The sequence below is a fragment of the Homo sapiens genome, chromosome 5 (genome assembly GCF_000001405.40).
Source record: "Homo sapiens chromosome 5, GRCh38.p14 Primary Assembly".
Classification (NCBI taxonomy): Eukaryota; Metazoa; Chordata; class Mammalia; order Primates; family Hominidae; genus Homo; species Homo sapiens.
Genome location: NC_000005.10, coordinates 163,677,753 through 163,749,841, shown reverse-complemented (window position 1 = coordinate 163,749,841; position 72,089 = coordinate 163,677,753). Strand labels below are relative to the sequence as shown.

The 72,089-nt window shown below is 36.8% G+C and overlaps 1 long non-coding RNA gene across 6 annotated transcripts, besides 2 other annotated features; it reads right to left on the bottom strand.

The window, feature by feature from the left end:
* Positions 1-18,200: 18,200 nt before the first annotated feature.
* Positions 18,201-40,676, bottom strand: LOC102724458 (uncharacterized). Of its 6 annotated transcripts, none has more exons than XR_941167.3 (6): positions 40,601-40,676; positions 38,812-38,930; positions 36,205-36,260; positions 28,656-28,730; positions 25,679-25,695; positions 18,201-18,605 (listed from the first exon to the last, which is right to left on the bottom strand). It is a non-coding gene; the product is annotated as an uncharacterized LOC102724458 (long non-coding RNA). The 6 variants fall into 6 exon arrangements; XR_941163.2 differs by having other exon boundaries at positions 36,193-36,260; positions 40,601-40,672; XR_941166.2 differs by having other exon boundaries at positions 36,193-36,260; positions 38,812-38,927; positions 40,601-40,650.
* Positions 31,332-31,832: an enhancer, noted in NCBI's record as "H3K27ac hESC enhancer chr5:163145016-163145516 (GRCh37/hg19 assembly coordinates)". NCBI's record gives its function as "activates a minimal SCP1, AML or CMV promoter by ChIP-STARR-seq in primed H9 embryonic stem cells {active_cell/tissue: H9 hESC(primed)}" and the evidence as "EXISTENCE:reporter gene assay evidence [ECO:0000049][PMID:30033119]".
* Positions 53,263-53,312: an enhancer, noted in NCBI's record as "active region_23582". NCBI's record gives its function as "activates an Ori minimal core promoter by ATAC-STARR-seq in GM12878 lymphoblastoid cells {active_cell/tissue: GM12878}" and the evidence as "EXISTENCE:reporter gene assay evidence [ECO:0000049][PMID:35858748]".

Sequence of the window (72,089 nt, the reverse complement as noted above, 5' to 3'; positions counted from 1 at the left end):
TGTTGAAGAGCAATGTTACCATCAAAAATTGACATTATACACACAGAAAAATCAGAAGGACTACCCACCAAAAAATAAAGATTAACTTTTTTGCAGGGGGAGGAGAAAGATTATTATTACGGTTATCTTTCACTCTCCATATTATATATTTCTATGTTTGAAGTTTTCACACTGAGCATATCCTCTATATTTGGGAAGAAACAAGGTGAGTTTTTTATCTTTGTAAGAAAAGAAAGATCAACAAAAATATTCAGAATATAAATTTATTTAAAAATAAATGATTTAAAAGATTAAAAACAGAAGTGAAGACATTAAAGCCAAGGAAAAAGAAGTGGTATTTTAATTACTGGTATTCTCTTGTCTTTTGCTTTCAAAAAAATACATAAGGTGCAATGTGAAGGACATAAGAGGAAAGTGGCCACTTTCTTATTACTCGGAGGAGGAGGATTCAGAAAGAACAAAGGAGCTCATTGACAAGTGTGACTGTAGTGATGTTATTAGAATGAAAAAAAAGGGATTCATAAACATTTGTTTTTATCTGTCGCACTTCCTTCTTCATGGAGACACAATGAATTTGCAAGCCAGCTACTAAAGAAGAGTGGCCAGGTAAAATAGAGACAGGGAACAGGAGCAGTTATTCCCCCTAGGAACTTAGTCAATTAAATGCAGCCTGGAAGGGATCTAATCTAATATCAAAGATGCTGTCAGGGGATCAGTTCCCCAGAGTTTAGGGTTAATGATATAGAGCATGGTAGTCTGGCCAAGAGCAAAGAAAAAGAAACCTTACCGAGATCAGGTGTAACTGGAAAAGACCAGAATAAAATAAAGTAAGCATTTCCCAGAGCAATGTAGGACCTTGGGCAGAACCTTCTGCAGACGTGTCACAATATTCTCTCCTTACAGCAGTCCTCAAGGGGTGGGGTCCTCCAACATTTAGCAAGTTTTACTATAAATTAAAATTATAATCAGCACTGAAGACTAGCTTCCTCCAATATAATTCATAAGTCCTGGGGTTTTAATCTAGTAAACCCCAGAATAAGTCCCTCCCTCAACCAGGATGGATCTAGATGAATCATATTAATCTTGAAGTTTTTGTACAAAAGAGCTCTGAGATGATTATCATTGGTAAAGTTTTACCTAGAAATCTAGGTGTGAGTTAATTGCCTATCAGGCAATTGTCCACTTTTGTGAAACACAGTGACCAACACAAATGAAGCCAAGGTGAAATGCTAAATGCTAAGCTTTTGATAGCTGCAATCTACAGAGCCCCCTTTCTAAGGGGCTGTGGATTTATAGAAATAATCTTTTACTATTTCACAGGTGAAGTAAGATGAAGTGAGAAAGAAATAGCGATCATTCATTCCAATAAACAGGCAAATGTACTACAGCTCATATTTGGTACTGAATCTTCAAAAGTTACTAATTCATAAGCAACTTCCCTTTTTGATTTCATAAATTTCATTTCCAGCAATATGGCAGAATGGTTACCCTAAAAATTTGTTTCAACTGAAGAAGAGTCCTCTTCTCTTTCTTTTCTTCTCCTTCCCAATTACAATCCAGGAGTTACTGTGATAATCAGTCCTTTTTTTAGCTGTATATACTGACAGAAAAATAAATAAATAAATAGGACCACAATGCCCTTTAAGCATTTGACAGATGCTATGCTTTTCATTTTATTTCATGCCTTTATTTAACTCTTTTATTAAACTTTTTGATTAGTTAACTTTTTCATAATCAGTAAATATTGAGTCAGATAATAGAAAGGCAATATGAGACAGAGAGAGGCCCTTTTTTAACCTTTACTGGAATTACTCTCTTTAATGGAAACCAAAGAACAAACAACTCAATGATATAGCCATAATAGGCCCTTTGGAGAAAGAATAAAAAATATAGTACATTGCTCAAGCTGTCATGGAAGCCTTACCATTACTTAGAGCTTAATGGGTCTGAAAATACTAGTGAGAAGGGATTAAACTACTTTTCCCTCTTGGAAAACTGTTAACTCTTCTAGGATATCATTCAGGGAGCTCAGTGAGCCAGTTTACTCAATGATGCATTAGTGGCCTCTAAAAATTAATGGACCTTTCAGAGCTTGCTACTTATTACTTGATGCTAAGGTCCCGGACTAGGCATTGTTCAGGGGGAAAAAAAAATTTAAGGTAGGGGAACACAAATGCTCACATTGGCAAATTAAAACGAGTGTGAGTTTTGCTATAGCATATTACCTAATTCTGAGAGTATTAATGGCTTTAGTGGATGGCATTTACTTAGCACTTACTAAATGCCACACGTCAGGCTCATTATCTTACATACATTAGGACATTTAATCTTCACAACAACTCTGTGAGGTAGGTACCAGTATTTCCTCCAATTTTTAGAAGGAAACTAAGCCTTAGGGATTAAAAAAAAAAAAGAATCCAACAAATCCCCACAGAGAAAAGTTTATGGCCACAGATTTTTAAATTACATTATAAGATCACTGAACATTTTTGTTTCTGGACTACTGCCCAGAGGCCAAATGGCCACTATGTCTCTCAAGATGGTAGACTGTAACTCAAGAATGTGTATTAATACACACTTCAGAAACACAGCGAATTCCAACCAGAGAATTTACAGCAAATGACAAATAGCAGTGGATAATATAACACCAAGGGAAGCCACAATTAATATTAATTACCTCACACAGACATTATAAAACCATATTTAAGAAACAGACCGGCTGGATCATGACCTGAGAAGGTTTTGTGATGGCAGTAAAGCAGGATTTGATTAATATGAAACTAAACTATCATATTCATGCCCTCTTATTTGACAACCCATCATGTAAATGCAACAGAACTAACAGGAAGATTTGTCCATTTTTTTGGTGTTTGCCTTAGAACTTCTCTACAGACCCAATACTCGCAAGATCTGTTTGAAGTTTCTAACCACTGCTAAACTCTCAAGTTCTTAGCCTAAGCAAAATTGTGAACAAAAAAGGGTAGTCATTAGTGATGAGCCATTAAATTTTAACATTCACTTGAAGAGCATTTAAGATAGTCATGAACTATCTTTACTTTGGCTACAGTACCTACACAAAAGAGATGAAGTTACTTTTCAGCAAATAACTTAAAAATAGCCACATGTGAAAACTGGAACAAGACAAGGATGCCCACTCTCACGACTCCTATTCAACATAGTACTGGAAGTCCTTGCCAGAGCAATCAGACAAGAGAAAGAAATAAAAGACATCCAAATAGGAAAAGAAGTCAAACTATCTGTCTTCACCGGTGATATGATCCTATACACAGAAAACCCTAAACACTCTGCCAAAAGGCTACTGTTACTGCTAAATGACTTCGGTAAAATTCCAGGATACAAAATCAATGTGCAAAAATCAGTAGCATTTCTATACATTAATAACATTCAAGGTAAGAGGCAAACCAAGAATGCAATCCCGTTTACAATAGCCATTTAAAAATGCCTAGGAATACATGTAACCAAGGAGGTGAAAGATCTCTACAAGGAGAACTACAAAACACTGAAGAAAAAATCATAGATGACACAAACAAATGAAAAAGCATTCCATGCTTATGAATTGGAAGAACAATATCATTAAAATAGCCATACTGCCCAAAGCAATCTACAGATTCAGCACTATTCCTATCAAACCACCAAAGTCATTTCTCACCGAATTAGAAAAAAACTATTCTAAAATTCATATGGAACCAAAAAAGATCCCAAATAGTTAAGCAATCTTAAGCAAAAAGAACAAAGTTAGAGGTGTCGCATTACTTGACTTCAAACTATACTATAAGGCTGAAGTAACTAAAACAGCAGGGGACTGGTACAGAAACAGACAAAGACCAGTGGAACAGAATCGAGAACCCAAAAATAATACTAGACACCTACAACCATCTGATCTTCAACAAAGTCAACAAAAGTAAGCAATGGGGATAGGACTCCCTTTTCAATAAATGATGCTGGAATAGCTGGCTACCTACATGCAAAAGAATAAAACTGGACCCTTACATTTCACTATATAGAAAAATTAACTCAAAATGGATTAAAGACTTAAATGTAAGACCTCAAATTATAAGAATCCTAGAAGACAACCTAGGAAACACCATTCTGGACATTGGTCCTCAGAAATATTTATGACTAAGCCTTCAAAAGCAATTGCTACAAAAACAAAAATTGACAAGTGGGACATAATTAAGATAAGCTTCTGCACAGCAAAAGAAACTGTCAATAGAGTAATCAGACAACCTACAGAATGGAAGAAAATATTTGCAAACTATGCATCTGACAAAAGTCTAATATCTAGAATGTGTAAGGAACTTAAACAACACAACAAACAAAAATAAATAACACTATCAAGAAGTGGGGAAAGGACATGAACAGACACTTTACAAAAGAAAATGTACAAGTGGCCAAGGATCATATGAAAAAATGCTCAATCAACATCACTAATCATCAGAGAAATGCAAATCAAAACCACCATGAGACACCCTCTTACACCAGTCAGAATGGCTATTACTAAAAAGTGAAAAAACAGGCCCAGGCATGGTGGCTCTTGCCTGTAATCCCAAGACTTTGGGAGCCAAAGGCAGAGGGATCACTCGAGGCCAGGAGTTCAAGACCAGCCTGGTCAACATGGCAAAACCCCATCTCTACTAAAAATACAAAAATTAGCAGGGTGTAGTAACACACACCTGTAATCCTAGCTACTTGGGAGGCTGAGACATGAGAATTGCTTGCACTCTGGAGACAGAGGTTACAGTGAGGTGAGATCCCACCACTGCACTCCAACCTGGGTGAGAGAGTGAGACTCTGTCAAAAAAGAAAAAAATCAAAAAACAGCAGAAGATGCTGACAAGGTTGCTGAGAAAAGGCAACACTTATATACTGTTGGTGTGAATGTAAATAGTTCAGCAATGGTGGAGGGCAGTTTGGTGATTTCGCTAAGAACTTAAAACTACTATTGAACCCAACAATTCCATTACTGTGTATATATCCAAAGGAAAATAGATCACTATACCAAGAAGACACATGTACTCATATGTTCATCACAGCACTATTCATAATAGCAAAAACATGGAATCAACCTAGGTGCCCATCAATGGTGGATTGGATAAAGAAAATGTACATATACACCATGAAATATGCAACTATATAAAAGAACAAAATCATATCCTTTGCTGCAACATGGATGCAGCTGGAAGCCATTATCCTAAGTGAATTAACACAGAAACAGAAAACCAAATGCCACATGTTCTCACTTATAAGTGGGAGCTAAGCATTGTGTACTCATGGACATAAAGATGGCATCAATACACCGGGCATGGTGGCGTACACCTGTAATCCCAGCACTTTGGGAAGCCAAGGTGGGAGAATTGCTTGATCCCAGAAGGTTGAGGCAGCAGTGAGCTGTGATCACACTACTGAACTCCCACCTGGGTAACAAAGCAAGAGCTTGCCTCAAGGACAAAAAAAAAAAGATGGCATCAATAGACTGGAGACTGATAGAAGCGGGTAGAAGGGAGCTGGGGAGGAGTTGAAAACCTTTTAGGGGCTATGTTCACTATCCGGGTGACAGGATCGTTTGGATCCCAAACCCTAGCATCACGCAATTATATACCCATATAGCAAACTTGTACATGTACCCTCTGAATCAAGAATAAAAGATAAAATTGAGTAACAGGAAGAAATATACCCACACACAACATACATGTATACACATATGTGCATATATATGTATACTTGCGTGTGCATAAATATCTAAGAGAAAATGACAGACTTTTACATGACAGTACTTCCATGTGTTTACACAAGCAACAACAGCCAAATCATATAGGCTACCCACTTGAAGTGCCATCAGCAGAAAACAATCTGATCCTCAGCTTACTTCTCCATATCATGATCATCTAGGCAGATGAAGAGATTGTCATGAGAGGACAGCCTGCAAAATTTGACTTGCTTTGTAAGGCAGTAAAGGCTCATTACCAAAATTTATAAAATCAATGACATGTGCAAGGTAACAAATTCATTTAAATTCCAAAATGCTAAAGCAAAAATGCTTTTGAAATACAAATGGGTTAAATATACATGAAAAATGAAAGCATTATTTCACATAAGATATAATAAAGTCATACCTACTTCCCAACCTCAGCCCTCAGCAAAAGAGACACAAATGTCTTAAACAAAAATAGGTTGATAAGTCTCTAAGGAAAATTGGAATACGCCTATTATTTAAGGTTGTTATCAGTCAAGATAGCTAAGTAGGTCCAGCAATATTCTCTGTGCTTTACAGGCAACAGCATTCTAGCCTGGGAGGATTATGATATCATAAACTCCAGCAATATCTATCTATACCTTTGTGCCATCCCATCTATCAGTGTGTGTTTTCCTGATAAATATTAACTCATTAAATCTAAGTCAAATAGATATAATAGTAAACATACAAGAAGAGATCATAATTTAGTCCACCACAAAATTGAAAAGAGTTTTGTTTCATCTATTTAATACTAGGAATTATGTTTTGTTAACCACACTAGGATGGGTTTTGGAGTCATTCAGAATTGGATCCAAATCCTGCCTCCTTTTGTTTCCTCCCATATCCATTCTTCCTGCAAACGTTCATAAGCACCTACCTCTGCTAAACATGCTGGATATTGGGCATAGAACCAGTAATTGGTCTGATAAAGAAACTGACAGTTTAGTTGTGTGACCAACCTAGGAGCTCTTAGCCTCAGTTTCATGATTGATGAAATGGGAATAACACCAAATATCATGGAGTAGCTGTAAGTCTGATGCGAGAATGCCTGGCATGTTCTCAACAAACCCTAGTTCCCTTTTACTTCCCTACCTGAATGTAGAACTAGAAGGGGGATAGTTGCTTATCCTCTTTCACATGTATGAGAATGCTTCTCTCCAATCATTTGGTAGGCTAGTGAATTCATATAGGAAGAAACTAAGATTCAAAAAACTTAAGAAATTTATCAGAGGTCACCCTATAAGTAATGATGTCATTTGGACAAAAAAACCTAGTTCTTTCAACCTCCACCCTCCAACCTAGTTATCTTTCATTAGATTATATTTCAGACAGACTATAGTGTATGTATTGTGAATGTGTTCAGAATAATTGGAAGAGTATTTCTCCATAAATGGCTGATCCACAGAATGTGAGTGTAGAGATGAAAAAGGGATAGTGCAGTAATCTGAATCTAAAAGCAGTGGAGCAGTTACCATTACTAGGTCAAAGAATGAACAGAGGAAGCAATTGCCAGAATCTAGAAGAAAAGAGGTTCATGTAAAGGAATCTGCCTTGAGAGGAAGAGTGATTTTGTTGGAGAGACATACTTAGCTATAGGTGACCTTGCAACAAGAAAATTGGAAGAACCATTCTTCATGCCTCACTTTTCATCAGCTCCCCAATCTCCTAGAAGGACACAACATTAGGCTAATCCAGCAAAAAGCCAGAAGGCAAGGGGTCACCACTGACATAACCTCTACAGGCCAGCTTCCTGGGCACCGAGAGGAGAGAAAGGTAGAAAGTGGATTGGAAGGAAGAAAAAAAAAATTAAAAAAAAAAAAAAGAAAATAGATTGGGAAGGGCATGTGTAAGATGTCCAGCACAAGCTCCAGAGGTGCTAACTTAAATGTTTACCACTATTGTTTAGAACTCTGAACACAAATTTTTAGTCATGACTAGTTTTCCAAACTAAGCTATAAAAGTCTATTAAAGTCATAATACACATCAAGAATAGAAATGCAGTAGATCCACTTCTCCATAGCAGATAGGATAAATGATTTATCACAGAAAAATCAATCAAAGTGAGAGAGCTTTTTTGTTGTTGTTTGCTTTTTGTTTTTTAGAAACAAGATCTCTCTATGTTGCCCAGACTGGAGTGCAGTGGCAATTCATAGACGCGATCCTGACACACTAGAGACTGGAACGCCTGGGCTCAAGTGATCCTCCTGCCTCAGCTTCAGGCACGTGCCACTGTGCCCAGTTCAAAGTGATAAGTTTTTTATGTTAATTTATTGTTTGTTTGTTTTTGAGACAGTCTTGCTGTGTCACCCAGGCTGGAGTGCAGTGGCGTGATCTCAGCTCACTGCAACCTCCACCTCCCGGGTTCAAGTCATTCTCCTGCTTCAGCCTCCCAAGTAGCTGGGAATACAGGCATCCACCACCACGTTCAGCTAATTTTTTGTATTTTTAATAGAAGCGGGATTTCACCATGTTGACCAGGCTGGTCTCAAACTCCTAACCTCAAATGATCCACCCACCTTGGCCTCCCAAAGTGCTGGGATTACAGGTGTGAGCCACCACACCTGGTTGTTAATTTTTTTTTTTTAAGACAGAGTCTTGCTCTGTAGCCCAGGCTGGAGAGCAGTGGCACAATCTCAGCTTACTGCAACCTCAGCCTCCTAGGTTGAAGCAATTCTCCTGCCTCGGCCTCCTGAGTAGCTGGGATTACAGGCTCTCACCACCACACCAGGCTATTTTTGTATTTGTAGTAGAGACAGGGTTTCGCCATGTTGGCCAAGCTGGTCTCAAACCCCTGACCTCAGGCGATCCGCCCGCCTCGGCCTCCCAAAGTGCTAGGATTACAGGCGTGAGCCACCGTGCCTGGCCTGGCTGTTAATTTTTAAATGTACATGAATTGTGAGTCTTTGGTAAAAGTCCAAGGCATTTTCTTTGATGTGAGTCTACACCAATAAAAGTTGCACATTTTCCCTCCTTCATTAATGGCTTCCTTAGCACATTACCATAATTGTCCTTCACTTGTTTTTTTAAAGTTGTATGAGAACTTAAATACACTTGAGAAGCATTATTGGCAAACAACCTTTCTGGGTTAAAAAAAAATTCCAATTTTTTACAACTATCTTTCCCACCCCAAATCAACAGCCATCTTTACTCTGTTTTGAGAGTTTCCAAAGTATTCAACAGAGTTCTGAATTCTTACTGGTTAATTTCATTAGTTTGTGTAATATTTAATTAAATCACATAACTAAAATAAAATGAAGAAAATGTGAAACAGGTTTAGAAATAAATACAACTATCTCTCATTTTGTGTAAATCTCATGTGGTGGGAACAGATAAACATGAGCGTGATAAAGAGTAGCTGGCTCACTGAAAGGCTTCAACCTGCCAAAAGCAACCAACAGTGCATTTCGCAAGGGGAATAGAAAACATGGGTTAACATGGCATATTGGTTAATAGAATTTAGTTAACAGAGTCTGCTATAATAAATAGTACTAGTTCATCCACCCAAATCTACCAGTGATAACCCTATTCTAAAAGTCAATGAGCTCACTTAGCTCTAAAAATGTGTATTCACTGGATAAATGGAAAAGGGAATGGATAGATATATGGACAGACAGACAGATGGAAAGAAGGAAAGAAAGAAGGGAGGCAGGCATTTGGAGCTTCAACTCAGACCATTGTCAAATGCATGCCTTCTAGATCAGAAAACAGGAGGGAAAGAACAGCGGGGATGATTCTGAAACCACTGTGTATGTATATTGGAATTGAACAATTAAGTAAATGGACAGCAGATGGTGGGAGCCAGGTTTCTCACTGTTGGAGTGAGAGGTTTCAAACATGGAAGCGAGACTAGAATGATCATGGGGTAATGGATTTGAGTTGGAGGCATCAGTATTAACCATGTTTAGCTTGATGTTGATGCAGACGGACACACGTAGGAACATTTACAGATGTGTGTATATACATAGCTACTACACACACATGCATTTCCTTAATCCATCAGCTGAGAAGGCCTAGAAGCAATGACAGCCCTATAGCAATGAGCAAATCTAAAGCCCTGATTTTTGTTTCTAACATCATTTTTCATTAAGAGAAACCAGAGCTCCTCTTAGAAATTACAGATTCTAGGGCTGGGGTAGGGAAGATACAAGATGAGCCTGAAGTATTCTACAATGCCAGGAGGTAAAGAAGTGATAAAAACAAACAAACAAAAAAAATTAAAATAAACGCACACACAATGGTAACATCAACGGGAAAAAGAAGCCAACTGAAAGAGCTCCCAATGGCCAAAGCAATCTGAGCAAGAAAATAAAGTTGAAAAAAAAAAGGACAGAGGAGGCAAATTTTCTATGCAAAGAATTACAAATAATTTCATTAGACACTTTGCCCTCAAAGTGGATCATAACTCCCACTTCTTAAATGTAGGTTGTTCATAAGGACTTCATTCCAAAGGGTACAGTTTGGAAAGGGACCAAAACAAGAGGAGCTTCACAGTAGAGAAATCTAACAAACACAATTTCAGCCAGATGTTCAGTTAATGTCAACATAGATGAGTCCTATTGATAGGATGTGCCCTTGATTTAGTGTGATGAGAATGGCAGTTTACCTCTGTACTACTCTTCCTCCCCAAAACTCATAACCCTAGTCCAATCATGAGACAAACATCACACAAATCCCAATTGAGGGACAATCTATAAAATACCTGATCAGTACTCCTCAAAACCCTCAAAGTCATCAAAAACAAGGAGACTGCCAGAACGGACGGGAGCATAAAGAGACATGACAACCCAACGTAATGTGCCATCCTGATGGGATCCTGGAACAGAAAAAAGAGACATTCAGGTAAAAACTAAGAAAATCTAAACAAAGTATGCAGTTAATTAACAATAATGTATTAATATTGGTTCATTAATTGTGAAAAATGAACCATTCTAACGTGGTATGTTAATAGTAGGGGAACCTGGGTGTGGGGCAGAACTCTCTACTATCTTGCAACTTTCCTGTAAATTTAAAAGTATTTTAAAATGTGCAAGTTGGCCGGGTGCAGTGGCTCATGCCTGTAATCCCGGCACTTTGGACGCTGAAGTTGGTGGATCACCTGAGGTCAGGAGTCAGAGACCAGCCTGACCAATATGGTGAAACCCCGTCTCTACTATAAATACAAAAATTAACTGGGCATGGTTGCATATGCCCGTACTCCCAGCTACTCAGGAGGTTGAGACAGGAGAATTGCTTGAACCCGGGCAGCAGAGGTTGCAGTGAGCCGAGATACCACTGCACTCCTGCCTGGGCAACAGAGCAAGACTCCATCTTAAAAAAAAAAAAAAAATGTGCAAGTTTACTTTTAAAAATCCAACAGGGATGATATTTTTTTGATACCCACAAATCCATAATCTCTACGCAGTCTAACGAAAAAATAAAGCTATCCTTCTTATTTCCCCAGGCTCATCTCAAACAACTCCTTCTCCCTGCTAACCATTTTGGACATCTCTCCAATCTTTAAGGATGACATTTCCCAAGAATTTTAAACATGCTGTTCTGCCAGAAAAACGCTCCCCTCTTTTCACCTGCCTGACACTTTCTTTTCTGTCTGAAGTAATCCACAAGACCTATTTCAAATGCTTAGCCATACATACACAAAAGCCATCCTGAAGGACCACAGCAGTATAGCCTATTTTTCTTTGACTTTGGTAGGAATCAGCAGAAAAACATCCGGTTCATAATACAGAGACATAGTAGGTAATTTTCTCAACAAAAGACAAGCGGTCTTTAGTGTTAGGAAATGTTAACTTTCTGTTCTCTCCTCTCTTTCTTACAAGGACACCCAGGCTTTCCCTGCCATCTGGAGCCTAAAAGCTGCCCTGATAAACTCCTTTGCTCCAGCTTGCAACCAGAGAAGGAAGGGAAATAACCAGTAAATGAGAAACCAGGGTCTATTTGAGGTGGGAGCTTCCTGGTCTGCAGGAACTATAAACCTGATCCCAATAACAAGTAAGGAGAATTGCAGACAGCAGGTGCTGCAAATCTGCATACCCTTTTCTTGTCTAAGTGCCAGGAGACAGCAATACTTTTGTTTTCCACAAGCCCATAGAGGAAATATAATCTAAGCTTCTCTAAAGGGATAAAAACAAACAAACAAAAAATTACTAAGATTGTATCCAATCACTTAGCAAACGGACTGATTAGAAAAAGCGAGGCAGGTGTTGGAGAGGTGGGCATCATTTTACATGACTCTTTCTCCTGTGAGGACCTAGAATGGATAGCAATGCCGTGTTAAAGATTTTGTCAGTTCCCTTTTCTTCTTCTTCTTTTTTTTTTTTTTTTTTTTTTTTTTTTTTGAGACGGAGTCTCGCTCTCGCCCAGGCTGGAGTGTAGTGGCGCGATCTCGGCTCACTGCAAGCTCCGCCTCCCGGGTTCACGCCATTCTCCTGCCTCAGCCTCCCGAGTAGCTGGGACTACAGGCACCCGCTACCACGCCCGGCTAATTTTTTTGTATTTTTAGTAGAGATGGGGTTTCACCATGTTAGCCAGGATGGTCTCGATCTCCTGACCTCGTGATCCGCCCGCCTCAGCCTCCGAAAGTGCTGGGATTACAGGCCTGAGCCACCGCGCCCGGCCCCCTTTTCTTCTTTGCAGCACTTATTGCACTTGTAATTATGTGTGTAATATCCACATCCCCTAATATAATACCATATTTTTCCATTTTGTTAACCATATCCTCACCATCTATTGTAGTATTATTACATAGTAGATGCTCAGTAAACAAACTTTCTGAATGATACACTATTTATGTCTCTTATTCAGTTTTTGGCATGTTTTAATGCAAGTGTGGTGTGCGTGTGTGTGTGTTTGTGTGTGCTTGCGTTATGTATATATTCTACTCTGCTTTTACTCTACTTTCTAGTCTTAATAAATTGCTTAAAATAAATAGATTATCCTTTAGGGGTGTATCTGTCTTATCAATGAAATAAAAGAAAATGGTTTTAATTATAATTTCCCACTCTACATTATGCCCAATGACAGAAGATTTTAAGTAGAAGTTTATTTATAATTAATTTGTCTTTTTTTAAAAGCATAGAACATGTCTGTTCATCACCTTTGAAAGACCTGGCTAAATAGCTCCTTAAATATTCCAGTTAATCCAGCCATAGGGAGTATTAAATATTTAGGAATGTAGTGCAAACTACTTTGTCAGAATAGTTCCATTTAAATTACACTCCCCTGTTACCAATTGTAGGTGATGATTTCATTAGGTGGATGGAGTTAGTTACAACGATCATTAATAAGCTCTGTTAATGTCATCAATATTCCTATTCTCCAGAGTGGTGGGAACTAACACACACACACACACACACACACACACACACACACACACACACCCCTGCCTAGTGAGGAAGATGGCCTATTTCTTACAAAATTCATTCTGTGTCTTCTCCTCCAGTGATTAGCCTTGTTTTGTTTCCTGTCTTCACAGTGACTACAGCCAACAGCTCTATTTTGCTTTGTATGAAAAATTGCTTCACTTGATTACATTTGCAGAGAGAGTAGACACTTTGTAGCTATAACAAAGTACCCAAAAGGACAATTTCATGTTCTTTCTTCAAGGTATTCATCATAAGAGCTGTTCTCACAGTTAAAACAGAGTCAAATAAATAGAGTATCAGAAAATTAATATGTAAATAAAACTAAGACTTTATAGACTATCTATCACAATGACCTTTTTAAAACACTATTTTGGAGACCAGATATGGACTCCAAAAAAACTGTTTCTTATCTTCTCCGTGAAACTAGAGATGGAAGAATGAGAAAAACGTCACGTAGAACTCTGAATTTGACTCAAAAGCTGACAGCTCCAAGAGAAGTTTCCTAAATCTTGCTCAGAAGGAAGACAGACAGGGATACAGAGTGGAAAGAGAGAATTCCATATATAGTTGTGGCAGGACCCATTGTGACCTGCTGATTGTAGCCACTTTACATGGTACTCACAAACGCAAGAGGTTTTTACTTTTCATCTGTTAAGTTGAAAGTAATCTCAGTAATGATGAATTCTATTCTCAACTCTCCAGTTATCCAAACAACAAACTCTATGCCATTTGCTCATGAGGACAAGAATAAAAATGAAAATAGTGTTAGTTATATGTATGAGGAAAATAACCCTCTTAAAGGGTCCTTTGAAAAAGCCAATACAATGTATCCAAATTAAATTCCTTTAAACCTGACAGAGAACTCCCACAAATGATTCATTATAGGAGTCTCTACATCGAAATGGATTAAGACTTACTTGCCCTCGGAGAAAGAATCATTAGACAACTAATTTAAGAGAAAGGATTAGTTTCTCTCTTGAACCAATTAGAGCCACTATCACCTAGAAAAAGTAAGGTAGCCTTAAAAATGTGCCACAAGGTTGGTAGTTTTTATTTGAGCGGAGGAGTAAACATCAGGAAAATCCCATGCAAAAACTGCAGTAGCAGAGCACACTCATGGAGTTTGTCAACGAGAGACTCAATGGAGATTCATTCACTCTTACAATTTGTTTACTCCATACCCAATATAAACAAGGGCCTGCGCTTGAACTAAGTGGGACTAGAACAAAAGGTAACACTGGGTACACACCACTTACCTGCCATCAGATTTACCTGCATTACCTTGTTGCTCTCTCATTACAGCCCTGTGAGGTAGCTCAGCCTCTTCATTTCATAGGTGAGGAAATGAGACAGCCAAATGGGAGGAGGTCCCTGGAGAAACTCCAACCAACCTGCCCACTGAGGTGGAGCCTCAGGAAGTTCATGCCCTTTGCAGGGCCTCTTGCTGTATGGAGCCGAGGGAAGTTCATGCCCTGGCCCCACCTCTTCCTGTGTGGAACCTGGGACTCAAACTGCCTAGTGGGAATGGCTCTCATGGAGGGCCAGAGTCCTTGTTTCCCCCTTTTCTCCCTTTTCTCCCAATAAAACCCTGCTTTACTCCCCCTTTAAGCCATCTGCAAGCCTAAATTTTCGTGGCCGTGGGACGGACAAGAACCCCATCTTTAGCTGAATTAAGGAAGAGTCCTGCAACAGAAAGAAACTTGGAGAGCGTTCAGAGCAGCTTTCTCAAAATGATCCACCTACAAAGTGGCAAAAGCAGCGTCCAAACTTCTTTCTGCTCATTCAGATCCCCAGTGATATGGTTTGGCTCTGTGTCCTGACCCAAATCTCTTCTCGAATTGTAATCCCCACATGTGGAGGGAGTGCCTGGTGGGAGGTGATTGGATCATGGGCACTGTTTCCCCTATGCTGTTTTCGTGATAGAGGGAGAGTTCTCGTGAGATCTGATCATTTAAAAGTGGCAGTTTTTCCTTCACCCTCTATCTCTCCTGCTGCCTGTCGCCTGCTTCCCTTTGCCATATGCTACGATTGTAAGTTTCCTGAGGCCTCCCCAGCCATGCAGAACTGTGAGTCAATTAAACTCCTTTCTTTATAAATTACCCAGTCTCAGGTAGTATCTTTATAGCAGTGTGAAAATGCAGTAATACAACATGCTAGCTGCTGAAAGTCAGCTAAAGTCATCATCTATCCTGGAAACACTGATCCCTAAACCACAACCAGGGAGGAAAGGCACATGCAAAGATAACTGAAAAAAATGTTTCTGTGACAAGGAGAGGCACGTGTAGTATTTTAAGAGTTGAAAAATGAGGGAAGATTTGCAAGAAATAAAATTTAAACTGGGTGTGTGTTAGGTTTTGTCATGTCATGTCATGTCATGACAAAAATAAAATATAAGCAAAAAAAAGTATAATGTAAGTTTGGGACACAACAAATCCCTTTTGGTTTTAGAATAGGGCAATAGGATATAAGTAAGCAATTCAGTGGGTAATTTATAGCATCAGCTCTGGAGTGACACTGTCTGGATTCAAATTTCATCTTGAGCACTTATTAGCTGTGTGAACTTGTGCAAATTAAGTTCTCTAAGCCTTAAGGTCCTCATGTGCAAAACAAGGATAATTGTACAAATCTCTAGATTTGTTGCAAATATTAAATGACATGATACATACCAAGCTCCCAAGATGGTGCCACACACAGGGAAAGTGCAAAATAAGTGTTAGCTGTTGTCATTATGCAGAGAGTAGGAAGAATTAAGCTTGAAATAGAAAACTGGAACTATGCTAAAGACTGGTATGAATGCCAATGGCAATAATTTAGACATTGTAAAATAAGCAATAGAGAGATAATACTGAAAGTTTTTGAGTCAACGAGCTTTACAATAAAAGCTACACTTTAGAGAGAATAATGCAGCAGCAGCATCCAGGATGGACTGGTGAAAAAAAAGAGATCAACATTAGTGAATGAACTACCACAAAAGCCCAAATAAGCAAAGGTAAAGAAAGACCCAACAAACACTACAACCCAAAAGTAGTAGGATGGAACTAAATATAAATGAAGACACCAAAGATATTCCGTAATTGTCCATAAGATTAGCCCTCACATCCTACTACAGAGGCAGTCTGGGGTTAATGAGCCAAATATTAACTGATCCTATAAATGTACTTAATCTTCAATAATAGGAGATCCAGTAGCAAGATCCTATGACAATGATTGGCCATGTAACCTTGTAAATATTAAGTGTCTCCAGTTTTCTATGCTTTTTAACAAATGCATGGGATATAATATTAAATATAGCATTATTCCCACACTCAACACACTCAGAGTCTAGTATGAGATCTACTGGTACATGTACTAGTTGCTCAATCGATAGTGACTGGAAGACTCAAGTATGATCACACCAACAGCATTTCTGAGGTCAAGCAAATCAGAGTTAAAATACTAGCCCCGACATTTATTAAATTTTTGACATGGGTAAATTATTTAGCATTCCTAGCTTTAGTTTTCCTTATCTCGAAATAGAAATAATAAGTTACAAACCAACATAATTACATGAGGTTTAAATGAAAGTCTATCTTTGAAGGATGCAAACACTAGAATTAAAAGATTTAGAATACAAATTAAGAAAAAAATATTTAACATGATTAAGAAATTGAAAAAAAGAAGTTGAAAACATGAAAGGGTGGGGAATCGACTATTAGAAATTGTCAGCAACATTTGGAAAAGAAAGAGAAGTTTTAGAACTAGAAAATACGATGGATAAAATTAAATATATATTGGATGGGTTAAACAAAAAATTAGGCACCTCTGAAGAGATGATTAACGAACTAAAAGACAGATCTAAAGAAATAACTCAGAATTCAATACAGGAGTGGAAAAGAAACACAATAAGAAAAAAAGAAGAAAGGAGTTAAGATATAAAAATATTTAACACACTTCAATTGGAGTTCCAGAAATATTGGGGAAAAATAGAGGAAAAAAATACTTAGGTAAGAACATTTAAACATTTAACATTACTTTTGGACAGTAACACTTTGGCTTGGTAAACAATCTGTAGCATGAATAAAAATAAACATCAAAAAGACACATAGTAATCACAACTGAAGTGTAAAAAAGACAAAGAGAAAATCTTAAAAGCAGCCAAAGGGAAAAGACAAAGCTGTGGCCAACTTCACTCCAGTAACAAGGAAAGCCAGAAATCAGAGTAATAAAATCTTCACAAAGTTTTTAGAAAAAAAAAAATGTTAGTCCATAAGTGTAAATTTAACAAAACTAATTTTCAAGAAGAAAAGGCAAATAAACTTTTGTTTGTTTCTGAGAGTCTCACTCTGTCACCAGGCTGGAGTGCAGTGGTGGGATCTCAGCTCACTGCAACCTCCGCCTCCCGAGTTCAAGCAATTCTCCTGCCTCAGCCTCCCTGGTAGCTGGAACTACAGGCACCCGCCACCACGCCCAGCTAATTTTTGTATTTTTGGTAGAGCAGGGTTTCACCATGTTGGCCAGGATGGTCTCTATCTCTTGACCTCGTTATCCACCCACTTCAGCCTCCCAAAGTGCTGGGATTACAGGTGTGAGCCACCATGCCCAGCCCAAATAAACATTTTTTAGACAAAAACTTTACAACCAACATATACTCATTAAAGTTATTTGAAAAAATATACATCAAGAAGTAGGGAAACTATTGCTGAAGAAAGGTCTAAAATGCAAGAAGGAATATTGAACAAAAAGAAATGATAAATGTGGATAAAAATTTACTCTGGGATATAGTGATGATGATTATGAAGTCATCTAATTTGCATGGTTAGAAAAAAACAGTAGTAAAATATTTGATAACAAGAATATATTAGTTGGGAGTGAGCAGTATATGTTGAAGTGTCTTCAAATCCTTATAATGTTTGAACAAATGACAGATTCAATTGTCAAATGAAGTTGTAGAAATAAATCCAAACTTACGGAAACTCATAATAAATGTAAATGAATTCTTATAAAAAGAAAATAAAGTATAAGGGAGAAAAGAAGATTTCTTTGTTCACCCATCGCTAAGAGCATGGCCAAAACCCTCATAACAAAAGACACAAGGGAAAAGCACACAAGGAAAAGCATACAAATTTATTTAATGTAAGTTTTACATGACACAGAAGCTTTCGGGAATAAATACCCAAAAGGAATGGGGAAAACTGTGTATTTTTATGGACATCATGCAGAAGTATGATTGAAGAACAAAAGAGTATGGTTCAATATTAGTAAACTGGGGGATCTGGCAAAGCCTGTTTGTTCAGATTCTTCTTGACATCTCTGTGTCTTTAAAGATAAAGATGTTCTTTGGATATAGGGAGGGTATGTCTGGAATGAAGGTTTCCTTCAGAGGAAGGTCAGATTCTTCTTTATAGTCTGCTTCAAGGGAAAAAGGCCAGAGAAAAATGAGAGTAATCTTCCTGCTTCTGTTGTTTCCACACAGGCAGAAGTGCCGTATTTTGGGGTTGTAGTCATGAATCCTGTCAAAAGGAATAAATCAGATATACCAAGTAACTATAATGCTAAATAAAGTCAGGGAAACAAATTGATATCAGGTAACACAAACTTTTGGGAGAGAAACATCATAATGAACAAAAAGGGATATTATAAACAGGTTAAAGGAGCAAAAATCAAAACAAGAAAAATGTAATGGAAATGAAAGAAGGAAAATAGAGATAAGGATAGAAATCAGTAAAATAGAGATGATTAAATGAAAAGTATTTTAATACAACTGCAAACTTTTGGCAAGACATATCAAGAAAAAGAATTTAAAATGTATATATTATAATTAAAGTGGGTAAATAATTTTAGTAAGTATTAAAAATATAAAAATGCTGTGGAAAACTATATGCCAGCAAATTTGAAACCTAGATGAAAAGGGTACATGTTTGGAAACATGTAAAATGTCCAAATAGTAAAGCTGATGAGGGCAATAACCACCAAATAAATTAAAAATACTAATAATGGCAGTTTGTTCTCCATGAAGCCAAAAATAACTTGTTAAACCAGAAATAAGATTCCTAGAACCCTCTTCTGAGTTAGAGCTGGCCAAAAAAGGAATGTGCTAAAGACGAGGAAGGTGAAAGTGAAGGAGCTGCCACTCCTCTCTAGAGGTTGCCATAGTCTCTGTGTTGACAGACAGGTGGTTGGCTGGAGCCAGCCTGTGCCAGGTCACAGGAGCTGACGGTGCATATCTCTGCAACTTCACATTCAGCGACTCACATTGATAGCTTGAAATAGGGCGTAGTAGCAATATTTACACTACAAAAACCGGAAAACACTTAAATCAGGAATTTTCCCTACTCCCCACCCCCAACACAAACCCTGGAAAGGTGGTTGTTATGTATTTACCACTGTGTGTGTCTATCACATTGTGATAGACATAAAGCTGTCAATAACTTCCCTGTGAATCAACCCTAGGTTCATTATCAGATGCTATGAAGACAATGATGATCTCTATCTTATTCAAAAAATTCTAGTAAGTAGAAAAAGAATGTAAGCTTCCTGATCATATAACAAAGCTAATTATTAACCTCAAACCAAAGCCTGGATATAAGAAAATGACATTATAGGATCATTTTAGTATGTGAACATAGATCCCAAAATCCTAAATAAGATATACATTTACTGTTCTAATGCTATATTAAAATGTCTGTATCACAGTCAAACAGATTTTATCCCAGGAATGTAGCAACTGTAACATAAGAAAATCTAGTCGTCATAATGCCCCATATTAATGGTCTAAAGCAGAAAAAATATATGATCATTCCAATGGATGCAGGGAGGCATCTGAAAAATCTCAATACTTTACAGGATTATTTAAAGAAAACCAAATAACAAAACAAAGCAACAAAAAAACTGAGAAAAACTGAAACAATAGAAGGCTCTCCTAACTTGATAAATATCTGCCCAAAATTCTACAGCAAATACATAATCAATAGTACAATATCAGAAATACCACCACTATTTAATGTAGTACTAGAAGACTTGATTAATGCCACAAAACAAAGAAAATAGGTTAGAAGTATGAAGATTTTGAAGAAGGTGAAATTGTAATTTTTAGATTATATTATTTCTTACCTAGAACATTGAAGAAAGTAGATACTTTTACTAATAAGTTTATGAAATCTTGTAAGTAAACTATTAATAAGAATATCCATAGACATATCTTTACCAATACAACTAACTAAATTATATAATAGAAAACAAAATACTAGTCACTGCCACAGCAAAATATCAAATAAATATCTAGGAATCACCCTAAATAAAATGTTTTCTTCAGTGTAGTGATTCCTCAAAGACTGAAAAACAGAGCTATCATTTGACCTAGCAATCCTATTACAAGATATATACCCAACAGAATATAAATTTTTCTATTATAAAGACACAGGCATGCATATGTTCATTGCAACACTATTCACAATAGCAAAGATATGGAATGCCCATCAATGTTAGACTGAGTAAAGAAATGTGGTACATATACACCATGGAATATTATGCAGCCATAAAAAAGAATGAGATCATGTCCTTGCACAGACATGGGTGGAACCGTTATCCTCAGCAAACTAATGCAGGAATAGAAAACCAAATGCCACATGTTCTCACTTATAAATGGGAACTTAATGATAAGAAAACATGGACATATAGAGGGGAACAACACACACTGGGGCCTATAGGAGGGTGGAGAGAGGGAAGAGGGAGAGGATCAGGAAAAATAATTAATGGGTACTAGGCTTAACACCTGGGTGATGAAATAATTTATACAACTAACGCCCATAACACAAGTGTACCTATATAACAAACCTGCACATGTACCCCTGAACTCAAAAGTTGAAAAACAAATAAATAAAATGTCTTCCTAACAAGTGCAGGAAAAAATAACTCTATTAAAGATTTTTAAAACTGAGTAGAAAGTTATGCTATGTTCAAGGATGAAACCATTAAATGGTTAAAACACATCAATTGTCACTCAGACTACTCTATTTATATCATGTCATTCCAAAAACAGAATTGAGTAAAATTTGCAATTTCATAGGCTCTTCCCACAATTATAAGTAAGAACACAGAATCAGTCAGCAGGACAGTTTAGAAAAAGAAAATGAATAACTTGCTTTAGCAGATATTACGAAGCCAAACAATTAAAGATAGTTGATAGAATAGACAGATGGATAGATGAATAGATAGAGATGGATCAATAAATAGGTAGTAATTGGTGCAAGAATAGACTATTAAGCCAGTGGGAAACAATATATTAGTTTTGTAATAAAGAGGCATCATAAATCAGTAGGAATAAGATGCATTATGAAGTAAATTCTGTATATAAATGGAAAAACACAGTATATACAAAACTATAAAGCTAAAGAAAAAATACAAAAGAATATATTTGAGACCTTGGGGGTAGATTAGGAAATCAGTTTTTAAAATAGTCAAAATAGATACTATAAAGGGAAAAATTAATTTTAATGCAATCAAATTTCATGAAAGATTCATGTTCAGTGAAGCATGTCATAAACAAAATATGAATGACAGACTAATGGAAGACATTCACAATGTTTAAGACAGTCAAGGGAATAAGTACAAAAATATAAAAGGAATTCTCATAAATCATCAAGAAAAAAATGGAAATCTATAAGTAAAATGAGCAAGGCTATGAATAGGCAATTTACAAAAATGAAAACCTTAAATGGTTTATAAGAATATGATGTTTAGCCTTATTAGTAATCAGAGAAATGCGAATTAAAAGGAGATGCCACTTTACATACATTATTAGAATGGCAAAATGTAAAAGGTCAGATAGCATCAACTACTGAAAGCCTCGTGAACTACTGGTGGAAGAACATTGAGTGTGAGAACATCCCAGCACTCAACAATCGTCCTTAAAGAGTGAGCCACATATGAAGATGATAGTTAAAGCATTTTTTCTCATACCAAGATGCTGGAGGCCTACAAGGTTTTGATCACTAAATGAATGGGTAAGTAAAATGTAATAAATACATATAATGGAAACATAAAATAACAAATAATATTTAATAATAAATATTTTTAATGTTGAGAGAAAATATTAGGAGTGTATTTTGTAGCATAAAATCATCTACATAAACTGAAGACACCCCAAAATAAAGCAGCATGTTTGTTACAGACATATACCTAAATGAACATATGAACAACATATAACATGGTATGTTATATGTTAAATTCAATGAAGATGATGCCTATATATAGGTTAGAATCAGGGTAGAAGATAAAAGAAAGAAAACACCGTAGAAGATAAAAGGTAAAGCAATGATAAGTGTCTTAATTCAGTTTGTGTTGCTGTGCAGAAATACCTGGGACTGGGTAATTTATAAAGAAAAACAGTCCATTTTGGCTCACAATTCTGCTGGCCAGAAGACTGGGCATCTCATGAAAGCTTCAGGCTTTTCCACTCAGGGAAAATGAAAGCGAGCAGGTCTGTGCAGAAATCACATGGCAAGAGAGGAAGTAAGAGAGAGGAGGGAGGTGCCAGGCTCTTTTTAACAACCAGCTCTCTGGGAACCAATAGAGCAAGAACTCACTCACTGCAGCGAAGACAGCACCAAGACTTTCATGAGGGATCTGCACCCGTGACCCAATCACCTCCTATTAGGCCCCACATCTGACATTAGGGATTAAATTTCAACGAGATTTGGAGAGTCAAACAACCAAAATATAACAATGAGATTACTATGAATTGAGTAAGAACAACTCAACTCTTGTACCTGAAGTTCACACTAGGAAAAACAAAAGGGTCTTTGGATTTCATTCACAGGCACACATTGACATGTTAGGAGAAAAATGACCATCTGTGTCACATAACTAAATGTGAGTTCACAGATTCCATTTCATCCAACTGATTTCTAGATAGATGACACATTCTTAAGTCTAAATGATAAACTTGTGCACCCAAATGGAAGGAGAGAATGTTATTTTCACCTTTCCCCTACCCCACCCACACACATACAGAAACAATAAAACACTGACATTGGTATAGGAAGAACCTGCCATCCCTGAACAGTATGCAACTTATCAAATCATGATTTTATTATCTCCACACTTCTGCAAACTCCCAAATCTTCAAAGAAGAGTAACTCATACATCTAAGATTCAGTCAGGGGATTAGCTTAAAATAGAAGTAAAATGAGGCATAGTTTGTCTAGAGATTTTTCCTTGGAAAACAAACTACTCTATGCAATTATGTTGAGAATTGAAAACTGCTACAGATGGCTTACTAAGTCTATTAATACCAAAAGACCATTATATGCAATTTTGTCATTAATTGCAAAAATCCCATTGATTTTAATCTACAAAAGTAATAAATCCAACACACACAATAATTGCTTGTATTTCTAAACCCTAAGAGATTAGACATTTTAAATCTTCTTGTCTCCACTCTTAACTAGGGAATTTAAATATTAGAAAATAAATTTGAAGCATCTACTTTGAAGATGAAAGTATAAATTTTGTCATGGAAACATAAAAACAAATTAATTCAATTTACACTATTTACTGCACTATAGGGTTTCTACTAAAAAATGTGATATAAAACTAAACATTAGCACAATTTAACATTCTTGACTCAGAAATAGACCAAACATAGTTCTTAACTCAAATAATATTGCAAATCATGTATTTTACAACATATTTTCCCAATTGTGACTATAGCTACATATATTTTATTATTGGCCTTATGTCTTAAAATAATTTTATTTATATTAAAATTTCCAAATATACAGTCACAATTCTGTAAATACTTTTCATTAGGTTTTAATTTTACAATTTAACAGTAGTCAAATGCAAAAGTCTTAATAATGCTTCTAGCACAAACTACATACTTAAAGAATGTTAAAGCGTACACTAAAGATATAATTGAGAAGGAGAAAGTGCTAAAGACTAACCTTGAACACTAAATGATTCCAAATTACTTTTTCTTTAACATTTGTATGTCTAATTTTGATAAACAAATGGAAACTAAAAATGCAGATTATGATTATGTCTGGGAGGAAAGATTACAGGTGATTTTTAGTTTTCACCTTCATACTTTCATTTTTTCCATATTTTTCAAATTCTCTCTCTAGGACACCTACTTCTCTTTTACTCAGAGGAAGAATAAATCTTAAAACGAAGAGGACGTTCACAGCCAGCAATATTGTTAACCACATATCTGGAGTACAGATGAAGTATAGACCACTGAAAATTATAGATAAAATATAGGATTTTTAAAAAACACATCTAAAGCTTCAAGGCTAAGAATTTTTTAAAAGAGAAAAAAATAGATAAGACACTGAGCAAGAAGAGAATAAGTTAGGGTTGAATAAGTGATGACTTTACTAACAAGCATTCTAATTTCTAAAGGAAGCTTATTAAAATATTGATTAACTTAAAGCATGAAATTAAATATGCCTGTTAAACTTTTACATTTTACTCCAAGCTCTATAAAAAGTAGAGTGCCCATTTTCATAGCAGTTTTTACAGTTTTAGTATCATCTCAGGATATGATAGAACTATCATTGCATATCGATGAGGAATTTTGTATTATATACTAAATGGTACTGAGACAATTGGTTGATCAGATGAAAAAAAAGAATGAAATTGAATCCCTCCCATACATCACAAAAACCAATTTCCTGCAAACAGAAGCCACAATGAGATATTACTAAACACACATTCAAATGCCTAAAATTAATGACTATCAATACCAAGTGTGGGAGAGAATGTGAAGAAACTTGAATTCTCATACATGGCTGGTGGAATACAAAATAGGACTACTTTTGAAATATTTTGGTAGTTTTTTATAAAGTTAAATATTAACTTATTATTCCTGGCTGTTTTTTCAAGATATATAAACATATGCTCATACAACAACTTGAATACAAATATTCATGACAACTTTTTTCAAAATAATTTAAAAAAAACTGCAACAGTTTATTAATGGGTAAATAGATGCACAAATTATGGACTATCCCACAATAGAATAGAATGAGACTCAGCAAATAGAAAGTAAGAAGGAAACAGCTACTGCTACATACAACAACATGGATAAATCTCATTTACATTATGCTGAGTGAAAGAAGCCAGATGCAAAATAATACACACTGTAAGTTTCCGTTTATATGAAATTCTTATAAAAGACAAAACTAATCTCTGGTTATTCAACAGATAAGTGGTTGGTTGGGGCCAGGTGACTTGGGAGCAACAGACTGTAAAGGGAGCTTTTTGAGGTGATGCAAATATTCGACCTCTTGCTTGTGGTAGTGGTTACGAGTGTATGCATTTGTCAAAACCCAAACTATACACTTTAAATAGGTATGTATTTTATTATATGTGAATTAAACCTCAGTAAAATGTGTGTATACATATATAATTTTATATATAGGTACATATGTGATACTTATGTATAATAAAAACTTAAATGTTAAAGACAAAGCCTTAAACACCTTCTAGAAAAAAAAATCAGAGAATAGTTCTGTTTTCTGCATAAAGAGTAAGTTTTTAAACAAATCATAGGAACAAAATTAAGACAAATAGATTTGACTACCTTAAAATTGTGAACTTCTTCAATGATACATCAGGAAAAGTGATAGTCAAAATCATAACCAGGGAAAAGATATGAAACACAAAATGACAAAGGATTAGTATCCAGAATATTTTTAAAACTCCTATGAATCAAAAAAGAAAACCCAATTGAGAACTGATAAGATAAAAATAAGCAATTTACTTAAGTGTAAATAAATGTAACTGACCAACAAACATATAAATACATGAAAAGATGCTAAAAGTCATTAAGTAGATTCAAATTCAAACCATAACTTGATACCATTTCACACCCACCAGATCTATAAAAATTAAAATGTCTGACACAGTTAGGGATAAGACAGTAAGATTTTTATTTACTACTGGTAGAACTCTAAATTGGAACAGGTACTTATAAAACTATTTAGCATTACCTGGTATTGTTGAATATGTTCATATCCTGTGACTTAGCAATTCTACCCAGGCTAAAATATTGCAAATAATTAATAGCAACATAGTTAATTTGGATGTATTAAGTTCCTTTAGAACAGTAGTTCTCGAACTTTTGCATGCATCATCATCCCCTGGAAGGATTTATTGAAACACAGATTCCTGGGCCCATCCCAGTTTCTGATCGGACAGCTCTGGGATGGTCCCCTAGGACTGGCATTTCTAACAAGATCCTTGGTGATGCTAATGCTACTGAAAGTTGAAAGAAAAGCCACACTTTAAGATCTACAGCTCTAGAGTAATGTGCTGTCCCAAACATAAAAGTGTAGTTAAAAAAAAAAATCTTCTTTTGCTTAAGAGATCTGCTGTGAAATTTCAAGGAGAAATATTGTTGCTGAGAAACAAACACAAAACAGAAAAAAACAGTAAAATAAGTTTACCCCAAAAAGGAGTGTGCCTCAAAGTAATTGACAGCCTCTTTGATTTTAAGTCACAATACATGCTACAGGTGAAGTTATTTGCTTTATAGTCCTAGAATCTGAATATAGACACTAATATTTTATCAACTGCAACAAATTAATCGATCATTTTCTAATCGGGAGACTTTTCTGCCATCATTTCTAGTTTCTCAATAATCTGTACACTGCTTTTTATAGAATAGTGAGTAAATTATGCAAGAGATCTAATTATACCTATTTTTCAGTAGGCAAGATGGGTAAACCATGGACTTAAATAGCAAGAAATGAACATCTAATTTTAATTTACTTTCTCTCAACCTCAAGAAAAAGAAGAAAATTCCAGTACAATTTATATTTGAAAATCCAGTGTAGACTAACCAACTCTAAACAATTCATTTCAAACACAATTGTTTTGCAATTCCCAAAGATATTTCCCCTGGGACTATCCATGACAGCTTTAAAATCATAAAATTATATAAAAATTGTTCCAGGCATATAATGTTTGACCAGATTTTTCATTTTATGTTATGGCATCATCAAGCAATTTCATTAAAACCTAATAACTATCTATGACTAATAAAAGAAAATACATGTATATTCAAAGAGGTTTGAGTTTTTTAGCAAGAATAATTTTATCAAAAATAGGAAACTTAATACATAAGAGCTTTTCACGTGTCTCAATGCAAACAAATTTACATGAAATGCTAGTAACTAGTCAATTTAAAATTATTGTAATATTATCAGCTATATCTAATTTCCACTAAAAAGATAAAATTATATGAGGTTCTATGAACAAATAGTAATTGCAATAATAGTTAATAGTGTTATAACTGAGAAAATGATTTCATGCTATTAAATCAATGAGGAAAGAGATAAGCCTGAATAAATATGTAAGAGTTGGTAAATACTGAATAAGAAGGAGGCAAAATCTTACAAAGAAATTCAAGGAATTGTTTAGCCAAGGACATTTCTCCATAGACTTAACAATGATACCAGTGAATAAAATCCCATCATCAAAAGCCAAGATACGCCCCATGCTGCATAAACTAGAATGGGCTGATTCACTCCTCTAAAGTTGAAGTTTTTGTATTATAAAACGGGAACAGTTGAGTAGGCTTTCTCATCCAAAATTTTATGTACTCCACAAAGATGTCTAGGAGGAAAGAGAAAGCCAAACTCCATCCCTGGTCTACTTAGACAGCCTTGTCTCCTGCATCCAAGCAGAGGGGCTACCCTTTGCTATTTCACACAAATACACCATATATACTAGTGACAGCCCTGTTAATAAAACCTATTCTATGCTGCTGTTTTAAAAATTTAAAAAAGAGTGGATTGATGGTTACCAAAGGCTGGGAAGGAAAGGAGGAGTGGGGAATGAAGAGAAGTTGGTTAATGGATACAAAAATACTATTAGATAGAAGGAATAAGTTCTAATATTTGATATTAGAGAGATTATAATTAATAATAACTTATTGTATATTTCAAAATAGCTAGAAGAAAAGAATGAATGTTCCTAGCACAAATAAAAGATACAGGTTTCAGGTGATGATTATCTCAATTACCCTGATACAATCATTACATATTATAAACATGTATCGAAATATCACATGTACCTCAAAAATATGTGCAACTATTATATATTGATAAATATCAAGTCCAAACATGATCAAACTTCAAAAATAATAAAGGAGGTAAAGTGTGGCAAACATTAGTGTAGTGACTAGCACACAGAAAGCACTTAATAAAGATTAGCTATTATTGAAATGTCAGCTTTCATTAAGATCTAAGGATCAGCTCTATACAAATATCATTATGGACAGAAGAATTTTTAAGATAGTCGGTTAAAGAAATGGTACTCTATCTTGACTTTCTGAATTATTGTGGTATGGGTTGCATGACTGTATACATTGGTGAAAGCTTAATTTGCATCCTTAATCTTGGTGAATGTTACTATAAATTATACCTCAATGATACCGAATTTTTAAATAAAACAAATCTGCTGGAGTTTTCCTGGGATTTTTTGTGCCTTACAAAAAGATAAAAGAACCTAAAATCTGTCCCTTTTGTAACCCTGACAGATCTTCTGTTTCCTACCTTGATCATGTTCACTCACATTAGGATTTAGCTTATGGACTTCGGCAGCCATTTTGTGACCAGGAAGTAAGAAACCTAGAGAGGGAACAGGAGAATTATAGAGAGAATGGAGGAGGGAAAAAGACATAAAGCACCTGGGTTCTATTGCAATAGTGAGCTGTCAAAGCAGCCTTCCTGTACTTTCATTAATCCAACAGACAATGCTGTTAGATTTGGGCATACTATGACTCAATTCTCAAAGCAAAGCATTTTTACAAGTACCAAACTCAGGGAAATTTTCCACTTACAGTATTACGTACGGGAATATCAGATACTACAATGGACACAGACTTCAACTATATAAGGGCGGATGTTTGCTGCTCTGTGTTCCTAGTGTCCCTCCCTCTTCTGGAAACAACACACTGTGGGGAAATTTGTTTCTCTCCCACTGGATTCATGCCCTGGCCCTTAATATTTATGCCTAGTGTTCCATTATTGGAATGCTAAGAATGTGGGAGTTATTTACATCCTACTGTTTAAGATCATCGCCAAGGTCTGATTGCAAAAAATTCAAAAAATTGCAACCGCAGGCATAAATGGGTTAATACTATGTGTAAATTAAACCTTCTAATAAAGCTTTTTTATTATTCAGGAGCTTTGTCCAATCAATTGATCATTTGTTTGTTTTTACTGAAAATAAGTAAATAGTTCATTGTAGCCCCTCAGTGATACATAAGCATTTTTTACTATTTGAAGAAATAAAAGGAACTTTCCTGCATCATTTCCCCAAAACGATGGCAGAAGTTGGCTCCCTATCACATCTAATGAGAGTTGTCTCCCCCTGAACTTTCCAACACTTTACCAGCTATGAACTTGTCTGTGTGCAGAGTCCTGTGTTTGAGTGCTGACGTTGCTATGACACCTAATGATTAAAATTTAAGATGTTTGAGATTTTTATACCCGTGTCTAAGTGTACAGACAGAAATTGCTATAAACAATTTATGATTATAAGCTAAAATGAAATACTATAGGCTGGTGCTAGTTGAAACTGCCTATTCACCTTTTCACTTACCTCAAATTCTCCCCATCATCAGAATCTATCTTGAGCCTCCTTTGTAATGGAGTTGTCTCAAACTACAACAATGCATAATGATTTTCCCTGTTCTTCAACCATACAGTATAGATATGAGTAATAGATATTTGCATTTGGGCAATTTTATGTATAACTTTTTAACATTTATGTTAGGTTCAGCGGTACATGTGCAGGTTTGTTATATGGGTAAATTGTATGTCATGGTGGTTTGGTGTACAGATTATTTCATCACCCAGGTAATAATTATAGTACCCAGTAGGTAGGTTTTTGATCCTCACTCTCCTCCCACCCTCCACCTCCAAGTAGGCTATGGTGTCTGTTGTTCCTTTCTTTGGGTCCATGTGGATTCAAGGTTTAGCTGCCACTTATAAGTGAGAACATGCAGTATTTGGTTTTCTGTTCCTGTGTTTGTTCACTTAGGATAATAGCCTCCAGCTCCATCCATGTTGCTGCAAAAAAATATGATTTTTTTCTTTTTTATGGCTACACAGTATTCCATGGTGTATACGTACCACACTTTCTTTATCCAGTCTACTATTGATGGACATTTAGGTTGATTCTATGGCTTTGCTATTGTAAATAGTGTTGCGATGAACATATATAGGCATGTGTCTTTATGGTAGAATGATTAATATTCTTTTGGGTATATACCCAATAGTGGGATTGGTGGGACAAGTGGTAATTCTGTTTTGAGTTCCTTGAAAAATCATTAAACTGCTCGCCACAATAACTGAACTAAATTACATTCCCAGAAGCACTGTATAAGCATTACTTTCTCTCTACAACATCAACAGCATCTGTTATTTTTTGACTTTATAGTAATAGCCATTCCGACTGGTATGAGATGTTATAGTATCACATTGTGGTTTCCATTTGCATTTTTCTAATAATTAGTGATGTTGATCATTCTTCCATATGCTTGTTGGGTACATGTATGTCTTCCTTCTAAACTTGTCTGTTCATGTCCTTTGACCACTTTTTAAGGGAGTTGTTGGTTTTTTGTTTGTTAATTTAAGTTCCTTATAAATTCCAGATATTGCATAGAGCGCAAATATTTTCTCCTATTCTGTAGCTTGTCTATTTACTCTGTTGATAGTGTCCTTTGCTCTGAAGAAGCTCTTTCATTTAATTAGGTCCCACTTGTCAAGTTTTCTTTTTCTTGCAATGGTATTTGGCAGCTTCGTCATTAAATCTTTGCCAGGTCCTATGACCAGAATGTTATTTCCTAAGTTATCTTGAAGGGTTTTTATAATTTTAGGTTTTGAATTCAAGTCTTTAATCCATCTTGAGTTTATTTTTGCATATGGTATAAGGAAGGGTGTGTGTCAGTGGGGGCTACTCTACTGGAGCTCTTTGATGATCAGGCACAGTCTACCAGCAAAAGAGCTATGATGTGGCCCAACTGGGCATTTGGGGCTGCACCACAAACAAGCTCAGCCAGGCTGGGGCCCCGAGAGAGGCCAGAAGACAGGAGTGCACTCAGTTTGGAATAGGCTGATCTCACAAGCAAGATCACCCTGCTCTGTTCCAGTCTAACAGCTCCCTTAAGGCTAATGTCTCCTAGGGAAGCATGATGAGCCTGAGGAATGGGCGTTCCTGGCCATGCTCCATTGCAGAAATTCCTGTACCAAACCCTCAGGGCTCCACAGACGCTGGAGTCATGCCCTTACTACCTCTAAGAAGCTCTCCCTTCCAGCTCAAGTGTCCATGGGAGTGGTGGGGTCTCCTGCTGCCAGGATTCCAGAGATCCGTCGTGAGAGCATGTTACTGCTTGCCTGTTCAACTTACTCTTTCCCCAAGAGTCACTGGGCCAGGAATGAGTCCCTGTGCATGGCACAGTAGCCCTGTCCAGGGTTCCCAGCTTCCTCCCCCTTCAGCCAAGCATCTGTGTCCTCCCTTTATCCATTCTCAATGCCTTCCCTCCGATAATCTTCTTGGAGTATGCCAGTCTTCCTGATGCCCTGCTCCCTTAGTGGCAGATGCTTCTCCTGGCTACATCTAGTTAGCCATCTTTATTCAGTCTTAAAAAGGACAATTTTATATTTAATTTTATTCTCAAATAAGATTCCACACCACCAAACACTGCATAAAATGCTAGGCATATAGTAGGTATTTGTAAACACTTGTCTTTGAATCTAACACTTTTTATCATCTATCTTGGAAGTGGGTAACATGGTAAACACAGAATGTTAAACTTATGTTGAGTGCTTAAATAAAAACATTGGATACTAAATTAATAAAATTAAAATCTTTTTTGTTGTTTGTTTTTTTTGTTTGGGTTTTTTTTTGGTGTTTGTTTTTTGTTTGTTTTTTGTTTGTTTGCTTTTTTTTTTTTTTCATTTTGAGATGGAGTCTCACTCTGTTGGCCAGGCTGGAATATAGTGGCGTGATATCGGCTCACTGCAACCTCCGCCTCCTGGGTTCAAGCCATTCTCCTACCTCAGCCTTCCAAGTAGCTGGGATTACAGGCACGCGCCACCATGCCAGGCTAATTTTTGTATTTTTTAGTAAAGACAGGGTTTTGCCATGTTGGCCAGGCTGGTCTCAAACTCCTGACCTCAAGTGATCTGCCCTTCTCAGCCTCCCAAAGTGCTGGGACTACAGGCATGAGCTGCCACGCCCAGCCTAAAATTTTTATTTTTAAATTAATACATCACATCTTATAATTAACAGAATTCAAAACTTGTAAAATAGTGATCATCAAAATAAGCCAATGGGTTTCTCCAAGGCCTGTAAGTAACATTAAATATGAATCTTTGTACATTTTAACTATTTAAAGGATTTAAAAAGTATAATTTCTCATATTTGCTTCAAGAACTGCATGAGACAGATATTAGCATACCCTGTGACGTGAGAATATACTGAAGCCACATGAATAATAACTGGGCTGTCCAAAATCTCAGATCTCTACCTGTCTCTCTAGAGACAGAGCTGTGGAAATAGGATTATTCCATCACTCTAAGGAAGGCCATGTCTTCAGTAAAACACAACCGACACAAAACTACTGGCTGCTAATAAGTTGAAATTAATCTGTGGCTTAAACTGTATGATCCCTTAGATAATTTCAATTCTTAAAACCTTCACCATTCTTTATCATAAAATATAATTAAAATGAATGTGTGAATAGAAATAGAAAATCGAAAAGCAATTCTATATACTCAAGATGATAATAACGAAAAATTCAAAAGTAAAGTCAAAAATTTCTACATTGATAGTCCTGTTATTAATTAAGCTGGTAAAAGTTTAATGTTAAAGTACATATATGCCTACAAGCATTACTAATGAAAACTGTGAGATGGGTGATGTGTTCCAATATAAATAACTACTATCCTTCTCATCTGGAATAATTATTGTTCAAAAATAAAACTAACTGAAACAACTATAAAGATAACAAAATGCCTATATTAAGTTTTTACTCTTTCCTTAAATTCTATCATTACTTCATCCTCCTCAATAGATTATCCTATATCTAATCTATTTTCTTTTCACTAGTCCTAAAACAAAGAACTATCACTCTTCTTCTTCTTTTTTTTTTTTTTTTTTTCTGAGACACAGTCTCACTCTTTTGCCCAATCTGGAGTGCAGTGGCACGACCTCAGCTCACTGCAACCTCCGCCTCCCAGGTTCAAGCAATTCTCCTGTCTCAGTCTCCCAAGTAGCTGGGACTACAGTTGCATGCCACCACATCTGGCTAATTTTTGTATTTTTAGTAGAGATGGCGTTTCACCATGTTGGTCGGGCTGGTCTCGAACTCCTGACCTCAGGTGATCCACCTCCCTTGGCCTCCCAAAGTACTGGGATTACAGGCGTGAGCCACCACGCCCGGGCCCACTCTTCTCTAAGAAGAGACTTAAGATTGTATTTACTCTCTGTCTACTGGAACCTTTTCCTCCACCTAAAGTTGTCTCCTAATCTACCTACCCTGAGGTACCATCACTCTGAAGTCTTCTTTGGCTTTCTGTCTCTCTGCTTCCCTCCCTCTCTCCGCCATTCAAGTCTTGAAAGAGTAGCTCATACTTAGCTCCTTTCCTTAGATTGCTCACTCACTCTTATTCCACAGTAATCTGTTCAAACTACCATGCCCATCTCTTTCTTTGAAGATTTCTAATGGCCACTTCACCAAAAAATTCTAGAGCTATTTTTCAGTTCTCATTCTTCTAATTCCATATGTAACCATTCACAGTCTTGTCAATTTATCTTCCAGAACTCCCTTTTCCCATAGGACCATTATTTTCCTAGGTGTCTGACCTAACTCAGGTCCTCTTGCTGCTCCTTCACTAAATGTGAGTTTCCCCACAGCAGTACCTTGATCCTCCTCTCTACTCTTTGTATTTCTCTACCTACCCCCTTGGTATTCTTGGTATGTTAATCCAGCCTCATGAAATTAAATATCATCACTATGTAGAAGGCTACCTGATACATACCTCATCTCCCTTCTCAGCCCAGATCTTCCTTCCAAATTCTAGTCTTTTTCATGGTCTATCACCCTTTCCCTCACACATCGGAGGTGTTCATGGTTTTGGTTAATGGTGCTGCCATCCTTGCAGGTTTGAACTCTGTGAAACAGCTTCCTCTCCTTTGCTTCCCATTTATACTTAGGTTTAGAATCCACTCCTCTACTTTATTCCCAAGACAGCCTAATTCAGATCATCACTATTTCAGGGAGGCAGTGCAGTGCAGACATTAATAATGTAGGAACTGCACTCAGAATGCCCAGGCTCCATATCTTACAGAGGAACAGAGCAGGGAAAAGCAGTGATGAGGAACCCACAGGAACAGAAGGAACAATATTCATGGCCAATTTCTTGAAGCTTAGAACAGACAAGGGGCAAGATGATCAGTAGAGTCAATTCTTACTAAAACAGGGAATTATAAAAGACACAAAGAAAAGTGTTTTAGTGATTACTGTTCTCATCAATGCAAAGGAAAAAAATGGAGACGAGATGGAAGAGGGGACACCTACTCTATTGTTTGAGGCTCAGAATGAAGACCATTTTTATTGTCTTTTTCATTAGCACTCATGGTATTTGCATTGCACCATAATTTATCTCCCCAGAACCTAGCCCATACATAACAAGAATTCAAACATCTGTTGAATGAACATTAACAAACAGCAACTATTTATTAAGCACCTATCAAGTAACTAGACACAGAGAAGCTCAATTCACATACACTAGAAATTATTGAATCCTAGTTAGATTGGGAAAATGAGACTGCAATGATTTTACTATTCTTTCCAGTGCCCCACAATTTGTAAAGGATTGGGTCAGAAGTAAAACTCAATTCTATCCAACCTGAAAGTTCCTGCTCTTTTCCCTGTGTCATTCTTCACCAATAGTAAAAAGGCATTTTGAGAAGTCCTCCCAAGACTTGCCCAGGTTCTAAATGCTTGCATGAAATTTCTTCATAAAAAGTAAATCTATAAAATCTATAAAAGTAAAGTAATTGACTGGGGAGAGAGTTAAATTTAAGCTATTTTTATTCATTTCATTTGTACAAAGGAACAGAAAAGGTGTTGTATAAGTGAGTGAGTAAAAAGAGGGTGGGAAAATGGTGAGAAACTGAGAGCATCTAAGATTCCTAACTCAACATACTTTACCATTTTGCTCAAGGCCAGCCCTGAATTATCATTTCCAAATATCCTAGACATAAAACTTATCTGAAAGAGCCAGCAATCTTCATTAAATATAGATGAACAGGAAAGAGAAGATGTGAGAATGGAATACTCAAGTTGTACTTGCTCAAGGCAAAAACTTGGAGAAAAACAATGTAAGACCAATTTTTTCCTTTGACCTGTGACATAATTCTGCATGCATGCATTTTGGCTCCTAAGAATTTAAGATCAGTATGTTGAAATTTATCATTGTATGTAGCTAAGGTGGATTCTTCAAACTAATCATCTCCTTCAACTACAATACTTCATGCAGAAAATAAAACTAAACTAAAGCATAGTGGTTATCTTTGGACTAAAGCCCCATAATGTATTAACTATGCATTTGAGCAAGTAATTTATTCTCTCTATATCTCAGTTTTCTTCTCTGTAAAATATTGATAATGATAAGACTCTTGTTGTAATCAAATGATTTGTTAAATGCAGTGATAGAAAGTGTCTGGCACATAGTAAGTACTGAAATGTTAATTATCATTATTCCCGCTCTAGAAATTTCCATGAAGGCAGAGATGTTAGTCTTTTTTATATATTGCTATCTGCCTTTGAGCCTATAAAGTGCCTATCATATAGGAGGTATCAACAAATCAGTCAATGAGTGAATTTTAATAAATGAAAGAAAACATTTTTTGCCTGAAATCTCTAACACTATAAGCAAAAATGAAGTTTTGTATTTAGCCAGTCAGCCAAATGCTTCTACTCTCACTCTACCAGGTTACTAAGTACTGCTTTAAAGTCCTCTGGGGTAACAATTCTCTGTTTTCATAATGAGAATGTTGAAGGCAGTTTGGGCCCACCTCCTCATTCACCCTCTTGGTGCTTAATATCTCCCATCTGTTCAAGTTGATCGCATCCGTTACAGTCTCTAGGGAAAGAAAACACCATTTTCATTTGGGGTTCTGACTTTTATGAGGGAATGCTGGAGGTACTAAAATAATATTAATTAATGAAGATGAAGCCATCATCATTACTTGCTGATTGATCCCTCTATCCCTAACTGGCCAGGTGTTTGATGGGCAGTCACTTCACGGCTCAAATCCCCACTGTCAGGAAACTCTTACAATGAATGCAAATGGGACTTTACCTGCCTCGTGGGGTAATACGGCAAGCAATTAACAAATGTTCATAAAGTACTTGGAAAGAGATAATGGCACTATATAAATGTTATAGATTATTGCATCATGAAGCTTAAAATTATAATCAACTCTAAGATGGATTAACTGGAAAGGTAACAAAAACTTTCTCAAAGAGAGCCTCCTTTCAGAGGAGTATCAAAAGGGGCTGAATTTGCTGTGGCTTATAAATCAATATCAGACCCTTTACCCACACCCCTCAAGAAATAGGAATAATAAGTAGCTGCATGGTTGTGACTGAACAGAGGGGAAAATGAATATTGACAAAAATAAATCAAATCACCCCCAATCCAGAATTAAGCCAGAGATACAATCTGAGATACCTGGCTTGGAACTGGATTACAATTTGAAGGTGCCACAAAGACTATTTTTATGCAAGTCACAGACAGAACAACGTAGAAGCCAGTGTGCATATCAGTGCAGAGCATGCACACTAGTGCTGACTGCTCCCAAATGTATACCTCCAATCTCGACCACTCATTCCCAGCATCCTGCTTATCGTCTCCATTTTGGTAATAATGAGCACCTCAAATTGAGTATGTCCAAAATCAAGCTCCTGATCTTTCCCCTAAAAGAGCCCCCAATCCTCTTGTTCTCTGTAAATAGCAACTCTATCCTTCCATTTGCTCCAGCCTAAAACCTTGGACTCATTGTTAACCATTCTGTTTATCTTACATCCCTCATCCAAACTGGCAGTAAAATGTGTTGGTTTATCTTCAAAATGTATCCAAAATCAGACTTCTCACCACCTTTACTGCTACTAGTCTGATCCAACCCACCATCTCCTCTTGCCTGGATTACTGAAATAGTCTCCAATTGGTCTCTCTACTTCTTCCTTTCCTCTCTTTTAGTGTATTTGTAGAAAATCAAATCATGACATTCTAGTGCTCACAATCCTGAAATGATTTTCCACTTCACTCTGACCAAAACCCAAAGAGTCTTTCTAAGGGCTGATAAGAACCTACATGATCTCACCCTTCATCTCTGAGCTCATCTCCTACAACTCTTCCTTCCTCTTCCCACCCTCTAGCCACACTGGCCTCCCTACTGGCCCTAGATGGAATTAGGCAAGCATTTGCCTCAGGGCCTTTGCACTAGGGAAGTTCCTAACTTCCCTAGACATTCACATTGGCTTGCTGCCTAGCCCCCTTCCCATCTATCCTTACAAGTGACCAACTCAGGAAGAACTTCCCAAGCTTGTCTTTTTCCTGTCTAAAATTGCAGGACTCACTTCCACCTTGCTTATCCCTTTATCTCTTCTCTGCAATCTTTCTTCTGAGTACTTATCACCATGAGGCATTACTTGTTTATACATTTACTTTCTCCCCCCCTTATTTGAATATACTCTACAAGAGGGCAATCATTTTTGCCAGTTTCTTTTTGTTGTTGTTCACTGCCATTTCTCCATACCCTAGACCAGTGTCTGACGTATAACAAACACTGAATAAATATGCGTTAATTTTTTTTTGCCATTGTACTGGTCTTTGAAATCCCAAGTGCAAGAATTATTGCATTAATCATCTATGCGAAAGAACCTCACAGCACCATCAAGTAAAGATACCGGAAATGTGGTCGACCCACTCTCAGACGCCTGAATAGAAAACTTCTGGGCATGAAGATATTAAAGAGTAAAATTGGAATTTGTTTTTTTTCCATAGTTATTAGTATTGAATACTAGCCCTCCAGTCATAAAATGCAAGGCTGGCTTTTACTCGTGAATCAGGCTGGAGGGGAAGAAATCAAACCAAGATGCACATTTCATACTCTGGCACCATCCCTTGGATATAAGAGACAGTTTTGTTGAACAGCTAAAACAATGTTTTTAATGTGTAAATTCCAAAAGAAAATTAAAACTGGCAGCTAACTTGATGTTTAGAAAAGAAAAAAACCTCCTGTTCAGCAATCATTAAGATCTAGAGCTGTGGTAATTCCCTCTAATAAAATAATTTATGATTTTCTTGGAGTTGAAAAAAGGATGGTGCACCTGAGCTTCTGATTTATAAAAAATGCATTTCAGGCTCTTTTTTTTTAACTGCATCTTTATTTCAGTTTTACAGTTCCTCCGTCAAAGCAAATAATAATAGTAAGTGCTTTACAAGAAGGTAAAGGCCACAGAAGGAGGAAAGACAGATACAATAAATTGAAAAGAGAAAGGGGTGGACTTCTGGAATCATCTTGGAGAGCTCTCAGGTGTGACACAGTGGCCTTCCCTGACCACCCAACCTGAAGTGTTCCCCCAGCATCCCCCAATCATTCCATTTTAATTGTTGAAAGATAACTCACCTGATTCTTCCTATGCATTATCTGTCCTCAACTCTAGGAGTCCCAAAGACAAGGACCAATCTCTTTGGTTTGCCAGTGTCCTCACAGTGACAGGAATGACACCCAGCAAAGAGCAGCTGCTGAATACAAATTTGCTGAATGAATAAATGCATTAAATATTTTAATTTTTTTCCTCTTGTACTATACCCAAGTAGGAGGTATGATGTCAACTCTTGTCAATTAATGAATTAATCTGAACAGCTAAGAAGATTTGAGAGAAACACATGCTTTTGTAAGGTCTAAGTTCTCCACATAAAAATTAGTGCCATATAAAAGAGAGTCCTGTTAAATGTAAGCTCATCCCTGCTGCCCTCCTTAGCTCCCAATACAATAAATGAAACGTACATTTCTGTTGGCTCCTACTTGCTGGTGACATTTAGTTTTAATTCAAACCAGTCTTCATAAATTCTGGTACTCTGCACAACATCTTAAATGGCTCTATTCTTTATTCAAAATCATCCCTCTCACTCCCAGAATTGTAGTAAATAGACCTTCTAAAGGGGAAATAAAACTATTTCAACAATAGGCCTATTTCAGCAGTTTTTCAAAAGGTATTTTTTTCATTCCCTTGGTGAGAGTTTTCGTTTTATGCTTGGAAAGTTGTGTTATATATACATGTATTTTAGTCCAAATGGATGTGGCGTTTTTGTTGTTGTTATTGTTGATTTCAGCTTTTCTATTTTCCACTTCAGTATGTTTGCAAAAGCAAAACTTCATATTTCTCTTATTCCTCCATTTGTGAGTCTCCATTATTGAACCCATGTTCTCTTTTAAAGAAAGAATACTCAAGATACTCTGATTTGTATTTTCCCCAATGGAAAAAAAAATTGAACTTATAGATCAGAATATTTATAGCACATAATAATCTCAAATAAGCTTTCATTTTTCTACACAACTTTTTAGGAGTGACTTACATGCATAAAAACCTTTTCTAACTTTTTCTTCTTACATACTGTAAAAATCAACCCGGAGTCCTCAGAATCATAATCTAGCCAGAAACAATTCCATGCTATCTCTGCAACGCCAGGAGGGATTACTATAAGTGGGGGTGAAGGGAATACTTCAAGAGCACGGTTCTTTTTCTCCTGTAATCAACAGCTTCAGTACCACCAATCCCTCTCTCCAGCCCAAAGCCCCAAGGTAACTCTAAGCCTTCAGAGTATTAAAACTTAGGGTTTAAGTTGATCCTAAAGAAATAGTCAGAACTGTACACAAAATGTGTATACACAAAGGTTTATCACATTATTCTATTATACTAGCAAAAATATATATAAACATGTACCCATACTGAAGGAAAAAAAAAGACTGGAATGAATGAAATAAAACAATTTAACACCATGATGAATCTGAATGGAGGAATTATCAATTTTCCTTGTTTTCCTCTTTTTACTTTGTATTTCTAACTTTGTGCAATCATCTTGTATCACATTAAAAATCAATTTAAAAATATTTAAGAAAAAAATTTTAACAAAATTTTGAGCTAAGGTGGCCGAGAGCCAAGCCAGACAGTTGGAGGAGAAACTTCAAACCATGGACCAGACCGTCAAGTCCCTGATGGCCTCAGAGGAGGAGTATTCCACCAAAGAAGAGAAATATGAAAAGGAGATGAAACTGCTGGAGGAGAAACTGAAGGAGGCTGAGACCAGAGCAGAGTTTGTCGAAAGGTCTGTGGCAAAGTTGGAGAAAACCACCGATGACCTAGAAGAGACGTTGGCCAGTGCCAAGGAGGAAACGTGGAGATTCATCAGACCTGGGACCAGACCCTACTGGAACTCAGCAACCTGTGAGGCTGGCCCTGCCCGCAGCCAAGCTATAGTTGCGGCCCCAACCGAATCAAACTGACAAAACTGACGTTACCAGCCAAACAACAACAACGACAACTCACCTCATGCCTCTTTTTCCCTTATTTTTACTTATTCTTTACTAAAAATATGGATCAATTCTAATACCTAACACATTAACTGCGTCCAGTTTTGTTTCTTTTCAGTCCTTATCCACAGACATGTCTATCTGATGTAGTTGCAAAGATGTTAAAAGATTTTACATTTTACTCTCTATTTAATTTTATAGATGAGACTCTTATTTTAAACAATTGTATGTTTTAATTCAAAGAAAAAAGTAATTCTATGAGGTTTTGACTGGAGATAGCTTTCCACCAAAGTATAAACCCTAAAAGCAAACACAGCTATAAAAATTAATTACACCAAATTGCTTCAGCAAGGTAAACAGCAAACCCAGGACCAAGTGTTAAAACTTGAGAGAGTCAATTATCAAGCTATCTAGTAAAAGCCTCCAAAAAATCGATAATCCTCCAGCCTGACTTTCATGATGACATTAGAAAGAGCATTTAACTTTTTTATATAAAGAACAATCTCATGGAAAGCTGGTCTATGTTAATCTTTTAAACCTATTACCAACATTTTATGCATCATAATCCTAGCTAAACCGGAATATATACATATATATATATATGTATATATATATATATATTTAGGTTCGCGCAACAACAGCACTTTCTAAAAGGGTCCCTGCCAGGCAATAACACTATTCATTTACTAAATATTGCCTGGGGAGCCAGCCATGCATGACTCATTAACACAGATGGAAGTTTCACATTATATCCCAGGTCCGTGGAACAAATGGAGTGACCCGTTATTGTTTCTTCTCCTTTCATATCTATGTAATGTGGATTGTAAAGAGAATTTGATCTGCTCTGCTTTACTCCACTGCCAGATGCCATTAGATTCATATTTTGAGTTTGTTTCTCCTTTGTACCCAGGTATCATTTATCCTCATGAGTATACAGGTAGAGAAAAATCCACACCTTAAGCCATTATCTTAAAAATAGTTCTTGATCAACCTGTTATTTCTCAATAATTTTTTGGTGAAATTGCAAGTAAGGAAAATTTGATACTCAGAAAAGTTGTTACGTAGCCTATAAACTTGTACCCTGATAGTACCAAACATTGCATGTTCTCACAAAACAGAGGAGAATTATTTTATAACAGAGTAGTCTAGCAATTTTCTTTTTCTAGTATTACTATTTTCTAGTATTACTATTACTCATGCAAATAATGAAGTTAACTTAAGGCTCTGTAAACAATTAAGTAAGAAACACTTGTTTCTAAACCTCTAACAACATGATGAAATGAATTACAGCCTATCTAACCAAGAGATTATATCAAAGCCATTGACTATGATGACATAGGTCTCTATTTATTGTCCAGGACAGATGCTTAGAATATATGACCAATTAAAAAATAAACAACAGGTCAATATGCTATCTAATCCAATTTTGTGCCTCTCTATGTGTGTGTTAGAATGCAGCACCAAAGAACAAAGAATACACACCAAAGCTTATCAGTGGTTAGCTATAGGTGGGAAGACTGCAAGTGATGCATTACCTTCTTTTCACCTGTTCATGTTTTCTGTAACCACAAAGACAAGTCCTGCTAAAAAGCTTGGGGAAAATGTCATAAAGAGAGAGGGAGAATGATTGAAAACTTCAGAGACGGATAAGCCAGCTTGTCCTTCGCTTTGATATTAGACACATAGGTGCTACTTTACATAAATGATAAATTCATTGATTTGGGTAAGAGTCAAGAATCTAACAATCAATTTGCAACTACCAGGATACAGACAGTTAAACCTTAGAAAACCAGAACGTCTTTGCCATTCTTTGTCCTGTGGTGCAGACTAGTTCAATTTCCTTACCTACATGTCCTCCATTAATTGCCTTTTCAATGGATTACTAATAAGTTTTTGATGTTAAGCAAACATCAATGCTCCTATTAAAGTGAGACCAAACACTGTGACTATTTGTTTAATAACACAGTCTGAATGAAGGACGAAGTTCAATTAGCACTGGAGCTGATACAGGCTTCATTAGGAAGGAGAGACAATTAACAAGTGGAAGGCTGCAGGAGGCACTGATGTGCACGTCATGCAGCAAGCAAAAAAGGACAAGCAGCACAGAGTTTCTTTGAAAAAACTGTAACCTGAAGACTTCAGACAGAAAGAAGGATCATTAGCACAAAATTAAGCCCCCTAATAGGGTGATCCTTATCCAGCTAGCTCCAGAAGAAATATGAGGCCAAATCACGTAATCTAACTAAACTGCAGGGTATCAGGACAATTGGAAGGAACAGGAATTATCTATCAGGTAGAACTTCACTTAGCAAAAGATTTGGTTCACAGACACTGTTCCATGGATGCTACTGAGCACTATTTTTGGAGTCAGAGGACCGACCTGTACCATTAACTAGCTGTGTGACCTTGAACGAGTCACCCAACCTCTACAGTAATCTGTTTCCTTTTTTGTAGAAAATTAGGGGAATAAACAAATGAGTTCTCCTAGCTCAAAAATTCCATCTTTTTTTATCCTAATTACTCATTCTTATCCTAGTTATCCAGGAAATCATAAATTGCTTTGTCATTAACAGTAATCATATGATTTTCTCAAATGGAATGTGGTAAGGGTGAACAAAAATGCCACAATATTTTAAAGATACATATGGACAAAAGTTTTATTTCATGACTAAAACCCCAGGATTTCTCTGATTTGTTCTAATTTCAATATACATCCTCTTTATTTTAAACCAATATGATAAGACAGATTTTTTTAAAAAAACATCTTTTCTTTACAGTGTTGAGTGTTTACAACATGGTGCCAGATATTTGGAAAGAAATAAGTGTGGCTGAAGTACGAAGAGGGGATTATTTCATCTATTAAATTGTTTAATGACAACTCAGTCACACCCCAAGGTCACTCTTGAAATCACAGCCTTGCAAAGTGGCCCACGAGACTCAGACCAGCTGCCTAGTGTCTCCTTCTCTTCCAGAGCTCCCAGGAGAGACAAAGAGCCAGCCAGCCTTCCACAGTAGAAACAGCAGACAGGAACACAGAAGCATTTTGAAGAGGGGCATGAGAATACTAAAATAAAATAGGCAAGGATATAAGATGGAGGACTGGAATAACGAAGGGTTTGAAAAGAAAAACAAGTAAGCAGTTTCACTTTTAGAAACTTATTCTCCAGAAATATTTATTCAATTGCGTAAATATTTCATTCACTCAACACTCATTCAACAAATAAGATGTGATAGCATTTGAACAGAGACCTAAAAGAGAAATGAAGAAGTCAGTCAAGCAAATATGGGGGAAGAATGGTTCAAAGGATTGTAGGCAGTGGGAACAACAAATGCAAAGATCTTAAGGAGAAATTGTGCTTATGATATTTAAGAAATAGCAGATATTTTAATGTGGCTGGTGTAATGTGAATACACGGGAATGCGGTAGAAGTCAAGGTTGGGAAAAGTAGTAGGATGCTGGCTCAGGGAGGGTCTTAAAGACCATGGCATACACTTTGACTGTTAGTGACTTAGATGGAGAGTCTTTGAGTAGAGCGATTTTTATCTGATTGAGTTTTAAAAAGATCATTCTTGGCTGCTATTGGCAAGTAGAAAAACAAGTTACAAGGTAATGACAATAGTTCAGATGAGGGGTAATGGATTGGATGACAGTGAGAAGAGGTGATTAGAAATGACCAAAATGACCAATGTCTGCATATATTTAAAAATAGAATCAGTGGAATATGCTGATGGATTTTATGTGGGTATTAGAGAAAAAGAGGGCATCAAGAGCAATATCAAGATTAAGCCTGAACTTGAGAAAAATGGAATTGACATTCACAGACATGATAAAGTCTAGGATATTCATTTTCATATAGTTTCCTATATTCCCATGAATGTAATCTAAATGGCCATGAATTGTGGAATGACTACAGAAATGATGCTACATCCATACTATGGAACCAATAAATTAAGGCAGAACCACACATCCTTTCATGGAAAGACATGCATGACATATAAATGAATCAGTCATGAGTTACAGAATATGTTCACTGTGATGTTATTAATATATATTTTATATCTATATCTACATAATTAGAAATAATATTCAACAAACTTTTTTAAACTTAAGACAGGATCTCTCTATGTTGCCCAGGCTGGTTTCAAACTCCTGAGCTCAAGTGATCTTCCTGAGCCTCCTGAGTAGCTGGGACTGTAGATGTATACCATCACCCCTGGCTAAACACAAACTTTTAATAATAGTCATCTCTATGAAAATTGGTAAGTGGAGGAGGGGTTTTCATTCTCAACTTGTGTTTTACCATTGTTTGAGGTTTTAAAAATTTAGCAATTTTACTATGGCTTTTTAACATTTAACATGTGCAATTTTTGTAATTAAAAAGTTGTCTTCTTATTAAATAAACATAAACAAGACTGCCTAGCCAGTGGAGGGGTATAGGATTGTGGTTAAGGCCTGAGATTTTGAAGTCAGACTCTAAATTCAAACACCGGCTGTACTGCTTATAGGCTATGTGACCTAGAGAAAATTGCTTTACTTCTTTGTGCCTCAGTTATTCTTGTTTCAAATGGGATAAGAGTAGTGTCCATCCGAGAAAGTGGTTGTGAGGATTAAACAGGATGATCATAAGGTTCTTAAAACAGTGACTGGCACATAGAATACACTAAACAGGAATGTTATGAATAATACTCTACCATGAAATATACCAACATAAAAGTTATAGAGTGATTTATTTTTATAGCATGAAAAAATATGTGTGTGGTTAGGGAATGTGTGCAAAGGTGGTGGGCTGAAATAGGAGAAAAATGGTAATCGAGGAAGCATAATTTGATAGCTTCAAAGATCAATAGAATGAGATAATGTTGAATTTTTAAAAAAAAGGAATCCCCATGACAAAAGATATGCATATTCCAGTTCAAAATATCAGACTGATTACTTTTTAAAGAGACTTGATCTTTTTTGAAATGTTGCTGCTATGATTGGGGCTAATCTTTTAGTACTCTTTACCATATATGCTAGAACAGACGGTGGCCCAGAATATGAGTCCTCCATTTTCTCAATATGAAGATTCCCGAAATGTTTTTTAGCCAACTTCAGTATATTAACTTCAACTTAGAGACAAAAAGTTAAATATTTTCCTCTAAGGTTTATTTTTTGTACATTTCTATATGCAAGTGTATTTAAAATCACATATTGTATGAAGTACATTAATTTAGACATAGTTTAGATATATTACTCCTTACTATCCTCACAATACTTGGAATAACTTTCTTGGAATTCTTCACATGCGTCTTCATCATCATGTCATTATCATCTCTGGATGCATATTTTGAGATGTCTAACAGTCTTCTAGCACTCATTATATTCTCTTCCATCTAAGTTGTTTGAAATTGTGCATGATGCGACTGGTAGCAATATCACCTCCTGCCTCAAGTACTCATCAGCATTACATTGAGGCATTTTCTCTTCATCCTATAGAAGTAGATACCTAATCTCCACAACCCAAACACACAGAATTTTCCTTTTTAAAGACTCTTTAAAGATTTTGTTCACAGTGACATGCAATACTTGAAGTCATAATGTGAAATCTCCAGGAACATTTACTAATTATTTCTTAATTTGGGAGGCTTCTTTTCTAAACCTATCATGGCAGATGATCGCTTTAGGTATGGAAAACTCGCATTCACTGAGGTCATTAGGGTTTCTGTGGTTTTATGTGCTATTGTACAGCACATCTCTTATGAGAGATTCCATAATAACTTTGTAGTAAAAGCCACCCCATCTTCTGGAGGATGATATTTTGGGGGAAAGACAGCTCTTCTTATGTTGAGGCACCAATCAGGCAGTATGCTAAGCCTCTTATCATATAATGTCTTTTATAAACATCAGAATATTTCTGTGAGGTAGTTAATATTATTGTTGCAATTGTCCATATGTGAAAACTGAGGCAGTTAAGTAACTCGCCCAGGATCACAGTGCTAAACAGTGATGAAGTAAGGACTTGAAACTCCAAAATCTTAGGCTCTCAGCCATGACTTTTTATAGTACTACCAGTAAAGCTATTGGCAAAACATCCCGTTTTGATGAAAGGGTGAGAAAAAAAGAAAGAGAAGGATCCAGAAAAAAGCATGTATCTTTTCATCATAAAAGATCAAGAATTCAACGGGAGAGGGAAATATGGTCAAAGCTGGAGGGTTTTTTTAAATCAACATAATTATAAATCTTCATGGACCAAGGAAAGAGCAATCTTTCAGACACAAAGAGACACAGCTATTTCAAGATATTTTTCTATAGATGACATTACAGAACCACGGGGAGTTAAGTTGAGTAAGATTTTTCTAAAAATGCAACTTGTTAGGGCCTGGAAGTTTTACTTAAGAAAACATTAGAACATAGCCTTTCTGGTTTCTTAAAACAAAAAGTAAAGTGTTGGCCAAGGGAAGTGTGATTTTTCCTATGAGTAGAAGTTCTACATAACAACAGTCTCTGACATCATTGGGCAGAAGTCATATTGGACAGAAGTCATATTGGACAGTCAGCTGTGTAAAAAGAAAAGAAGGAGCGAAAGTCAACAGTCAAGTCAAGAAAATATGATTCAGCTCTCTTGTAAGCTTAATCAATTATGTTTAATCAACTATGTTTTGTGGAACATGCTGGATTATTCAATGTATGTATCTTGAGAACAAAATAATGTCTTTTGCAGCAACTTAGATGGAGTTGGAGGCTATTATACTAAGTGAAGTAACTCAAGAATGGAAAACCAAAAACCATGTGTTCTCACCTATAAGTTGGAGTTAACCTATGAGGATACAAAGGCATAGAGTGGTAAAATGGACTTTAGAGACTCAGAAGGGTGAAGGAAAGGGGAGGGTAGAGATTTTTAAAAAAAACTACACATTAGGTACAATGTACACTACTGGAGTTATAGGTGCACTAGAATCTCAGAATTCACCACTATATAATTCTTCCATGTAACAAAAAAAACAACTGCACCCCAAAACTATTGAAATAAAATTTTTTAATGTACCCTGAGTGTTCCTTACGTGACTAGAACCTTGTTACACATTTCAGGTTTATAAAAAATAGTCTCTGTCCTCAATCTATTTAAAATTTAAGAATAGTTATCTTTGGACTCTGGAATTATGTTGATTTTTATTTTTCCTTTTGGACTACATTTTCCAGCTATGTTAACACAAATTCATATGAGGAATAGATGAAATTGATACACCGGTTTTTTAATGAAAATTAGTTATTTCATTCATATGATTATTTTAAGCGATGTCTATTTTTATGGAACCTTTACAATACAGTTGTGTCTGAAAACAATACACTACTTATTCAACATTAAATGGTTCTTATTTAGCTAATTTATTGGTATCAAAAGGCAATACGTAATTGAGTGCCAAATGAATGTCAAACAGAGTCACGAATGCAGTGGAGAGATCACTTCTGCCTAGACTTGTCAGGCATACATTGACAGAAGCTTCAAGTTTCCATGAATGAACGGGAAGCAGGAGAGAGCGCAGACAATCAGTGTCAAAGGCCCACAAAAAAGTAAGTTCAAATCATAGAACTTGGAATAGGTGCAACCAAGGGGTGGTGAGTAAACAGTAAAGAGGATTGAGAGCGTTCCTTGGCCCAAATCCAAGGTCGCCAAAGCCTTTCCCTTTTAAGTTTTCTCCATTCTGATGTTTGAACATCCACTTCTTAGACAAAAAGAAAGGCCATCCTCCCTCCTCCTATGGCACATGATCTGGCTACTTTCACTCCATTCCTTTTCACCTGCAAGTCTTCTAAGAATTGGAAAGCCCATCTACCCTTCCTAAGTATGGGAGTAACAGGTAACCACATCTAGCCAAAAAGCAATGAAGATGTTTCTCTGTTCCAGGTGCTATAGTGAAAAGAGCATGAGACGAGATGCTCTCATGGGGTGGATGGGAAATCAGACCTAAGTTTCAGTCCTGTTTTGCTTACATTACTTATATGTCAGAGTCACAGTCTTTCCATCTGTAAAATGGAGTGGTTATAATATGGTTGGTAAAAAATTAATTTAGAAAAAAAGTAAAGCCTATAGGGTGTTTAACATCACTGGCAAATAGTTGGAACCCAAATAAGAAAAAAAAATGGTTATGAAAATGAAGACAAAGAAGAAAAGGAGGAAGGGAATGAATTAAAGTAAAGGCAGAAATTCACTGGAGACTTTCTTTTTTCCTGGCAACCTTTATTTGTTGAGGGTCAAAAACAAATGATTCATAAGGAAACCAAAGGGGAAAAAATGTGTTTGCAAAGCTGATCTACCCTAAATTTCAGTCTGTCTAAATATTTTCAGTGATAGATCTCTGCAGTATTTCACAACTTGAAATTTTGAAAATTTTCATGTAATCACTTACACAGAATCAGGAAATACCCATATTAATTTAATTTCACCATTTAGTGCAAGAACCCTATTCCCTTATACTTAATGATATGGAAGTTCTTGTATGTCCCTTAAATTTTTTATTATGGGTTAAAACTGCCTCAAAAAGTAAACGTTTCATCATACATATACTGTATCAGCCAATATATCCAAACAAAACTGGTGTAGTCATTCATCCATTTACTTTTTTCATTCATTCATTCATTTGTTCATACAACCAATATTTATTGAACAATGTCTGGGTCAGGAACTGTCTTCGCTTCCAAGGCTGTAACAATGAGCAAAAGAGATGCAGGCCTTGCCCCTCCTTGGGCTTGTAGTCTAGTGGAATCACACATCACTCAGTGAGGGTACACAAGGGACCATTCACCCAACACCTGGCACACCAGACTGCATGAGGCACTTTGATGCATCCTCATTTAACCCCACAGCAGCCAAGTGAAGTAGGACTCCTATTATTCCCCCAAATTTACAAGCGAGAACCACAAAACTCAGAGCTTAAATAACTTCTCTAATATAAGCATAAGGTCAGCCCTAGCCAAAACAATTAAGGTAACTGTGATGTAGCTGATCCAAGATACTGTCTTACTCTCCTCTTACCATACACAGCCCCTGACTGGCCTTTATCTGTTCTCCTTAAATTCTGCTATATGAAGGATTATCCATTCAGCCAAATTGGTGTTCATTAAAATTTTATTCCAATAAAGAACATTCCCTAAAGTTCAGTCATTCTCAAACGAGAGCAGCATTAGAACAGTCTGGATGGTTTTATTACAACACAGCTTGCTGTGCTCCGCACCAACATTTTATCAGTAGGTCTGGGGTGGGCTCACAATATTCATTTCTAACAAGTCCCAGGGATTCTGACACTACTAGATCAGGAACCACATTTTGAAAATCACCGCCCTCAACTATTGAAAATAAGAAATTGGGCTTCTAACCCATCTAATATTAAGAATTCAAAGTCAACCATAACAAAAATCCACAAAACTCTTCTTGTAACCCACTTAAAATATGGGCACAGGGATAGCCAGAGCACATGAGAGAAGTTTGCTTGCTTAAACCATATTGCAGGTGATACAAATGAGATTCAAAAAGTTATGTGGTTATTGCTTATAGAACCAGGCTGGGCACAGTGGCTCATGCCTGTATTCCCAGCACTTTGGAAGGCCAAGGTGGGTGGATCACCAGAAGTCAGGAGTTTGAGACCAGCCTGGCCAAAATGGTGAAACCCCATCTCTACTAAAAATACAAAAAAAAAAAAAAAAAAAAAAAAAAGCCAGATGAGGTGGTGGGCACCTGTATTCCCAGCTACTTGGGAGGCTGAGGCAGGAGAATGGCTTAAACCCTGAAGGTGAGGGTTGCAGTGAGCCAAGATCGCACCACTGCACTCCAGGCTGGACAACAGAGTGAGACTCCATCTCAAAAAAAAACAAACACAAAAAGAACCAGTGACAAGGATGAGGCCTGGAGTCAAATATATATAGACCAAGTATACTGCTAACTCCTATGCCAGAACTTCCCATGTAGAGAGCAGTGAATAAATTACACATGTCAGATATTGCTCCTGTTAGTGCCCCTGATGAGGGGAAGAGAGTGGGAGACTTGGGATGATCTGGACCCCATGAAAAGCCTCTTCCAGACTAAGTCCAATTAAATCTCTTGGGCTTCTCTTCTGCTCTCCTCCAGGCCTATGGTTTGCAATATATGGGTTTGATCTAGAATGGGGCCCCCAGGAATCTGCATTTCCCCTATGTACATTGAATTCTGAGAAGAATTAGATAGTTGTTACCGCCTCAGGGAAATACTAAACATGTTCAAAACAATCCTCACTATTGTTACTCCTTAAAATCTTCTCACTAGGCACTAAATGTCTGGGTCAACATCAAAGCCCGGCAGGGAGTAACTTGCTCCATCGCTCAATTTTCCAAATGGTCAACATGCTCTGCAAATCAGACTGGTATTGGGTTAGTGGATCTTTAATCTCCTAGATGATCTGAACTAGAAAGATGGCCAGGCACAAGCCAATACTGAATTAATTTCCCTCAAAATCTGCCTTCCATAAATCCAGCCATCCCTGATTTTCAATACATGCAACCCAGCTTCATCCAGAGCATCAACCTCCCCTGAAACAGTTCTATTGCTCACTGAATCTCAATCTGTTCAGGCCTTAAGTATACACAAAGGTGAACGGAACGAAGAAAAGGGAAGATTGATCAGTACGTGTTAGAGGTTAAGAAAATTTTTCTACCCACCTCAGGTATTCATTGACCAGATACCTACCACACATGCTTGTGCTGTGCTAGAACCTGAAATCCCAAAGGAGCACAAAATCACGGTATCCACCCTCGTGGAGCTTACAGTCCAGCAAAAGCCTCTACTAATCAGCAAAGGTGGGAGGAATGATCTAATACAGAAAACAACTTTTAAAAAGTTGGAAAAAATGACATCGAAGGAATAAAATCAATGGATTTAGCATCTCCACTTTAGAAAGGAGGTACTGTGTACTTTGCCTAAACAATATACTGAATCAAATGCCCAACTTCTCCTGTCTAGATGGGATTCAGGACCACAAATTGATCAAATCACACCCTGTTTTGCCCACAAATCTCTTCCCTACAAAAAAAAACCATGATATCTAAGTAACCCCCCTCCCCCATTACTCATCCCCTCCTTTCGGTGATGCTGTTTTTCCTGATCCTTTTACAAAGACAGTTACCCCTTGGAAGATTTATTTCTTAAGCCAGGAGTTCACAGACTTAGGTAAGTGTTGAGAATTTCTTAGAGCACTTTTAAAAGTGCAGATTCCTGAGTCTTTCCTTAAAATTCTGAGCCAGTTTTCTACAATAAGATTTAGAAAATTTCATTTTTAACAAGCACTTTGTGTGTTCCACTCTTCTGAAGCCAGACACCAAGCTTCACCTACCGTGTTTCACTGATTATTCAAAATGGGAAAATTAAATCATTTCCCTAAACTTACACAGCAAGAAAATGGCAGAGTCAGGGTCCTACCAGAGCTTGCTGACCCCCAAGCCCAAGGACAGTCCACCGTTCATAAGTGGAATGCCAGAGGCAATTGAACTCAAAACTAATACGGTTTAAGGGGAAATAAAAAAGAAGTTCTGGATTCAGAGAAGGGAAAGGTGAGCAACAAAATCAGAAGCGGCTTAGAAACAGATTTTGCCAGCATCTCGATTTTGCCTAGGGCCAGTTCCACTCACGCTAAGGCCAGCAGAAGCATATCAGCATAAATAAGGTAAAGCAATTTCTATAAATGTGTCAGAAAAAAACTTGGTTTTACATGCAATTAATTGCAAAGACATTTCTTAATGGCAGCCTCCTCTTGCCTTTCCAAATTAATGAGTCAGAAAAGCACGGCTCTCACTAGCATCTTTAAAAGTGGGCAAACCCCCCCTCCTAGGCTCCCATTAAAACAGAACACAAGGACCTTCAGCTAAATACTGAAATCTCCTCCGTTTTAGAAAGTCATCTTGATGCTGTAAAAAAAAAAGTGTACAAATTTCTTCCTCGAATCCCTTTTGGTCCCAGAAGAAAAAGGGAGGTAGAGAACAAGATGAAGATGAAGATGTGTCATTTTGGGTGATGTGTTTTGCAACCTGGGGGTAGTTAACTCATTTGATAGATGGTTCTTTCTGTGAAGAAAAATGTCATTTTTACTAATGAATAAAAAGTTATGCAAGTAAAGAGGATGAGGGTAGGAAAAAAACCTAAACTATCACATGCAAGGAAGTATATTTAACAACATTTTCAAGTTCTTGCCGACTGTTTTTACTCTAGGGGTAAGTGTGTGTGTGCAGCATATGTTGGAGAGGAACTAATATTGAAATAATTTTCTTTTTATGACATCCAATCTATGAATAGACGAGGTCTGGTGTGCTCCAGCTACCCCTAAATTAAACTCCAAATTAAAGGCCAGCGTGGCTACCTGGAGGTTTGCATTCTGCAGAGCCTTGCCTTTTAAATGAACCAACAAGGGCCCACCTGTGTTTGTTACATGTCCCTTGGATAATTAATGCTGGTAATAACACCTAAGTGTTAGCACACAAAGCACCTGGAATGCGATTCGCTGTACACATTCTAATCACATCAGCCACCGAACTCTCCAAATGACCTTCTTCAAAACAATGACTGTCTTTGAAACCACAGAAGCCAACCTAGAAGGAAGCTGTATGCCAGGGTTTTGTTGTAGCTGAGCAGTTTCTAAAGCTAGAGTGTCACCAAGTGGTCAGGAATGGAAATAAGCTGCCGGTTTGTATTCACATCCTCTGGCCAGCCCCAACTCTGCCCCTGGGCAGCCGGAGAATACAGTCCATCTCCTTCGAGCAGGGCACCAAAACTGCTGGGGAGAAAACAGTGTCCCAGACGCCGCTTGCACCTTACAGGTGATTCTGAAATGCACATAAGTCCTAAGTCTTTCTACATTTTAAGAAGGCCTGTACGTTAACAAATATGAGAGACAGAAAGAGAGAGAGAGGTTGCAGTGAAGACCAGCCTATTCTACGTCATTATTTATAATATTGACATCGTCTTTTCTATTTTTAGCAGTCTGTCTGTGTCACTGTGTCCCACAAAAGATGGTGAGAAATATTGTCTCCATATTACAGGTTAGAAAGGAGGGTGGAGTGATAGGGATGACAGGGAGATGCCAGTCAGCTAACGGGATGAGGGCTCTGGCTTTGCACAGTCTCCTGTTTAACTGCTAAACCAATATCTCCTGCTGTCTGTTACCTTTTCATGTCCCCAACCGTTTTGTTTCTGTCTCACACAGTCTCTCCCTAGACCAGTGTCACAACTACATATTCTGATTTTTTTTATAGTTTTCTTGCTTTTTTCTTCCTGTTTTTCCCCCTAATGGCTTAGACTCAAATAACTTGGGTGTCTTCAAAGACCAGGTTCAGAAAGGGTTTCTCCCTCCTGTGGCTTCATATAATTATAGACATACCATTTTCCCACAATGCTGCACCATCGTTAATCACTTCAAATACAGAGAAAGCCAGGCGAGTTTTTCTGTGAACAGAGAGCTCAGGGTCCCATTTCAATTTGTGATTATATCAATAATCTCCACACTGTCTTGTGTGAACTAACCCATTATTTCTAGAGAAATTAGAAGGAAACGGCTAAAATCATATAGGCGTACCCTTGCTGACACAGGGAATATGTGTTTGTATGACATAAAATTCCAGATGACATTTGTCAGCTGCTTTGTCCTGCATTTCTAAGTGGCAAAAAGGGATTTTTGTCTTCCCTGTCATGACATTCATGTAGAGAATTGTGAGAACCTCTGTCATTAAAGGCACAAATTATCTATGGATCTCTCCCACACACAGCAGAGGCCAGTATGAATTTAAACTGCTTACAGATCAGAAGAAAAACAACAATGAATTAATTCTGATGTACTTTTTCAAAATACTGTAGTGTAATTTTCATGCTGCAGCCCCTATCCCGTGAGACCACTGGCAAATCTTGTAGCAATTTCACGGATAATCTTATGGCAGATTGGAAAGATTAGAGGCAGCAAAATTTCTAAAGAATAATTTCATAGAAAAAAAGAGCTTAACATAAATATTGTCATTTGTACTGATTATTTCTCATGAATACATCCTTAACCAAGGGATCATCAAGCATAAAATAAACACGACACTCAATCTCCAAAGAGGAAGACTTTTATTTTTCAAATGGGGATAATAAATAAGGAGAGATAACATATACTCCCATGGTCAAACAGTAGAGCCACAGGACTGCAGGAGGCAATATTGAGATACTATTTGCTTTTAAAGAAAATGTTTTCATTTGCTTAAAAAAAAGTTTGAGTACCTGCTATATACCAGGTATTAGTACAATTCTCCAGGCAGGAAACAAGACCTGTCTGCCCTCATGGAGGTTATATTCCAGCAGGAGAACTGTAGACATTTTACTGCGTAAAAACAATATACTAATATAATATTATGTGAGGTAAGGATAAATGTTATGAAACAAAATAAACCAATTAAAGAAGTACATTCAGATGAGAGGTACAGCTGTGGACAGGGTGGCTAGGGAAGACCTCTCCAAATGGATCATGAATAAAAACTAAAAGCGTAAATCTCCAGTGTCTGGTACATCATCATCCAAAAACTGGGAACTTCTTTTTTTTACTTTTATTTTAAGTTCAGGGGTACATGTGCAGGTTTGTTACACAGACAAACTTGTGTCATGGGGTTTGTGATACAGATTATTTCATCACCCCAGCATTAAGCTTAGTATCCATTTGTTATTTTTCCTGATCCTCTCCCTCCTCTCACTCTACCCTTTGATAGGCCCAGTGTTTGCATTGTTCCCCTCTATGTGTCCATGTGTTCTCATAATTTAGCTCCCACTTATATGCAAGAATATGCAGTCTTTGGTTTTCTGTTCCTGTATTAGTTTGCTAAGGATAACGGCCTCTAGCTCCATCCATGTCCTGGCAAAGGACATTATCTCATTCTTTTTTATGGCTGCATAGCATTCTATGGTGTGTGTGTGTGTGTGTGTGTGTGTGTATACATACACACAAATGAAAACATATATATACACATACATAGATATGTATATATACACACATATGTATATATATAAATAAAATGTGATATATATACACAGATATAGATATACACACAGATACATATACATATATGTCACATTTTGTTTATCCAGTCTGTCATTGATGGGCATTTAGACTGATTCCATGTCTTTGCAATTGTTAATAGTGCTACAATAAACATATGCGTGCATGTTTCTTTATAACAGAATAATTTATATTCCTTTGGGTATATACACAGTAATGGGATTGCTGGGTCAAGTGGTATTTCTGTCTTGAGGTCTTTGAGGAATTGCCACACTGTTTTTCACAATGGTTGAAGTAATTTATCCTCCCACCAACAGTGTAAAAAGCATTTCTTTCCTTCCACAACCTTGTCGGCATCTGTTGTTTTTTGACTTTTTAATAATAACCATTCTGACTGATGGGAGATGGTATCTCATTGTGGTTTTGATTTGCATTTCTCTAATGATCAGTGATGTTGAGCTTTTCTTCATATAACTGTTGGCTACATGTAGTCTTCTTTTGAAAACTGACTGTTCATGTGGCAACACTTTAAGTTATAGAACACTTTGTTTTGTCTTGTTTTCAGCTATTTATTTAGTGCTGTGGGTATATTACTACTTTAATTACTCAATTTATGACAAAATTTCTTTAAATACTCAGGATTATACCTTTCAAAGATCAATTGCCTTTTAGAGCATCTTGGGCTTTGGAGAAAACAGCTCTATTCATTTATTCAGCCAACCATCTATTATGGAACAAATAGTTATAAAGCCTCTTATTTCTGCAAGGTGCTAAGTGCCCTCTGTACTGGGAATATTGAGGTGAACAAGACAATGATATTCTTTAAAGCTTACCACAAGAAAAAAACTTTGAAAGCCCATTGGAATCATTCAACCATTCCAGAAATATTTATTAAGCACCTATTAGGTGTGGAAACACTGTGCTAGACACTGAGGGATATAGTGAACAAAATAAACAAAATCCCTGCTCATTTAATCCCTCACACTCTAGTGTCCCAAGTGAGCATCAATTCAAAAAAAGTAGATGTATAGCAACTAATGTGAGGTTGTCCTTATAACATAGAAAAGCCAAGTGTCATAAAAATATGAAGGAAAGAATAATTAATTCCAACTTGGATAATGAGATTAGAGGTGAATGTTAAAGAATGGGTAGGATTTCAAGGTACTTTCTAGGAAAGACACTTCAAAAGTTTGAGGGCAGTGGAAGTCCATTATTAGATGTCTATTTTAGGATTTAACTCTAGTAGCAGCCAATAGGAAGTGTCAAAGGGAATAAAGAGTGGGACCACCCAACAGCTGTGGATGCCTTTGATTCAATTTGGGGGAGAAGGAGATTAATCAATCATCAGGGGTGTCAGGTGCCTGTTCCTCAACTTCCTAGAATCTAGATGCTTATCTAGTGCCTTCTGCTTTGGCAAGGGAAAAGAATGAGAGTCACTATAAACAGGTCACCCTTGACATTTCACAGTGGTTGAAATTAACTGCCATGGGATAATAGCATCGAGACTTAAGCTTATAACAAATGTTACTTTCAAATCAGTTATGCAAATACAGCTTTAAGAAGGCTAATATATGTAGATTTATGACTACTTCCTTAAAGGTAATGATTTTTTTAAAACTGCACTAAATTCTGGGAGGAATTTATAATCTAAAATAAAAATAGGAGAAAAGCAAACAATGGACCTCTAAAGCTTTTTATAAACAAAGTAATGCAGTTTGTTCTACTAGAAATAATAATATAAACTCACTCACTTCTTTTCTCACATAGCACATTTTACTGAGCTTTCGCATATATCAGAAGGCAAAAGCAGCCAGCAATCTGGAGCACTGGCACATAGTAGATTTCATCTCATTTTGCATATATAGGGCTTCATGCTATGGAATTAACAACTTTTAGATTGTTCTAGTGCAACCATTGAGCTATTGCATTTGGATATGATGTATATTTTTTAATTTAAATAAATGCATTTAATATCGATTTTTTTCATCCATATTTAGTATGCCATCCAAACTACAAAATACACTGATGATTTTTTTTTAAAGCCCTTCTGGAGCTGAAAAAGTCTTCTATGATGTTATGTGATGTTTCATTTATACTTAGTACAAATTTACCCCTCTAGAATTTCACAGCTTTCTCTAGTCCAATCAATAATTATTGATAGTTTATAATATAAAAAGTTATCCTGCAGATACTAAGCAAGCACTTTACATGGTATGCTTTTTGAGATTCAATAAAGATACAGAATTAATTTATTAGATATGTGGTTACTGAATTAGCAAAGCATTGGTATACAACCAAAATAACAAATTTTATAAGAAGACATATGTACTTCTTGTTAATAAACACATTAAGCATAATCAAAGGTGAATGTGTTCAAGAGAGCCTTTCTCTGGTAGTAAAACCCTGGGTGGCAACTCCCTGGAAAGGCTTTAAGGACCTACTGCAGTGGAAAGAAGTTTTCAAAACAACTCCTCAATGACATGGGGAAAGCAACTTAAGAAGTTATTAGCAATTTTGGCTGGGTGCGGTGGCTCACTCCTGTAATCCCAGCACTTTGGGAGGCCGAGGCGGGCAGATCACCTGAGGTCAGGAGTTCGAGACCAGCCTGGCCAACATGGTGAACCCCATCTCTACTTAAAATACAAAAAATTAGCCGGGCATGGTGGTACGCACCTGCAATCCCAGCTACTCGGGGGGCTGAGGCAGGAGAATCGCTTGAACCTGGGAGGCAGAGGTTGCAGTGAGCCGAGATTGTGCCATTGCACTCCAGACTTGGGGACAAGAGCGAGACTTCGTCTCAAAAAAAAAAAAAAAAGAATTTATTAGGAATTTTTAAAAATGTTCATAATTGATGTTTATGAAATTTCACATAATCTCATTCAGATTACAGATGAGAAAACTAGCAGACAGATATATGAACACATCCACCATATCTTGTGGGTCATTGGTAAGTTTTGTTTGCTTGAGGTGGTGAATCAACAGCTGAGAGAAGAAAGACAAATGATTTAACAGTTCTGTCGGGACCATCTCTATTTTTTTTTCACCAGAGATTTAAAAAAATCAGGTTTTCAATTTAGTAAAGTATGAGAAATAATGCACACACTCTTATGTATAACTACAGCTTCGTTCTGAGTTTTATGTGAGCTCGAGTGAAAACGTATATTAAAAGGCAGAAAAGTAGCATCACATAGTACAGAGAAGCAACAACCACTTACTTTAAAATGAATCCCACAAAAAATTTATAATTTTCTGATAGATCTTCTCCTGTTATCTTCAAAGACTATCAGTGAAAGTTTATTTTCATCATTTTTAAGCAGAAAATCCTTAATCATCATCAAAAGAATTTAAATTTGAGGTACCCATCTGTTGCATCTTTTAGAGGCTCCACACACGCCTTGTAGAGAGAAACCTTGGTTTTGAACTTCAGTGATTAAACATTAGTCTCCTTTGTACAATCTGCTTATACTGTTGTTAGACAGCAAGTATTTTAATGCCAACCTTCAGTCAAGAGCCTCTTGTCCTACAAGACAGTCATTATTCAAGAAAAAATATCATCTACATTTAAAAAATGAAAGGAGTAAATCTATGCTCACACAAATGTTTTATGTTGTATTTTTTTATCTCCAATTCAGAGGCTTTGTAATCACCATAATTGTGAACTTTTTTCCTCTCTGAAATAATAAAGAGACCACTTAATTATCATCTTATGGTCATTTTGCTTGCTACATGCAGATTGCAAAATCCAATGACAACTCTAATGAAAAGCATTTCTTCATGGCCACAACCCTTTTATACCTGAACTATAGCTTTCAGAAGATGATTATATGGTTGCTGCAAGAAGGTCACCACACAAGGCCAAAGTCACAATCCAAATGCCTGAATTCCTCCCAAGCACCTAACTAACACGTTGCAGAATGAATGGCTTCGAAGGATGGAGTGGCTTATAAAAGAGACCATTTTTAAACACCTATTAATATTTCGAAAAGACTATTTTAGATAAACAAAACTGTACAATGAGATTAAAATAATACACTGACTTTATACAATGTTAACCAGCTTTGTAGCTTGAATTAAGAATAATAGTAAAAAGAGATGAAACTAATATTTTACATTAATTTTCACCAAAGTAAACGAAATAATGGTTAGATAGGAGAACCTGGGAAGAATGCGGAATTCTCATCAATTTGCTGTAAACGACAGCATATGTTGTGTTTTATTTTGAATTCTCTGATAAATGGATGTTTATCCTGGGATCAATGGCTCTGGGTGAATGGCAGATTGCAGCAGCAATTGCTTTCTTACCAAGAGAATTATCTTAAATCAGATCTCCTTTGTTTGATGAAACCTAAATTACAGGGGGAATATTTAAACATCTAAGGAGAAAATCCATAGATAAGCTAACACATGACTCCAAGATGCATTTAGCAGAACTAATTGTCTCTATTATTCTTTTATTCTAGAAGCTACAGATAGAATGTACAAGTCAAATAGCAAAATACTCTATCATTACACCTTCCCTGAAACGGAAAAGTAGGCCACTCAAAAAGTATATTTACTTCAAGTGATGTGGGAGGGCTAGGGCAAATTAGACAATTATGTCTATGGTGAGTCCGGCTAAATAACTGGATTAAAAATAAAAACTCGTTCCCTGAGCTATGTTATTTTTCTGTGAGACTAAGCGAACCGTGGAAGCTACCTCTACTGTATATGACCTGTGTGACTTACCATACCCTGGGACGAAGAAGGCTCTCGATTCTGTAAGTGACCACATCTTCACAGCCCTCATGAAATCAGTGGAAAAAATAATCACAGCTAAGAGCCCTGTCCGTCAGGGAAGACATTCATATGTTTGAATCCTACATCTGCTCCACTCACTAGATGTATAATTTCAGGCTAAGTATCAAACCTTTCTTTTATTTGTTTAGATAAATTTGAAGTGTCTATTTGTGGTTTATAACAAGGTATTATGGGATACTTATAGATAGTAAAATGGTTACAGTGGTGAAGCATATTAACATATCTGCCATCTCCCACAGTTCCTTTTTGTGTGTATGACAAGAGCAGCTGAAATCTACTTATTTAACAAAAATCCCTAGGACAATACAATTTTATGAGCTTTAGTCCTCATATTGTATATTAGATATCCACATTTGTTCATCCTACATATCTGCTATTTTGTATCCTTTGACATCTATCTCCTTTCTAAAGCCCCTTTTCCTAAGTGGTTACCTAGGGAATGATAAAAATATGTATGTGTGTATATATAACCAAAAAGCTGTCCCGCCTCCATATTCTTTTGTCTTACACTTCTCAACTCACTGCCGCACAAGTTTGTTGCTTTCCCACCCCCACTAAAACATCCCTCCTTGAGTTAATTCTCATCACTCAGCCCAAAGGCTGTTTCCACAGACCCCATTGTTCCAGTATGATGCTGCCGCAGCATCTAAGATGTTGGCCATTCCTCACTTCTTGAAACATCTTCTTCCTCTGTACACAGAGAGAAAGGCAGACACATTTACAGAAAAGAAGCCACCATGGTCTGATACACAGTAGCTGCCTGGCTCTTAGAACCCGATTTCCAGCCTTCCTGACTTTTGGGTTCTGGGTCACTGTCATGAGTCCCTACTGTGAATTTCCCTTTGGTGCACCTTAAAACATCAGAAACTCTACGCACATGAAAGGCCGAACCACCTTAAAATCAATTTTACATCTCTCTCGTCAATATCCAGAATTGGGTACCTTTCCCACTTTGATTTCTTAAACTTTGGTCGCAGACAAGCACACAACACATGCATTTACTGGGCAGGGAGAAGCAATGAAAAGAAACGTGAAAGTTCATGGCTCAATATGATTCATTCGTAGCCCCTTCTCCAATTAAGTGGCCTCCCTGGAGGTTTCTCCCAGGTCAGGTGTTGGAAAGGTTTCCTTGAATTTAGAGGAAGCTAACTTAGGACTGCCCCTTGCCTGAGATATTCCTTCGTCCCTTAAGGGACTTATTTAAAATAAATAGTCAAGGTTTTGTCGCTTTGCCACAGCCTTCCCTATCATGAGCTGAGGTCGGACAAATAGCTCATGTCCCCAACATACAGCTAAGGATGAAATGGCTCCTTCGAGGAATCACTAAATCACACAATCCGCTTGGCAAAGGACAAATGGAGTTTGCCGTTTGCCATCAGCTCAAACAGGTATCAACAGGTCTTGGAATCAAGCCTCTTATGTTTCTGCTTTGCTTAAGGCCCTTCTCACTGCCCCTTGAAGAGGTCACTCCATCTTTCCCGCAGCCTGGCAGCGCCAGGTGGGGAGAGTCAGTGCTATATTACTAAGAATGCTCCGTGACTGTCAGTGCCTCGTTTGCTAAGACAAAGACTGACAAATTACACTCCTTACATTAATTTTCAAGTACATTTTGAAAGCGCATGCCTCTGATGAAGTATTTTGAATAGTGCTGTGGATGTCAAGGAGACATTTAAAATATCTCACTCATAATTTTTGAAAATCTTCCTCATTCCAAGTTGTCACAGCTTGACAGCTTAGCTCTGTTTTGAGTATATTCTTTTACAATGTACTACAAACTGATTGAAGAGCTGACAAATCTGACTTAACCCAAACAAGAATCTTTAAATATATCTGATTAAAAAGAATGTTTAATGAAAATGCACATACAGACATTCCATCTAGCATCCTATTTTTTTAGAAGTCAAATTACACAATTAAAATCTCTATTGAAAATACACCTCTATCCCCCCCCACCAGAAAAAAATCACTATCTATTGAGACAAAATGCTAAAGTTATTAGCTATCACTGTTATTGAATATTCAATTATCTTTTTTGTCTAGGAAAAATCTAGAATTTTATCTCCTGCATGTATCTTCTCAAAGAGTTTAATATAATTATTGTCCAACTTATCCATCCTTTTGAATCTAATGATTGATCCTGGCTTCTAAAAACAACTTATAAGAAGGAGAGTAAAGCATTGAAATAAGGTTATTATAATTCTTCTCTAACCCAGGCTGGATAAATAACCTTATGATTATTAAATAGAGAAAAGAAAAAGGAACAAAAGAGATCCATAACTGGACAAAGGGAGATAAAGTAATCATGTAATGCAAGAAGTAACCATGAGTTAAGGTTTTTAATGCAATGGGAATTCTACCCAAACATCCCTACCTTAAGCAAGGCAAGCCCATAAAATTCCACTGATCTTAGCAACACAAAGGAGAGAAGCTTTTCTGAAGAAACAGTCAAAAGTTTACTCCCAAAGTGTTTTGTGTTTTTTGTTTTTGCTAAAAATACATTAGTCCCCTGCATCCTTTCTTGCATTAGGATTATGTGACTAAGAAGAAGTAGAAAAATAATCAGCCATAACATAAGGCAAAAGTTTCTGCCAGAGAGAAGTATGAAGCAGAGAACCTTTCCAGCACTGGGAGGAAATGAAGGAATAAAGGAAAAAAAAGAGCAGGATAGAAACATCGTGGCAATCCACCACCTCTGAGGGAGAAAAAGGCACAGAAACACCCAGATAGTTTCATAGGAATCTGAGGCCATTGTGAGTGGGTACCCCATTTTCCTGAGTGTATCCAAGAGGCTGGGAGCATCTCAGAGAAGCTCAAGTGTTCAGCGTGGCATCATATCCCACATGGCATGAAAGTGATAGAGCAACACCATGCTCTCTGGGCCTGGCAGATATTTCACCCAGGTACTTTGTGAGGATTTCAGAGCTTCCCTCCTCTCTGAGCTTGCCAGGAACAGCTCCAATGACATGGACAAGCCTTCCTCAGCTTGGTTCTCCGGTGGCCCACTCTGCACAGACTGTCACTACTGGAAGCTCTTCCCTTTCTCTTCAGTAGAACCTAAATTAATTCAGGGACAAGTCTAACATTAATGTGGCCCACATTTGGTCCATGGAAAATGTGCATTATCTGCTGGGCTATTGTGGACATGTAGTTGTTTCCTAAATGCAGTTTTCTAGCAACTCTCTTCATCTTTACTCAGGTTTCTTTAATTCTCGCTGACATAAGTGAAGCCCCACAATTCACAGTAGCACCAGCTGTAAGCTCTCCTAGAAGTTTCATGCAGGCCCCAACTCTTAATTAGACCTAAAGCTAGGAGTAGAGAATTCCTTGCCCAAAGTGCTTGGAGGACTAGGGAGAAATTGGACTGCCCTGCTACAATGCAGGTGAGAAAGAAGAATATATCTAGAATACGCAAGATCTCTTAGAGCATCTGTTAGTGTTACCACATCCTGGATTATACCAATGGAAAACTATAACAATTCAATTCAGGCAGGACTCCTAATGGCCCAGAACCTTCGGGAATTAAGATTTAGAACACCCAACCAGGTAAAGAAGTATGACCAGCTAAGATACTTGCTGAGGGCAAAGAGAATATGGAATGAGCCGTGGAAGAAGGTAGTTATAAATACCTGCTACAGCCACATGACCAGTTACAAAGATAAGGACCTGTAATTATCATAATATCATGAATACTTCTTCCTTAATTTGTTATGAATATGTGTATATGCATGTGTATATCTCCCTTCTCTTATCCCCTTATCACATAACATAGACATATTGACTTTATATCATAGAATGTAATTATTGTTAACTTTACACCATAGTATTCAAGTTATGGAATATCAAGAAGAGTAAACATCATTAAAGGACTTTGCATCATCTTATTTGGAAATGGTTAGTGCATTTTTGTTGTACTCAGGATAGTTGTACAATGTTAGGTGGAAGTATGACCTTGTAATTGTCTTTGGGAGCTAAGTATGATTTTAAAAGATGCATATGGGTGCCAAGTAAACAAGGGGAGAGGTTATGCTGGCACTTGTCATGGTACCCACTTATTGGGTCAAACATTCTTCTGGATGTTTCTGTAAAGGTGTTTCTTGAATGAGAATAACATTTAAATCAGTGGAGCCTAAGTAAATTAATTTGCCTTCCATAATGTGGGTGGGCCCCATCCAGTTAGATGAAGGCCTGAATAGAAAAAATATCTGACCTCCCACAAGAGAAAATTCTCCATAAGACTGACTTGGGCCTCATCTGCAACATTGGCTCTTCCTGGTTTTCCAGGAATTGATTTTGGAATTGAACTACAACTCCTTCCTGAGTCTCCAGCTTGCTGGCCTCCCCCACCAGATTTTAGACTCACTCCACTATCCACAGTCACATGAGCCAATTTCTTAAAATAAATATCTGTATACACACATAGATCCTATTGGTCCTGTTTCTCTGGAGAACCCTGGTTCACAGGTTTAGCACCACATTATCTAAAGAAAGTCTTCCATATGTATACATGTGCCATGCTGGTGTGCTGCACCCACTAACTCGTCATCTAGCCTTAGGTATATCTCCCAATGCTATCCCTCCCCGCTCCCCCCACCCCACCACAGTCCCCAGTGTGATATTCCCCTTCATGTGTCCATGTGATCTCATTGTTCAATTCCCACCTATGAGTGAGAATATGCGGTGTTTGGTTTTTTGTTCTTGCGATAGTTTACTGAGAATGATGATTTCCAATTTCATCCATGTCCCTACAAAGGACATGAACTCATCATTTTTTATGGCTGCATAGTATTCCATGGTGTATATGTGCCACATTTTCTTAATCCAGTCTATCATCGTTGGACATTTGGGTTGGTTCCAAGTCTTTGCTATTGTGAATAATGCTGCAATAAACATACGTGTGCATGTGTCTTTATAACAGCATGATTTATAGTCATTTGGGTATATACCCAGTAATGGGATGGCTGGGTCAAATGGTATTTCTAGTTCTAGATCCCTGAGGAATCGCCACACTGACTTCCACAATGGTTGAACTAGTTTACAGTCCCACCAACAGTGTAAAAGTGTTCCTATTTCTCCACATCCTCTCCAGCACCTGTTGTTTCCTGACTTTTTAATGATTGCCATTCTAACTGGTGTGAGATGATATCTCATAGTGGTTTTGATTTGCATTTCTCTGATGGCCAGTGCACAATGTGCACATGTACCCTAAAACTTAAAGTATAATAAAAAGAAAAAAAAAAAAGAAATGCGACAGGCACTAAAGACTGTTGATATTGATGGTAAGTTTTATCTTTTCAGTATTAGTTTAAGGGTCTGCAATCATAAATATATTATGTTTGTCAGATTAATTACAAATGATAGGAAAGCTAAACCTTAAAATATATTGTAAAAACATCATTTTTGGTCATATTGTATGTTACAAAACATTTTTACATGTTACAAGAACATTACTTACAATAATGATATTGAAAATTGGCCTCAGGTTTATGTAATTGGATTGATTAATTACTAGACTGGATTATGGCATATTCTCATTATTGTTCCACGCATGGTCTAATCTTATTTAGTTACGTAATTTAAATAATGTAATAAATACTTGACCCAACCACCCAAAATAAAAAGTAGGACCTTGTCAATAATTTACATCCAACTGTAAACTTTCCTAAGCAACCTATTATTCTGTTTTCCCCAACCTGAGGTAAGAATTATCTTGAATCCTATATTCATTATTCTCTTATTTTTCTGTTTAAATAGTATTATTGTTATGGATAGGTATTTTTGTAAAATAGTTCAAAAATTTTAGTTGTTTAAAAAACTTTAGTAAACAGTTTTTCATGATGTATATAATCTTTTGTTTTTTTCCCTTAATATTATATGACTAAGATTTATTCATATTGTTGTATACTGCTTTTTTTGTATGCTCTTGCTCTTGCCACCCTTGAATTGATCAGCCTTTAAAAATTATGGTTGTTCTAATAGATATACGGTTATTCTCTGATTGTGGTTTTAATTTGCATTTCCTGAATGATTAAATAATGTTGAATATCTAAAAAAAAAAAAAAAGAAAGAAAGTCTTCCCCCAAATGCTCTCCTCTCAGTATTCTGACCCCTTTCCACCACACTGATTTGATTGAAGGGTTCTTCTCTCCCAAATCAGCTGCATTTTAATCTTGGTTAAGGTGCATCAGTTACATATTTTTACCTTTGAAATTTTTTACAGCAACATTCTGTCATAGATACTAATAGGAGCAGAGGACTGGAGAAGTGCTTAGGACAATGAGACCTCAGAGAGTAAGGACCTCACAAGAAGAGACAAGGACAAGGTCTGCAGTGATCTGCGGCAGGTGCTGACATACCCGGGATCCAGACCAGCAATTCACACGCCATCGGAATCAGCCAGGACAAAACATCCTTGAAAGTGAGTGTCAACTCTGAACTGACTGTATTTGTACCTACAAGAGATAATTTTAAACTAGAGTTTAAACATAACTGGAAAGCTTTACTTCTTTTTTCTTCCACTAGAAGAAATAGGTAAAACAAAAATATGGGAGCAATATGAAATTAGTTTTGGAAAACAAAGAAAGTATAGTAGCCCATTTTCATGCTGCTAATAAAGACATACCCGAGACTGGGCAATTTACAAAAGAAAGACGTTTATTGGACTTACAGTTTCACATGGCTGGGGAGGCTGCACAATCATGGTGGAAGACAAGGAGGAGCAAGTCCCATTTTACATGGAAGGCAGCAGGCAAAAAGAGAGCTTGTGCAGAGAAACTCCTGTTTATAACATTATCAGATCTTCCCATTCACTATCATGAGAATAGCACAGGAAAGCCCCACCCCATGATTCAATCTTCTTTCACTGGGTCCCTCCCATAGCACGTGGTAATTATGGGAGCTACAAGATGAGATTTGGGTGGGAACACAGAGCCAAACCACATTAGAAAGATACATGCTTATTCACATCTAAGTCATAATAAGAATTCTAGCTCTTCTGATATTATTTCATGGAGAGAATTTTGAGTGCAGGCTAACTGACAATTCTTGGCTGTAAAAAATTATCCACAATCTAAGTTAATCATGAGTACATTGTGGTTTCATATTGAATGTGGAAAAGCATGGAATACAAAGAGATAATCAGCCCCCCAAGGTGAAGGGGGACCAAAGGAATAAGAGCTACAAATTGATCTGCACTTGGACATTTCCATTAGCCTCTTCTAGAATTATCCAGAAATGTCTAAATCCTTGGAGAGGACAAATCATAAGGAAATTCCAGAACTATAATGTAGTCATAACTATTCTTACTGTAGTAGGTGACTATATATAACATGCATAAATGTATATACTTATAAAATATTCATTGTATTTTCCTGAGGTAAAAGAGATAGGTCATAACATTCATCTCTTTCCAGACATTAATAGTCCCAAATAATGATGGGCACTGAAAGTTGACATTTTCAACACTTTCATCTTTTAAGCAACCAGGACTAACAGCATAGCACAGTAGTTAAAAAACACATATTCTGGAGGTTTCAAATCACAGTTCTTTCATCTGTTAGTAGTAAAACACTGGAAAAATCATGTAACCTCTCTGTGTCTCTTTTCCTAATGTGCAAATTGGGGATAATAGTACCTACCCCAGAGGGGTGGTTATAATGATTAATGAAGAGACTTAATACCTATCAAGCTCTTAGAATAATGCCTGGAACATGGTGAGCTCTACATAAAGATTTGTTAAATAAAACAAATATACTAATACACATTTAAAATCATAATAATAAATTATGTAAGTTGTTATTTGTTTTATTTAGATAAAATATATTTTGGATGAAATGTGTATGTACGCCAACAAATATATAAATTCAAGTTTGGTTAACTACATATTTCATTCATTTTTGTTCTCAACCAATCTTTTATTCTTCTCTTTATTATATTCAAAAAGAAGAGGAAAACCCAGTTGCAATTATTATTTTAAAGTTCCTTAAATCAAGTGAGTCAACCTAAGAACAAATAAAATTGAGGTTTTAGTACATTATTAGGAGTTTAGAGATAGAGATAGCAGTATAATAAAAGAAATATTAGACTGTGAGGGTATTAAATTGATATTTAAAAAGAAAAGAAGGGAACAAAGAAATATCAATATTTTATAGAGAAAATATAAAAATGCAGTAGAGCTTTGAAATTCAAATTGACATCACTTTCATCTAAATAGGATTTTCCCATTTGGCTAAAATTTAGAGTATTTGTAAAGGAAAATTTTTAAAATTCTAGGTTTATAATCAAGCAACATTTAGGCCAATTTTCTATCTATTACAATCAATGAAAATTGATAAATTAGAAAGATTTGCTTGATACACTTTAAGATTTTTAATTAAAAGTTGATCTTATTAGGTTTAATATATTGTTTTCAATGTCAGGAGAGTGAACTTAGACATTATTAAAGATTTTCAGAGTTGAATAAAAAAAGGAAGAGAATGCCTAACCCTCAGCTAATATACAAAAAAATTATTATGTATAATACTCTAGTCTTCCAGTATTCGAGTTTATCCAAGTTCTATCACTAAGTCCTGATTTCCTGTTTGATATATTGTTTACCACACCTACAGTTCTAATTTTTTATGCTGGCAAAATCATTTGAAATGCATATAATTTGGCAATGTGCTTGTTAAGAAAGAAATATTTCTGCAAGTAGTAATACAAAAAAAATAATCACTCAAGGACATACTCACAATAAAAATTCCCAAAGAGTCAGCAGCTTAGATCTTTTTGTGGGGAAAGCGTCTGGTTTTCCATACAAGCAAACCCAGAACTGAGAAATAGGGAAGTAAATTTAATATAATGGCCACCCACCAAATGCATTTAACATATGGTAGACTAGGTTATGCATGAACAGATTACACTGCCAACCTGACTTTAGGGAGCTGGAGTTTATGGTCATTACCACTTGTAAGATTTGATATTTCTCACAGTTATTTACACAAATAGCACCTCACATCATTAAATCCTTATCACTACCGCCACTCTCTGCCTCTGGCTGCACAAAATGCTTAAAGAAAGAAATGGGATTTTGGAGCTTCATCTTCAGGAGACTGGGAGGTTACAGTTTTCTTTCTTGGAAAGAGACTGAGAATCTCTTAGACATTTGTCTTCAGTTTCTCTCATCTGTCTTTTGTCCAAAAAAGGTCATTGTCTGCTCCTCAGGGGAAGCATCATGCCAAGTTGCTGCTTTGAGACATATACACATATAAATTCTCTCTTATAATCGAAGTAGAGGCAACCTGGATCATAAGTGCTCAGAAAATATTTTCCCATCTGTTTCTACCTTCAATCTCAAAAAGGTTTTCTTGTACCTAGACAATAGCCACACCATTGCTCTATCTTGGTATCATGTCCACGGGCTTGGCAAAGGACAGTTTTGATAACAAGGGTAAGTAGTATTTTCTGTTTTTTCTCTTCAGTTTATATGATAAGAGAAAATCAAATATTAAAATGGGACAGAATAGCCTAAGTAAAAAGATTAGACTCTGAAATCAGTATGGGTTTGATTTTATATAAAATGTTTAATCTCATTTCCTCCTCTGTCAAATTGGATAGCAATAGTACTTCTCAGGTTGTGCTTTGAATATTAAATGAGATCCATTTGATCAATCACTCTTATACTTCTTGAGGGCCTACTCTGTGCAGACTTTTCTAGATGCTGAGGATGACACAGTGAGGAAGGCTGACAAAATCTCCACATCATGGAGCTTGCATTATTACTGTGGAGCCAAACAGATAAACAAACATATGTGCACTTCATAGTTCAGCAGTGCAGAGAATCCTGCAAGGAGAGAAAACTGGGTGAAAGGCCAGAGGCAAACAAGTGCAATTGAGGAGTAAGGCGGTCAAGGAAGGCCTCATTTGGGACATTAATTTGAATGGAGACTTATTAAAGTAACAGAGCAAACATGCACATATCTGGAAGAAGAAAATTCTAGACAGAAAATTCAAAGTGTGTGAGCTAGCAATATGCCTGGGGTCTTCAAGATACCATGAGGAGTTGTCGTGGCTAATGTGGGAGGGCAGAGGGAAATGAGATCTGAGAAGTAAGAGGAAAGGAGTGGAGGCAAATCACGAAAAGCCTGGCACAGACTATTCAATGAGGAGTCTATTATTAACACATTTTATCCCTGTATCAAAACAGATTGGGATTCGATGGTTTCCCTTAATACTGTCAACAAGTACTCTTTCGGAGAAACACTTGTTGAAGAGGCCCCATCAATCTCCCACAACGCTGTCAGTGCAGTATCTGGGTTCCCATTGACCCTGAGCATTTGGTAAATGGCAAGTGCTTTTCCTCTACACAAGGTCCTGTTCATCCTAATGAAGATGCATCATTGGCACTTGCTTCCTGTAAGACTGGGAAAGAGCAGTGGAACTAAAAGCCCCCATCCAGATGGAGTAGCTCAACAGAACATCTGCCTTGCCTATATGTCACCTGCCTACCTCCTGCTGCTAGGCTAGCTGCCAGGGATTGCAGCAGCTCCTGACTCAAGGGTCCTCCTCTTCTGGTGCTTGCTTGGAGCTTTGAGTGATTATCTGCACCACCGTTCCCAAAAGCATCATGCCATCTTTCTTAAAAGTGCAGGAAGAACCTGTTGGAGATCTGAGTCCTTTAAAGAACTGCACTATTATTTGATCTTTAAATTGGGATCCATTAGACCATAGCCTTGCTTGCAAACTTCATATCAGCTGGCATTAGGCAGCTAATACATTGCATTGATTACATAGATGACCTATTCTGGTCCATATGACATAGAAAGGAGACAGCAATGAACAACACATTCATTTTTCTCCATCTCCTCTATCACTGCTCTAGAACAAACCACCCTCATCTCTTGCCTGGATTATCAGGATTATCACAATTGCCTCCTAACTCATCTAGTCCAAACCATCTTAGTCACAACCATTACTTGCCTGATTATTACTAATATAAAGTAGCCTCCTAACTTGCCTATTTCTTTTCCAGCTCCTCTTCCCCCAATTGATTTTCCACATTTGGGAGCATGGAGTGATATTTTTGAAACCAAATTCTGAGCATCTGAGTTTTGTCTAAAACCTTTCTTTGGCTTTTCAAAGCTCTTAGAGATTATCCATTAGCGATAGATCAAGATTCCTTTTGGCACACTTAAGGCAACTCATGATCTAGACTTTGCCTACCTCATACCTGGCAACACTCTCTCATTTGCTCTCTATACTAAGAGTCCTATTGGTCTCTTTTTTCTTTTCCCCCAACATACTGCAATCCAGCTTAGGTTTTTGTTTGTTTTGTTTTGTTTTGTTTTTTTGTTTTTTGTTTTAAATACTGTTACCTCCAACTGGAAATTCTTCTCAATCTCATCTCACTTCACTAACTAAACTATCACTCTTCATATCCCAACTCAACAGTTTTTGGGGGTACCTTCCCAGTGCTCCCCAGACTATTCCACCACTTTCTAGTCTACTATATTGCTCTTTCTACTTTAATTTTGAAGTCTCTGTAATTACATGTCACCATGATCATTTTAAAAACCTACCAC